Here is a 60,948-nt window from a genome sequence, read left to right as displayed (position 1 = left end):
CGCTATATATACTTGTCTACGAGCTAAGCAGAATGCTTCTTTTTTGAGTTTTTCTAAGTCTATAATGTTTCAACTTCCTGTGATATTCAAAACTGCAAATAAAATCTCAAGCTCCACCAAAAGACTTTGTATTTTATTAGCTTCAGTTAGTTTCGGTAAATTTTAAATAGAGTACTGTTTATTGCGTGCTTTTTTTGAGTGGCTTCTTTTTCTTGTTGGAAACTTTAACTTGGGTGTTTGGCTCCGGATAATTGTTTGGCTAATCTAGGTAAAAGTGGCTTTTATTTGATGTATTGGGTACAATTTAGTTGGTTAAAGTAGCGGTTTTGCTGTGCATTAAAAATTTATAAGCCGGTACTAAAATCGGTGTGTTTTGGAAAGAAACCATAAACCGTGTGCTTTGCTGTTAGTGCAAAAACACATCGCATACTACTTCCAGACATAACACCGCCAATGTTGCCAGCTTCCTTGCTGCTTATCCTGGAAGTGTAATGACTTTATCTCCAGGTACATTTCTATGGACCCGGTAGTAAAGATGGTTAACGACCAAATTCACAATGCGCTCTGTCCACGTTTACAACCTTTTTTGGGAACTTGAAAAACGGCAAATAAACTCATTAGCAGTTGTCGAACACAATCACGAAACTGGACATAAAAATTTTTGTTCGATAAAACTAATATTCTTGCATGTAATCAATCAAAGATAAGTGAAACAGGCTTTTTTGCAGTTAGATCGGCGTACCTACTTATGTTCGTATCATGAGAATCTGCAATGTTTTTGTAGACTATGACCGATGTACAGGGCGGAGGCCAAATTGTCGGTGTCTGGAGCTCAATTTTCATAAAAGACTTAATGGTAAAAACCGCACATCTAGTATCGTTTTAAAATTATAGGGTATTTATTATGATGAATTTTGTGTTTCTATGAAAACAATTCCAAAGCAACTTTTTACACAGAATTTAATGTATTTCAATATATTTTTAAATCTAATGAACAATTATAATAATAAGTGCGTGCTGGTGGTTTTGGTGAGTTGTCAAATAAATGGGAGATTATAGTTTGTTTTATGAAGGTCAAGAAGAATGCAGAGACAACAAGCAATTGTATTACAATCAATATACTTTTAAAAGTTTTTTTTTGAAAATTGTGGCATAATTTAATAAATTTAGTAAGTACTAAATATATTTGAACTTGAAAAAAAGATACTAATATGCCACACAGTACCGGAAAAGTGCAATGGTCCAAATTGTTCCAAGAAAAATTTTACCCGTTGGTTCTTTGAAATTTATTTGAAAGGTTGAACAAAACTTCTATGTTTTCCAAGAAAACACGAGAAAAATACCAAGTATGGTATATTTTTGAGAACAAAAAACATCTTCCTTTGTTTTCTTCAGCGTAAAAAAAATTGTGTAAATTCTTTCATAGAAACACAAAAAAATTCCATAACAAAAAAGTTATAGGATTTTTTTTTTGAAAATGCAGCCTATAACTTTGGATCGGAAACATATATCCATGTCAGGTTATACTATTAATTTTCGTCTAGCTTCTTTACTAAGGAGGTTTCCCTTTAAAAGTGTCTAAATTGGCCCACCCTACTGCGGTAACAATGTAAAACTCGACCATGTTGCTTGGGAAGTTGATAAATGTCTCGCTTATCAATGGCGGCTTAGGTCTAAAATAGCAACTAACCAATAGCAAATAGCATCCCGGACGAGCTGGTTCCGTCGATGCAGACGCTCATACTAAATGGTGTCTCTAATAATCAAATCAATTCTAATTCTATTAGTAAAATAATTTCTGGACAGAAAAATGGATCGTTATTGGTATACTACCAGAATATAAATGGACTTCGTAGCAAAACACACGACAGGTTTCAAGCGTTTAATGTTTCTGTTTGGCATTATGACGTGATATCAGCTGGCCAAAATTATGTATAATTCAAAATAGTTTAGAAATACTACTACATATTACAAAACATAATTATGGTAAATAACCAAGGTAGATACTAAGATTAATGCGAAATAACTAAAACCAATTGTTATAACTAATTTAATTTTAATAAGGTAAAGAAATCTAACACCGTACATTTAAGTAAAAAGAAACACTTAAGAACTATTCTCGAGTCAGTCGGCGTCAGTATCTACACAATCAAGCATTTATAATGTTTGGGACATAAATGATATAGCCGTTGTTAATGAGAAATTATAAATCTTGGGATAATTTGGTCTAAGAAATATCGTAAATTGTGTGGATAGAGTTTCCGCTTTCCTCCATCATAGAGGATGCGCCAGATAATTGAAAAAAATAACTTCTAAAATTTTTTGTGCTTCTTCTTCTTCCTACTACCTATAGGCATGATTGCCTGTTTTCTTCACATCTTTGCCATCATTTGCGAGGTTGTCGCTCCACTTTTTCCTATATCTTCTATGGCTCCTTCGTCACTATTCGTTCTTCTGCCATACGATCAATGTGTTCATTCCATTTTATCTTTATATGCAATACCCAGTCATTGATGTTATCTACCCTGAACACTTGCCTAATATCTTCATTTCTTTCCTTATCCATGAGAATTTTTTCCGCTATTCTTCGAACAGTTTTCATTTCCGTGGTCTCTAATATTCTTTTTGTTTTCGAGGTCTCAGGGTTTCTGCTGCATGCCTTTGAAAAGTCAAGTAAACAATTTTGTTTAAATTGTTATTATTAGATCTTAGAAGCGTGCTATGTAAGAAAACCTGACTGGTTTGATGGAATTATATTACGACTAGTTGTATGCGAAAGTACATGCAGATGGACAACCTTCTCCAACACCTTTCTTAGCACGGGTAATAGGCTGGTTGGTCTAACATTCGGTATCATTTAACGATCTTGAAATTTATTCGATTTTTTTTGTTTAGAAATCACAGGATATTAAATCTTGTTGCGGTCTTCACATACTGTTCTGCGGTTACGTGAAAACACATAATAAAATCCCGTGGAATTCTGGAGTAATAAGCAGCATATATTTGCGAAAACCAAGGATACACTTGAGAGGAGCAGTATTGGGAACCCAATACTGTCCCACGACAAACAATCAAAACAAAATAACACTCTTTGAGGCGGCCTGCCGGGTCCGGATACATAAACGATGAACCGGACTCCTAGCCTCGTAACCCCATACTACCCGTCCGTTTCCAGAGCTACCGTTTTAACCCCCCACCCCCACTCGCACAGTTCCAGGAACTTCCATCGACTATCGCGGGCGCACTACAATCTCGTTCTTAATGAGACTAATTTTAATGTGGAAAGTACCGGAGGATAGTCGGGGAGGATTCATATTACTTTTAAAATAAGGTCTTCCGAGTAATTCTAAGCGCGAATTGGCTACAAATTACAATAACTGGGACCTTTTATGATAGTCTGTATTCTATACTGGATTTGACAGTACCCCAATATTGTAGAATAAAAAAGAAGTGGCCCTCTTGGTTTTAATCGAATGTTATAAAAAATATTAAAGAAAAAGCTACAAGTCAGAGAAACTTTAACAACGGATACACTTCGGACCGACATCAAATTGCATACGGGTTTATTTTATAAACAATATATTTTGGAGTCTCGTATCTTGAAGTAGCCCAGGCGTTTCTGCAATTTTGTTAAAGGAAAGTAGGAGTTTACTAGATTGCAATACTCCATGGTTTTCGGAGATCAAGTTTTGAGTGGTAGTCAGGTTATAAATATTTTTTGTATAACTGTTTGACTGTCGACTTCTATCAACAAAACTGCATTCAAAGTATAGAAATAGTTTGCTTCGAAATAGCAGACCGGTTTTCATAATACGTGATTTTCTAGAGTGATTTAATAGGTTAGAAAAAATAAATTTGTCCCCCAATAACTCGACTTTTTTAAGAACCCATCTACAACACCAAGTCAATTGACGAAGTTTGTCAAAACGAAATAATATATTTTTAATTTTTCCAAGGCTTTCGACAGGTTATCGAAACTTTATAGAATGGATTTGGCCTCCAATCTGCAGGATATGCAGCCACATCTGGGGTACCCCAAGGCTCGGTCCTGGATCTCCTTCTTTTTCATATTTTTATAAATGATATAGATGAATCTCAGAGTATCAATTATTTGTTGTATGCGGGTGTTTGTGAAGGTTAGATCCAAAGTAATTATCTTATAATTTAAAAAAGCAATACATTAAAAAACCGCAACCAATTCATTTCAAATGGGTGCGACATTTACTATGCTTTACTCTTTATTAACAGAAATCGCTTGGTTTTGTAGCGCGTTCTACCATAAAATTTGTGGTTATTACTCGCCAGGTTATAATGTGCATATTTCTGATATTAGAAGATGTTCAGAGCAAATTTTTAAAATACATAAGTTGTAGACAAAGCGGGGTTTATCCTCTTCAAGGCTGTGTCCACGACAAGCTTTTAAATAAATTTAATTTTACCGAATTAGGAATTAGAATAAGTCAAATCACATTTATTTAGCCTACTTAACTTTGTACGATTTAAGTTTTACGTTTATTTTTGCTCTTTTTTCAAGCTTTAGGTCTTTGTAACTGGGTTTTACGTGTTGAATAGTTTTGTAAATAGATAAATAAATACCGTTAATTTTTTCTTTGACTGTAGAAATTGTTGTGTATTTGTTTATAAAATCTCAGAATCTTCTAAATCTTCTTATCTGATTTGGTGAGTTTTGATTCACGAATTTTTTGGGCTCACAAGATATTAAATCAATCGAAAACCAAGTTTATACTATACAAGGCAGTTTGTTGCATATCACTGGCGATCCGGTTTGTAAATACACTCCTGATCGTTGGTTCCGCGAGAAATTAAATTTCCGCGAAACTGATATTAATTAATGCCATCAGGTGGACACAAAAATAACGCTAATTACGTAATGCATATCCTATAACGCAGTTAAAGGTAACATCGATAATTGACACTAACATCAATAATAATGAATTATAACCGAATCGTTGATTAGGCACAATGATCGTCTGCAGGCAACAGCCGGTTGAACCGAAATTGCTCTGTGATTTATTTAGTGCGTTACCGTATGTCATTCCAAGCGCGCAATAGATATTTTCTATGTATATTCTATCGTATATGAAATCATACCTGTAAAAACTAAAAAACACTCTACTGAAACATTTTTGTTGTTCTAGCCGGGTAATTCCGACAGATATGGAAAGTAAACGGTCGAAACTAAAAAAACAAGCATATTTTAGTTTAGTTTTATTTCTCCATTTAATTCTAATTGTCACCACCTTGAGATTGAATGTATAGCATTAAGAGGTATATGATTTTGTTTTTTTTTCTCCGTTTAAAAATTCTCAAGAAATATTTTCCATTTTAAAAAGCAGTTAATTGTAATTCCGAATATAACAACTTCATTTAAACGCCATTGGAAATATGCGGTACTTCTAATAATTAGTTAATTAATTATGGGGTTGGTAATAGAGCTTCAGCCAAAAACAAACAGTTTATGCAAAACAATGGATCCTGCCAAGCTGTCTCTCATTTGGAGGTATTTTTCTTGAAGTTAGTTTCATTTTGACTGGAAAGTATGGAAGTGATGGTTTTTACAATTTTCGTTTTTTCTGCAATTGTCGGTATCATATAAAAAAATGGAGAAAATTTTTGTTTGTTTGTGACATGAAAGAAAACGATGTCATGTTATGCGAATTATTGGCTTGAGAGCAAAATCCTCTAATGAATGTTTTTTTGGGAGAAAAAAGTGTTCCTATTAAAAAAAGTATCTCGTCTAAACAGTATGTTTATTTCAATAATGTGTAATGATAATAAAGTCCATCAAGTGCGCCCACATTTTTCCTGTGAAAAGCACTGGCATCAATTTATTAGGTCAAGGGCTTAATGACTGATATGCAAAACTCAGTATTAATCAGTAGACGCCGAATCTTTTTTATTGTTATGTTTACAAAGAACATACTTTTCTAGGAAGGTTTTCAATTATTCACATCTCCAGTTTTATATGTATTTTATATTCTGTGCTGTTCACATTTAAGGAGTGTAAGAAAAGCATTACATATTTACTCGTTAAACAACACGATCTCTTAATGCTTTCTTTGCAATTTCAATTATTTTCGTATAAAATGAAGTAAATAAAAGCAAAACTTTTTCTTAATTATTACAGTCAACGTTCTCTGAATTGTAAACCTAAATCTTTACAAATTGTGTAAAATTGAACTCTCGGTAGTGCTTTGGCTAATAAGTCTGCTATCTGATCTTTAATTCTTCTATTATTTTCAGGAGTTTTGATTTATGAAATATAACCTTGGTTATCTTCATAGAGTTTTACCGGTATCACTTTTACAAGCATGTTACTTAACAGTTTCTTTAACAACTATCTTCAACTGCTAAACTCAAAGCCACTAATTCTGCCTCAGTACTTGAATACCTAATTTGGTCATGAGAAATAGGTGGTATCGCCCCTGCAACATCAGCGTGTACAATTTCTAATAACCGCTTTTCTTATTACTCCTAATTCTGATCCTGATCTTTTTTATACATTTTAATACCGCCTTTTCTTCTAGCAACGTCTGTATTCTAAATTTCCATGTGTCACAATTGCTAGCATTTAAGCATAAGCATTTAAGAGTTCAATGTTGTTTTGCTAACTTTTACAACGATTTGTCTTTCCTGACTTTCTTGCTCCTGGTGCGATTTGGGCCCATACAGAGAAAATACTTGGCTAGAAGGGTTTTCAATGATGCACATCTCCAGTTTTGCATTTATTTTATATTCACCACTGCGAAACAAAGTTAACTTAAATGGCATTCATCGCCACCGACAACAGAACTATTTTTTTCTTTCAGTTTTACAATGCTTTGGTAAGCTTGCAGTTATTGTGCTGTTCACATTTGAGGAGTGTAAAAACAACACCGAATTGTGCAAATTTATTAACGTAATTGATAAAATTAATAATAATTAATAAAATATAATAATAACAATAATAATAATACTAGCCTATAAAACCTGTAAGCGTCACAAGATCAGGAGTAGAACCAACAAATAATAATATGTAATAATTTCGCTTACAATTTTAGATGGTATCATATTTTTGTTAGTTATTTCTTTACACCGGATGTTGTTTTATAAAGAGAACCCAAATAGGTAGGTATAAAAGAAGGTAAAAAATTAAATACCCTACCTTTTAGTAAATAACATTAGCACACCCTTAAATTGAAATATCTTCGTGAACTGGCGCAGATAGAATTGTTGAAATATAAACAAAATATTTCTTGTGTTTGAGATCGAAGCACATTTTCGAAACACCAAAACCAAACCAAAACCAAATGCTCATATTTCATTCACAACTTAACAATTCAATCCGAAACTAAAAATTCATTAAATTCAAACTATTCCGATTAACATCGCTTTCCGACGTTCTCTGCACCGAAGGCGCCCTATATAAGACAAAGCTGGGGAAATGAATGCGGCCTATCAGCAGGAAGCATATTGTTGCCACTAAACAAAGCACCCTGCGTCAACGTCAACCAGCGCCATCTCTTTTCCGTTTTAGGAAACTTTAACAATAAACAGTCTCATTTAAAAGCCGCATCTATAAAACCCAATTTTTACTGGCTGTTTCGATGCCAACAAACGTATCGCTGGGGGCTATTTTTCGTGGGATGCAGATAGTCGCTAACCGTCGCTGTTGCCTCATTACCTAATCATAAAGTTGGTTTTATACTGACGCGCCAACGATGTGACAAAACAGTGTTTATCTGTGGAGCCGTTTCAATAGTTTTCGAATAATAAAAAGCACACGGAAAATACGAAACTTTTCGGACGGGCTGATGGGATTCGGGTGAAAGTTTTGGTGATTTGTTTTGTTTTTGGTAATGAAATGAGTTTGAGCTATTTATACACAATGGTATTCAAATCGCCATTTGATTAAATCCGTACTTGATTTAATACATGTACATATATATTGTTTATAAAGTAAAGGGCGCATGTCTGCAATTAAAAGAAAGCGAGGACACCTTGATTTTCACCTGCGACACCGACTAATGTTATCTGAATTCATGTCCTGCTATTATATCCCTTTGTGGACTACCATCATACCAAAACCAGCGTAAGGTGCGTCTCACCCATGTATAATCGGTACTATTTCTGATGGCATAGTCAGCAATGAAATGCCAAAGAGAATAAAATAGATTATCCATCTTGTTTCTACTTATACTTCAACAGATGTGGTTCCGCCCTAAATGTCTATCTGCTCAATGCCAGACAGCCGTATGTAATAATAGATCAGGGTGTGCCTTAATGATATGCGAATATTTAAGTAGCTGAATCTACATGAAAACATGACAATTTGTTAAATAAACCATTGTTAAAACAATACCAAAAAATCGGAAAATTAAAAAAAAATCATACCGTATAAAATATAATTTGTCAAGAGTAAATATACAAGTAAACCATCTTTAGTTTGTATTTATAACAACAAGGTTGCTTTCGAAAAATCACTGGGCGTTCGTAGCGCGTAGCGCGAAGTAGCTTTTTTATTACAAAAGAAAAGAGTTTCGCGGTTTTGTGTGGTAAAGGGACGCATTGTTTTTCTATCGTGCTCTTGCGAACCACTATGGAACTTTGGCAAAATAGATATAATTTTATTGTGCATACACCCTGTATAAAGTGTGTTTTAAGCCTCGAACTTTAAAGTTTCAGAAAACTTCGGTAAATATTAAATTTTATACAAATAATAGCGTTGTCGAATGATATTTTTTCAAATATCTCTCGCGCCCTGTATAATTGACAATACCTGAAACTCTCTTTCGATACAGTTTACGATACTGTTCAAATCAAATTATCCAATCTTAAGCAGCGTTTCATTTATTGCCAATAATTTGCCCACCTAAACGGAAATTTAAAGGAACTTTTAGATTTTCTGCCAATAATCGACACACCCTGTATATAATTCAAACAATGTTTGAAATAACGGTGCTTCCTGGAGTATGATTTTTTCCAATAGAATAAGTGATTTTCAAGAAGTACTTGGTTTTCTGAAACCATGCAGTACGGCGTAATAATCAGTGACGTCATCGCGTCTCGATTCAGGGCGAGAAATTGTGATTTTCATTTGGATTTTTTCAAATATCTTGAACAGCGTCTGTGATACACAAAAACCGTAAATATAAAAATTGTAGCTCTCGATGTGGCTTATTACACTGTTTAAACCAATTGGCCATATTTTTCTCGAATTTTGATTTACAGCTAATAATTTAATAGCGAAAAGAACGATTTTCATGGTCTTTTAGCCCCGGATCTCCCGCATTTCCTGGTTCTAAAATTTTGCGGATCGGTTGAACAGTTTGTGAGAAAATCATGTTTTTCTGGAAGCCAAAATATTCAAAGAAAATTTACTTCCTTGCCAACTACATATTTGGGTCACTCATGACGTTTTTGAATATAGTACGGAATATTCTAATTGCCCGATTTTTCGAAAGTAACAAGTAGTCATTCCGTTATACCAAGTGTATTCTTTTTTTTTTCAGTATTCATTATCTTTGGTAACTGTCTGGAGAGTTGCTTTCAAAATAGATACAACTGCAGTATCATCGTACTTTGCCTCACTTATAATATTTTTATTAAAAAAATATTTTGCACTGGGCACAAACAAATTCTATGGCATTAAATATACAACGGTAAGGAGGCAATCTTAAACATTGATGACTCTCATTTCAGCAATTATTTCATCTGTAGCATACAGCAAGTTTGTTTTATAATTTTTGACAATTTTATAAACTCACATTTGAGACCAGTATCGGGGTAATTAATTCATCCGCATATTGCGCAGCCAACTGATACTTTCTTCTTTTTTTCTGGATGCGTTTGGTACACTTTCGCTAACAATAATTAAAGACGACTTTTGGGGGCTCCGAAGTAGTTTTTGTTTTGTAGTGGAAACTACTGCAATCATCCAGTAATTGGAGCTTTCTCTGCCGAGTGTAGGCACCGGGGTGTAATAGACAAAGGCAAATGGGTGGGTTCTGTCATTCTTAGTATGGAAATGGAAGCAAAAGCAAAGCATAAAATACTGCGGCGCCCTCTCTCGGGGTTTTATGACCGACTATGCCATCGCAAATCGCACCGACTATAATCGAGTCATTTCAAAACCCAACGAACTAATAAGACCTTGACAGTTTTTAATTTGGATGAGGCATTATTTCGACAGTGTTTTGTTAAAATTTGCCCAGATCCTATTACATTTGCATGAAATAACTAGTTAAGTGTGCGGAGATTCCCGCTGAGAAAAAAAAATGGGGCAAGTATAAGTTAGTTACTTATACGTAAGTAATACCTAGATTATATTTAAAATTGTTGGTAGATTATGTTTTGTTCCTATAGCTCATAAGCTATCTAGAGGACTTACCTATTACGCTGACAATACCCTTACTTCTAAATCCAACATCAAAAAACGTTCAAAGTGCAGGTTAGTGTGTCAAATTTAGGTGTATTGTATTGTGTAATTGAGGTCTATTGTATTTATTGGTCAGTGTTAGTTCGGAATATTCACATTTTCATTCTTTTAGAGCTGGAAGGAACTAGTTGGACGTTGTCTTGAGGCCGTTTGGTATACGTTTTATGTGCATGCTTGAATTTTAATATAAATAATGAAAGTTTCAGGACTAAAAATTAGCGAATATTCCAAACGTGCCTCTCTCGCATACGAAATGTACAGCGACGGAGAAAAATATTCTCTCTGTTTCTCTACTAATCGTAACAATCCAGAAGCTTCGGGTTTAGCTGTTTCGGTTCATTCTGTGAAAATAATTCCTAAAGAATAACAGGGTCGAAACTGGGCACCTGCGTCCTTTTGCTTCGTATTATTTCCCCCAGACAAATATTGTTAAAGTTTTCACATGAATACGTGGAATTATAGCATGTAGCAGATTAGCTTAATCTAAAGCGTAACACAAAATATGTCCGACTTTGATAATTGAGTTTCTAAAAGTTTAAGATTTCGGGATTCTTTTATATCCTTTCTGTTATTCAAAAATAATGAGGTCCATATGCGAAACTTGGAAGATTATTTTACTGTAGACTAAGGTTATTTATTTATTTCATTATTTATTTACAAAAAATCTACCATCTGTATACATGAAACGTATAACAGGTAGAATCCAGTAAAAGTTACAAAAATGTAAGCAAATATGGGGGCATTGTTATGCAATTGTATTACCAGTTTTGACAAAGCCACTGATAGCCAAGATCACAACAGATCCTTGAACTAATTTATCGTTATTTAGTTATTCAAGTAATTTTAAATATATTGAAAAAAAAACGAAAATTTAGATTTCATGTTTCACTTTCGTCTTTGGATTTTTATCCTAAAATATTGCCTTTAATTCTGATTTAATATTTTGGCTTCAAGCAACAAAATATTATATAATATATTGAACCTCCACTGAACTAGTCGGCCGGAATCGATAAAGTAAACATATTGTTCTTAAAAACGTTATAAGAAATAACCTTTAGGAAACTGAAATGGAATTAAAATATTATAGTTGAGTTGGAATTTAAACGTGAAAATTATAAATAATACTTACAGAAAAAAAAAACATAAAAGGTAAAAATTAGATGAAACAATCATAACTCGACGAAATTGTTTCGATGGTGAAACACTTTAATTGAAAATTCCGATATTTGCAGAAAACGAACATCTGGCCATTTGTATGTATAAAGTAAGCTTCTGCTCCACTCTCCCCCCCAACTTTTCAACCGTTGGAATGAAAGTTGAACCAGAACTCGATTTAAACGTATTACATTTTGTTGATTAATTGGAGCAACAAATACTACTGTGTTGGAAATTCGGCATTTCCTAATAGCAATCGTTAAGTTTTCTGAACAAACTAGTCGTTTCAGTGTTATTATAAAACTTTATCTATTAAAAACGGATTTCCGATATTTTGAGCGCCCTATAAAAATTCTTCTCAGCTATGATCTGATTGTCAAAACCGTGATTTTTTCAATTTAATCGTTTTCCCATCGGAATTCCTAGGATCGTGACTCAATTTTAAGAGGACTTAAAAGATTTTCTTGCTAACACGTTTAGTGTTCCGACTATATCCTGTTGAGGGACTTAAAATTATAAATCAAACATGGACAGTCACTTTATTCTGGATTTATTAGTTTTGTAGTATACAAAATTGCAGTTTATTTTTATGTCTTAATTAGTGACATTTTTGTGTAATAGTTATGTTATATTTGTTACTGTTTTGTATTATAGTTTAATATAATGACAATAAATAGTCATGACAAATTGCTTATTAATTCAGACATATATAGATCATTGTAATATGCTTATTAATATTATTCAGAAACGTTAATCTTCTCTCTCAACGCCCCTGTTTAATGTCAAATTTTAAAATTTCACACAAATCCGTGAGAAGATATTTTAGTTAATTTAAAAAAAAACATTATTTAAAAAACAAACCTTAAAACCCTATATCTCAGAAACAATGAATTTTATGACCTACATTTATGGGAACTTTTGTCACTTTTGTCACAAAATTATGCTACTGTATGGGATCACGTGACTTTCGTTATCCCTCAAAAGTTTTTTGTTAAAGGGCCTAAAATTATCTTCGTTTTTTAAACTTTATATTTTGGTAATAGGAACAGTTCTTCCTTTTTTAATATTAATATACGTATCTAAAATTTATTTGTATTTCAAAGCAGCAAAGTATAAGGAATTAAAACTCTTGAATTAGTTGAATTAAGTGGTGTATATGTTTTTCTCCATATAGCGTGGTTTCCCATAATCAAACTATCCGAAGTATCGAAGAATGTCATCACTGCAATATGACTAACTATTTTAGGTATTAAAAAATTAATTTGGCACGAGTGGAGCGTAGTGAAGTTAGTGTTTAATACACTCAAGAAGTTTCCATGTTATATTTTTTCTGCGACCACTAATATTTAGGTATATTTTTGCAAAATAGCATCGGTACATTCACTAAGTGACGAATGTCGCGGCCATCAGAACTGACAAACGCCAAAATACCATCCCTTGCTAAAATGACCAGTAACTCAAGTACCGAAAATGTCGACCATGGTGGTTAAGGAAGCGGATGCTTGATCAGTACATAATTGAGTATTTTAGAGTAGAGTAGCAAGTAGAAAACGTGAGTAAAAGCATGGGAGTTAAGTTGTAAATTATATATTTAATAATAATTAAAAATCCAATACCATAGCGGAATCAAACCCTGCTTTCTCCTCATTGTGATCTTCGTCGTCAACGTTATCTTTTCTTCCGTACATTGCCTGAATTCTTTGTTGTTTTTCTCTTTTGTTGTTTAATTGTCGTACTGCATCTGCCAATTTTCCATATTGTGTGGATGTTGAAGTGTTGATCTGTCTTTTGCCAACCCGTTTCTTTGAAGCCCTCGCTCTGGGTTTGCTTTTGTTTTTATTGTTCTCTACTAACTCATCGATACTAAACATTGGAGAAAATCGTTGATTTTCTCCCAAACCAACTTCTTCTAACTGCTTTTTTATCAATTTCTCTCGGAGAAAATCATCTTCTTTAAACGTTTTACTGTGTTTTCCTATAAATATATTAATTTACATGAAATTTTGAAAAAGATCAAGTGTGTTGCTGCCAACAAGCAAAAATATTTTAAATAAACTTGAATTTTGTATTTGAAAGATAATTTTTATTTGAAGCAATATTTTTTGAAACCAAAGCCTTTATTCCTTGTAACCAAAACTATATTTCCCTTGGATTATTATCCATTAGTAATAAATCGCAACCAGCATAAAACGCGATGAATTAATAATAAGCGACATTGCCAAAAATTCTTGTAAAATCACTAAAAATCACTCGAGAAAGTTTTAAAACCGCGTAGATAGAGTTTTTACCTTCAAATTTTTTGCGTCTACGATTCACGTCCCGCAATTTTTTCGATTTGTGTTGTTTTTCACTTGAGTTGCCATTCTTGCCATTCTCGAGCATAGTGTTCACCATTCCTAGATGTTTTTCAATATACTCTTTAACTGGCTCTGCCCTCTCTTTGCAGTCAGCAGGCAAGTTATTATATCTGTTCAGTAAACTCTTTAAAACTTCAACCTTGCCTTCAAGTTTGTCGCTCTGATCTGCGTGGAACATATATGCCCCTTGGTAATCGTCAAAATCTGGAAATGGTATTGAACGTCCTGTAATGTGTTCGTGCACACATACGCAAAAATTAGTTTTGGAGAATGCGTTATCAATTAACCACTGTTATTAACTCTGACACCGAATGAGGATGTAGTTATTTATCACCTCCAATAATTCTCTGCCAACATTGACCAGACATTTAACTACAGGAGAGAAACCTGTGTTTACGATAAGCAGAATCAGATCCTATTGTTCCAGATGTATTTCATTAATTCCTACTATAATTAAAAAGGCTTGGAGATATTAATTTAGATCTATTAAGTAATACGGATAGTACTCTCTGTAAATATTACGCTCTGATGGTAGCACACAATTTTGTTTCTCTATATCAGGACGTCACTAGAATATGTTTAGATCATGAATTCTTTAAAACGAAAGTTAATGTCCCATTAAATTGCCAAATCACAGACCATCTCATATCCAATCCATATAAATTGTTCTTGTAGGAGAGGCGGTGCAAATGAAAGTATTTCGTCCAGTCCACAAAACAGGTAGACCAAAAAGAGAGTTAATTTTGACAAAATCAGCGGATGATTTGAACTAGAATGACGTTTTAGATATTCATGATCCTGGAATGGTAGTGAATCTTTTCATTGATAAGTTAATTAAGATTGTAGAGGAGACAATAGCTTCTAATAGGAGCCATCGTAGGATAAAACCAGGGATTACAAATGGAATAATTACTTCTATAAAAACTAGAGACAAAATGATGAATCTTATCGGCATTTGCTAAATAAATTTATAATGAATACTAAATTTTTTTTATATGCAAAAAGTAAATGAAAATAATAATATTAGAAAATTTATGAAGTAATTAATGAAGCTACAAATGAAAATAACAGCCGATTTAATGAAAACATATCTTTAAAAAAGATGATATTTTAATAACTGATTAAAAAGAAGTAACTAATATATTCCGTGAATATTTTATCAACATATTAGGAAAAATGGCCGCTAAATTAGAGTTGCACAAAAAAGTCTACGATAAATAGGATAATAGAAAACATAAATAATTTAAAACATAATTGCGCTCCAGGAAACGATAAAATTACTTCAAAAATTTTAAAATTTTACACTTTCGTATTGTTGATCCTAGATGTCATATAAGAAAATGTCCTTATCTCTTTGATTTTCTTAGAAGAATCAATTTGGTTTCATTCAGTAGAGTAGTGGAGTTCACTAACGAAATTACTAACCATCAGAATGGTGGTAATAGGTGTGCTGCTGTCTTTCTAGCCCTACAAAAGGCGTTTGATACAGTGTCACGTGTCCAATTAGTTGAAGTACTTGAAAAGTATGGAATCCGCGGCAATAGGCCTCAATTTAGAAAAATGGGAAACCTTTCGAGTTACCAAAGTTTTGTTAAGATGGATATACCGCAACAAACGCGTCTATTATTTAATGTATTAAGAAAGTTAGACGGTTGAGGCAGTGCTGTTCGCGATAATAATAATAATGATAATAATAATAAATAGAGAAAAACATTGTTAGAGAATACAGTGTTAATCCTATAAAAAAATTATTTAGATAAAATACTGGAATTATACCTATCGAAATAAGTTATAGAAAAAACAAATTATATACATTATAGTAACTTTTAGGTTTTAACCTTGGAGGAGAATTAATTGGTTTTATAACATTTTGGATTCAGTGATATGTAGGTACTATATTAGTTATTTCAGTTTAAGCCCGTTAATAGAGATTTAAAAGATATTTTTTATGTTTTATTGTGAAATGTCGAGTTACTAGTTGGAAATGAAGTTGGAATACTTTACGGCGTTGTGTGAAAATGAGCAATGAAAGATTGTCGGACGACACAGTGATTGTTTTTGGTGATTCTTCTTGGAAAGGTGTGAAGGTGAAAATGAAAAACTTTTCACAAATATATATTGACACTTTAGTAGAACCAATTAAGGAAATAATGTTATAAAATATTTGGTAGTGATGGTTGATAAAAACCTTAAATGGGATAATCATATCTTGTCCTTAACAAAAAAAAAAAACAGTTCTTTATTGCATAAATTTTACATGTTACTAGAATTTCATTCTAAAATCCTGTTGCACTTATTTATAAAGCATTAGTTGATCCGCTTCAGAGCTACAGGATTCTAATATCGGGGGGACGTACTTTATGTTACTTTGTAGTACAGATATTTACAGTGTTGCATATTGTTTATCTTGAGTACATGTACATATTCATAAATATTCTTCCAGACAGGCAAAAATTAACTATAATTATGAAACTAAAAGTAATCTGCAGACAATAATTTATTTATTTATAAATTTTTATAATCGGTATCCTCTATGTGTAAGGAAAGTTAAATAAACCAAGATGTTTTCTAGAGACCGAAAACTATATTCTAGAAAACTCTTCCAGGTTTGACTTAATTGTTTAGTTTAGTTAAACTAGTTAATGTGGGGTTTTCACACATACAGGTTTTTTAAATTTAGGTATCTAGACGAGATAGTCATTATAATTGTAATATTGAAATATTCTAATAAAGTATAGAGTAAAGTAAATAAAGTTTAAAAAAATCTTGGTTTAGAAACTGAATCACCAAGTAAGAGCACCGGAGTAAGTGCCTAACATGAACCTTGGCTTCAGAAATCACGCGAAGCTTGCTACAATTAAGTACGTTGTGGTACGTTACCGTGATCTATATCTATGCTGATGAGCTGCAAATGCCGATCTCTCAGATGTTAGCCTCGTATTTATTTGTTAAATTTGGTTCCTTTGGATATATTTGCGCAATATGCGTCAACCAATAAGACCAGCAATTTTAAATCCTGCTTCGAACCAATAAGACCTTGCTGTGTTCAAGAACCAACATGGCCGCTGACAGTTTGGCAATTTGACACTTTACAGTTTCGAGGTGGCATTTTTTCAGCAAGATTTAGTCAAAATTTGCTTAGATTCGATTAAATTTTCAGGAAAAGCACGAGAAAAGTTATCGGTTTAGAAAGAAAATAAAGCAAAGTGCAGATTAATGCACATTTAGAGACATGCGCAGTCTGTTCTGTACCACAATGTCCTAGACACCTAAGTTTTTTTATTTTAAGCAATTAATTAGCTGGTATTTGAAAATGCAAAAACAAGGAACCCAAAACTAACCACAACCAGAAGTGTAAAAAGATATAAGCTTCACGAAAGATTAGCCTTCCATGGCTTACCGATGTCGTTCATCTCCTTTAATTTATTCAAAATATCGTCTTTAGGGTTTCCTGTAATCTCTGAAATGTAGTTCTTTAAGCTGACGGGCAATTGTTGGCACGACGTGCTGCGTTGAAGTTGAAATATTAATTTCGTCATCTCGTTTAAAATCTGACTTGTTTCCGCGCTGCTGTTGTAGTTCGATAGTTCCAAATTTAACTGTAATAAAATTGTTTGTTGCTGTGCTCCTTAAATGGTATATGCCGACGAATAATTTATTTCTTACATTAAAAGGGCCGGCCCTTAAACCTTTCCTGATGGAACGTCGGGCTTCGGACCATATTTCATTAACAATTTGTTTCGGTAAATTTCCTCCGAGAATATCGTTCAAATCCAGATATTCGGCCTTGGTCTGATTGACCTGTAACAAATTTAAAAACGATGTTGGGTAGTTTCTCCGATATATTATTTCAGGAATGAGATAATTGGCCTAAGACCCAAAACAAAAAGATATCGTAACTCCATGAGAAGTTTGAACAGCATTAAGATTGAAAACAAAGTTCCATAGCGGAAGGTTATTTCCTTATTTATCTTTTTTGGGTACGCTCGCATCATTTTCTAATACGAACAGGTGATAACGCAATGACTGTCAAAATAAATAATATTGACCACGACACAAACAGATTAAAGTGCACATTGCTAATTATAGCATTTGACTGGCGCGTTTATTTGGCACGAGCGGAGAGAGTGCTTAATAAACGAGTGAGATAAAGAGTTTACCAAATGTGTGGCATACTATATTTTTTCTACGACGAAAAAATCACAATTTAACAAATTAAAAATAATAACAGATAATCGGATTACTGAATTTCGTACCATTCGTTGATCGTTCCGATGGGTTTTGCTATTGTTGCCTCTTTTTAACTGTGTAGAGATGTATTTTTGGATATGTCAAATAAAAAACGGAATAAAAACAATTTTAAAACGTTATGTTGTTTGTTTAACTTTTGCAATTGATCATTAAGTAGTTTATTTAAAGATAAAGACTGTAATTGAAAGAAAAATCCTTCAAGGATAGATCTTTTATGAGGATTAAATTTAAAGATCGTATGAGTAAGAAAAGCAGGTCATAACCTTCAATTTTGTTTTGTTTGTAGTGATGATACATGGATATCTGAAAATCATACAATTGGTCTAGGCAAGATATTAATATAAAAACTGCAAAAACCACTAAAGTTCATGAGAACGGTATGTAAAATTTCTGTGGCAAACTTAAATTATAAATGTCACTTTATTTACCGACTAGTCAACTAGATTTTAATTGTTATTGTAGTTTATTTGACACGAGCGGAGCGCAGCGGATTACGCATTTTACACACGGGAGTAGAAAACAGTCTTTTCAACCTACATCAAAATTTGCCAAGAAATGTTTTATTTTTTTATTGATTTGCGTCGTATTAAAACTTTGTTGTTGTTGTAACGTACCGAATAGCTACTCTCATTCACGAGTGCCAACATTGTGGTTACGGTGCTGGGGCTTTGGCCTGGTAACGGATCCTGGCAAATAGAGGTTACGCGTACGGGACGGTACGTAACGCATCCTTCTTCTTCATCATATTGCGAATCAGTAGGGAATCGAAAAGGGGCTGCCGCACTCGTTGCCAAAAGCTGAGAAGTTGAAGCACTCTCTACCTGCAAACATTTATTATAGCAGGATCACTGAATAATTTGTGTGAATTTTATCTATTCGACAAAATAGCAGAAAAAGTTCATTTTGCAAAAATAAAAAGTTAACAATGACTTGATTTAATCATGTATCAAATATTCGTTAGATGACAGTGAGAATATATAAATGTGGATTCGATCGTCTTTATTTTTATTCCACGTCCTTGTTTCTTTTTAAATTTGTTTTCAAAAGTTCAAATTGAGAAATGAAAAGTTGGTCACGTTTCTAGGATTGTTAGTTTAAAGAAATTATACTTTAAAAAGTGGCACAATTTGAGTGTCCTATTGAAAGTCTGGGAGAACTAAAAAACAAAATCTTTAGAAATTTGATGTACAACAATACTATTTGGCGATATAGAAAGTTTCCCAGAGACAACTTTAAAGATTGAAATAAATAACCCTGTATTTTGAATCTTGAACTCCTCGAATAGATCAACAATTTACCTTACCTACCATATCTTCTATCTTCCTACCTCTTTTTGTAGTACTAGCATCTTAAATATATTTCTCTGACTTATTAGTAGTATTAGTTTGATGATAGTCATTGTTAACAGGACCATAGTTTTAATTCGCTTGTAATGTACCTTTTTCAAAAGCCGGACGAGATGAGCCTAGGGGCGTGGATCAGTGGTTGTTGAAATTTTTTCGTTACTCAATATCGGTAACTATCTCATTTTTGAGATGTTCTGCTTTCTCTATTAGCATAACAACGCATTGTCTAATCCCAGTAAAAGTATGGTTTTCTTACAGTTGTAATATTAAATTAAATTTATGCAGCGATTAAAATCAAGATTAATGTTTTTTTTTCCTAAAAAAACGTAGATTTTAATAATAAATACTTAGAATTCCTGTGTAACAAAATTTATGCTCATTGCCATTAGTTTTTAGTTAAATGTGACAACAGTATGACAGCAGTCGGCAAAATATTTTTGAAACACATACAGGATGTTTCAAAAAACCTAGAGATTTTTTTTTACAATATTTAAAATATTTTTTGCGATTTTGTTGAAATTTGACAACGTCATTTATGATGATAGAGAACTATTGCATTAATTAGATAAACAATGTAAAGTTTAGTACCGTCCCGTGAGTTATCTTAAAGAATAATCTAGCCAAACAGGTGTACGGTACTGACTGTTGTGCAATTTTTGTTATTCACTTTACTAAACCACAAAGAGTACGTTTTTGACTCATAAGTTCATTTGCGTATCTTAACGCTATAATATTATTGTAATTAATACTAATGGAAACGATAGAGATGACCACCATCAGTTTTATTGCATTCATGTAGTCTACGAATTAAGGATTTTCGTAAAAACCGTTGTTTTTTTTTAATATTGAAGTTTAGAATTTATTTATATATTCATTTTGCATATCTGGACCTACGTTTACATGAATTCTTCTTTTTCGTCAGCCGATTGTCGGCTCATATTTTTTGAAGCACCCTAAGAAAGATCGAAACTTTAGGTGTCTGGAAAATTTTCCTGGACAGTTATTTCTAGATATTTGCAAATCGCTCTGCTCTAAAATTAGCATAATTTAATTTTATAGCACCTTTACTCAATAAATAATAAATATTTTAACCTTGGCTGATATGTTTATTAAAAGTTTTTATACTTATTAACAATTTCAATAAACATTTTTCTCTCTCAAAAATATATTTTCTTTTGAAATATTAGACAAACTTTTTCATGTATGAAATTTTTTGGAACATTCGGTGTATCTGACTGATCACTCACCACATCAACTTCTGCTCTTGTTTTTTGGTCCAAAACGTCATCGTTAACATTATTCAGCACTTCTTGAACAACATTTGGGAAAGTCGCTGTGGCAAGGATCATGGGATCTATGGTGACATTCTCGCGAATATTCAAATCGAAGACAGTTCTTGTCGTTGTTTGCAAGCGTTGATCTGTCGGAAAGAACTTTAATTTAGCCCATGGTATAACTTCTTTGAATAAGTGAAGTGATTGGGTCAGCAACCAAAATTTTGAATGTCCTCTTTACAAAAGATAACAATTAATTAATATGGTATTACTTTCGATTTATTTTAAACATTACCGATAAAAAAAAGAGAGCAATTTTCAATTACACAATGTTATTTGTACCTGCAAATTCGTCCTTGACACTTTTTGTTGAAAATTTTCAATTTGTTTTCTTACCCTTCCTGACGTATTGCAAAATATGCAATGCCACTGATAATTTTACCTGCCCGAGTTATATTTTTTGTATCCTCTCGTTTATTCACTACGGGTTCCTGTTCAACTTCAGCTGAATCCATTTCATGAGCGAATTGTTTTGCGGATTTTCGTCCAGCGATTGTTTCTTGCTTTTCATTAGTAACCCTTTTAATTCTATCACTAGTTGGACTCCTTACAAAATAATTGTCTTTTTGTGGTATATACAAGTTGGCAAAACGTTCGTTCGGCGACAAACTTCCGAGACGTTTCTTGTACTTTTTGTCTTCGAGTACAAATCGGGGCCATCGCTGGAATCCGTTATTAAATTTTAGCAACAGCGCCTGTTTTTCTTCATCTGTTAGCGATTTGGTGCGTTTTGCTTCAGTAGTTGTTGCCTTTAATACTTTTTTCGGTTTTGGTTTACTTTTCTTCATGGTTCTGCCACGAATATGAGTAACGCTTGACAATCCCTGATGTCCATCTTCTGAAAATATATCCGACGGGATCGGATTGCGATCGGATTGCGAATTGCGATATTCATTTTTCTTTTTATCTGTTACTGGTCTTTTAGTTTTTTTGGTAGGTTTCTTGGTAGTTCCTTTTGCTGTTTCTTTCTTCTTAGTTCTCCTATCAACATTGACAACATCTGACAATCCTGGTTCCTGGTCATTGTTATGCAACGAATTTGCATCTGGGAATTCCATCGACTTGACTACAGCATAATTGTAATCTTTATCATCGTCGTCGATTTCGTATTCTGACGGGAATTCAAGTTCATTTTCGATTTCACCTTCAACATCGGCGTTTAACTTTTGATCAAATTCCGCGTGGTCTATATTCTCTATTGCGTCTTGCTCCCCAAAATCCCCCAAATAAGCGTCGTACATCGACTCGACCGCTTTCAGGCTTCTTTTATGGAAAGCTGGGATAAAATCGTCTAAAATCGCATCATCCTCACTCGCATAGCATTTCTGTTTCCTCCTTTTACCCTTACGCGTTTTTTTTTTCGAGTGACGGTGTTCGGATTTTTTCTTGCCTTTTCGAACGTGCGCTCCTCGCCTGGGTTCTCTATTCGCCTGCGGATTAGCAATTAAATCGTTCAATTCGTTAAACGCAAGCGGACGATTTAAAACCACGCGTCTTTGAGTTGGGAGGTCCCTGACTTTGCCGTACAGATTGTTTCTGCGGTCAGCTCTCTGCTCCATCTTGAATTTATTGCGTACGTTATTCCATCGACTGTTTTCGTATGTGTCGAATAAGTTATTTTTTGAATTATGACCTAATTCGACGAAGCGACTTGGTTTTATTTCAACTTCTTCGAAATCATTTTCGTCATCGTAGGCAATGACGTATGTATCGTCATCACGCTCTTCCTCGAGGTCATCGCTTAATTCTCTATTGCCATCTTTACTATATTCTACAGCTTGCATGCTTTGAAACGTATTCTTCTCCAAGTCATTTGATTTTAATCGAGTCTCCTCCTCATTTTGATTAGAGGGTTCCACGTATTTATTGCGCTGATCCGAATCGTCTCCTAAATTAAAAACTAAATGGTCCGCGGGCTCCACCTGTTCAAACGAAATGGTCGTGGCATCAAGTGGTTGCAAGTTGAGGAATGCTAGACCGTCGTTTTCATGTTGCTTCAAGTCGAGTTGCCTTTTGTTAGATATTTTGTTATCGTTTACGGTTTCTTTCGCGGTTCCTTTGTTTGCGCCATCCAGTATTACACCTTCTACTTTATCATAATCGGCTTTGTCATTTCCGACCTGATAACGTCTGTTTTGATGATTGCTATTCCTATCACCACGATATACTTCAGGCTGACGTGCGACATTGTTTATACGTTGAGACAGTTTGTTAGATTCTTCACGATCGGTGTGTTTTTGCGCCATATTGGCAACGGAGATGGCAAAATTGGGACCCATTTGTTTTTCTTCGTCGGTTGCGGCACCGGCGGAAAAAGAGTTCTTGGCATCCGATGATCCGACGGGCTCAATATTTAGAACAACCGATTTCGGATCGCTGTAATCCTCGTCCGTTTTGTCCAACTTCTGTCCATAATCTTTGATATTAATTTGCACGCCTCTTTTACTATTTTTTAAATAATCGTTTTTCTCCGTTTTCAATGTTTCCGAGTTGCGTTTTAATCGTCCACCTAACCCGTTATTTGCGTAGTTGGATTCCACATCTCTTCGTAACCGAATCGGACTGTGTAAATATTTGCTATACCGTTCGTTAGGATATTTATTTTCCATGTTTGTCTGATACATAAAAGGGTAAATGTCGTTATTAGGCACATCATCCAAGCTGGAATACCCGTGTGATTTTTTTCCGTCTTCCAGAGCACTTTCACCGTAGCCCTAAGATAATAAAGTACATAGTATAGGAAAAAACTCGTTTTACCGAAGTTTACAGAATTAATATATAAGTTGCCGCACTCTCCATCAAACCTTTGATGTAAATTCGACGTGACGAGATCCGCTTCCCATTCATTCCCGTTTATTATTCTACTGGGTTACCAGGGATCTCCGATTATATGTTTATCCCGCGTGAAGCATATACGTGGGGGTTCCAAAAATATGATATATTTATAAATAAATAAAATGACGCACTTAATAAAGATATCTTCATAGCTACATAATTTAAATTGAAATTTTTAAACAAATATACGAATATACGCTTCTCGGACAAAAATATTGCTCTACCGTAAAGTTTAAAAAAGAAGGTACCAAGCAGAAGGAAAAATTGAACCATAAAAATAAAACAATGCTTGAAGGATTTGACAATAAAAATTTTCTATTCCTGTCAGTAAATTCCAGAGAGTGTTTTAAATTCGTATTTTTTTCCATATTTAGTATAGGAATACTATTGATTTGAAAATTAAACAGACCTTCTGGAATTTAGTGTTACGAATGGAAAATTTCTATTGTCAAACCTTTCAAGCCTTGTTCTACTTTAATGGTTTAATTTTTCGTTCTGCTTGATAGCTTCTTTTTCAAAGGAGTTATTAAGCTTTGTAGTAGACCGTGATTACATTAATTACATAAATAAATTTAAATATTTTTTTATTACAATAATTGGTTAATTAGTGGACATACAAAGGAAAAAACTAAAATTTTGTTTTTATAATTACAATTTGTTTTATCTTATTTTTATATAAATTTATAGACAAACTTCCGCCACATCAAATATGTACCAGTTAAAATGGTAATTGGCATAATAGAAAGCCCATTTCAACTAGCAAGTACGCTATGAAATTTTCATTTTTTCTTTTACCAACGTTAAAGGTTGTCAGTATTAATCTTGGTAGTGTAGCTGAGCCATAAATAAATGAACAACTACAGCTACCTAAATGTAAATACCTATTTGGTTTGAACATTCTCACTAGCATCCGCCGCTTGCAGTGTTGATTTCATGTATTATACATTATAATAATGATATCCGGTTCTATAGCATCCTATGTCTTCCGGTTTCCATTCCTTTCGGTCTTCCCAGTCTCCTGGTTGTAGTTTCCTTTCTGACATGGCTCGGCGTATTCCGTTTAGGCATGTGATCTTAGGTCTTCCCTTTTTCCTTCTTTCTGTGGATGACCATTTTAGAATTTGCTTTGGTAATCTTTCTTCACCCATTCCCTCTACGTGGCTATACCAAATAACTTCTGCACGTCCATGATTGCTCTTATTTGTTGGTTGTTTACTCGATCCATCCTTGATTTACCTGTCGCTCTGCGCCAGAAGTCCATTTCTAAGCACAGCAGTCTTCTTTCCAAGGCTTTGTCTAGGTGCTATGTTTTGCATCCATAAAGGACTATGCTTTTAAATCGTATCGTATATAAGTTTTTTCCTTTCTTTAGCAATATGTGTAGACCAGAGAGTTGAGACATCCTATGACTCTTTTCTCCTTCACTATTCGGTCTTCTATTTCCTATCTTGTTCGTCAACTCTTATTCATCTTAGTTCCCAGTAGTATTCCTCACATGACGTCGCCGTAACGCTATTCCCAACTTCCAGACCCTGTTCCTCTCCTCCCACACACATGTATTTTGTTTGATTACAGTTTACTGTCAGACCCCATCTTGTATATTCATAAAATAGCATCCTTGTCTTTTTTATCCTGCGCCACTACTTGATTCCGCAAAATGGAGGGTGCAAAAATTGATGCGATTTGTTAATTCTAACGTACACATATTTACTACATGAATGTACCAGTCGACAAGTAAATTCGGTCGTTTGTTAATTTCCCAGGAGAATCTTACCATCAGATGTTAAACTGGCACCTAATTTCAAAGAAAGAATTGTAAATTTCTGAAGGGGATTTCGAGCTGTTATCACTTCTTCTTCTTGTAGTGCCGTAACCGTTAACGATTGTTGGCTATCATGCTGGCTATCATCTTGACGATTCGTGTCTTGTTTACCCCTGCTCGGAATAATTGCACGGAGGAGTGACCATACCATTGATGTTAGTTTTTCAACCAGGATGTTTTTCATCGTCCTGGTCCTCTTCTGCTGTTTATCTTTCCTTTCATGATTAGATGTAGCCGTCCATACTTTTTGTAGCTTACGCGTTTCAATAGCCACACTTATTTCTGGTTCTTTAGACATTCTGGTTAGAACGTCGATGTTTCTCACATTATCCATCCAATTTATTCCGAGCAGACGCCGATTCACCCATATCCCAAACGTCTCCACATGTTTCATCACATAGTCATTAATTAATACCATAAAATAAGACGGACAATATTTAGCACTGAACCATCCTCATTCTAAGATATAGGGATATATCGTGCCTACCCAAGGCTTTCTTCATCCGTACGAACGTTGCTCTTGCTTCCCTATTCTTATTTTTATTTCCACTGATGGATCCCAACAGTCATTAATGCTACTGCGCAGATAAGTGAGCTTATTGACTTTTTCTATCGGCAAGTTTGTTTACTTATAATCACATATTTCGTTTTCCTGGTTTCATTTTCAGTAAATACCGTTCACATACGATTGTGATTTTATGTATCAGTAGTTGCAAATCGTCATTATTGTTTGCCAATAACATCGTATCGTCAGCATAGTTGATGTTGATATTTCTGCCATTTACTATTCCCATCCCTGCGTTTCTAAAACCTTATTGAATATTACTTCCGAATACAGATTGAAGAGCAGGAGGGCAAAATGCACTCTACGCTGTAAATTGGTTTCCCATTTTCACTGTTGCCTTGTGGTTCCAATACAGGTTTACAATTATTTGGATGTCCTTGTCTATTCCCGTTGTTTTGAGTATTGCAAGCATGTAAACTGCAAATTTTCGTTCGACTGTGACTTGAGTCTAACGTTATATTAGCCTATCTATGAATGTCTATAAATCCAAGTACATTCTTCCAAGCGTGACACCTGGAAACAACGATGAGATAATCAATAAAATCTGGACGTTCCCTGGACAGAAAGAGAAAAAAAGGTTTTAAAATAGTATTACCCGGATTCATCTAATGGACAACAACAAAAAAATCAGTCCCTCGTTTAATTTACTGCCACAATCTTCCACTGCACGATACGTCACAGACATTTTGCGCTCATCGAGTAGAAGATGCGCGATGTTTGTTGCAACCGCACCGTGTAGTTCGCCTACTGCCAATCTACTGCAAGTTAGGCGTGAGGGGGACACACGTTCCAAAGGTCGAATCGCGGCACAATGCCCGTGCGGCAACTTGTATTTTAATTCTGTAAACTTTGGTTTAACTGTCAATATTTACCACGTCTTCGTCAAATAAACTATGTGTTTCTTTTAAATGGTCATCGTACGCCTTTTGTTTTTTGGCATAGTCTTTAATGTAGGCGAAATCTTGTTTATGTTGTTGCACACTTGCCAAAAATTCATTTAGTTCCTGTGGTAGATCAGATTTGGGCCTATAAAACTGGAAAAAAAAACATTTAAACCGAACCGAATTGAATTATATTAATGTTAGAAAAAAAACCTTTAAGAGCAAGTTTTGGTTTCTAATAAAAAATTCTAAAATAAACTAATGCATTGTGAAAATTTAGAATAATTATCTCGAAAAACGAGTTATAGCAAGAATAAATTCATAAATAATTGGCAATCTCTGAACTGGAGATACTAGACACCAAAATATTATGGTTCAGTTTAACATGCCTCATGTGTGGCTGGTTTCGGAATAACTGGGCGTTTAAAGTTTAAATATTATCCTGAATTTTCTCATTAATTGAGAAAATATTATAGTAAATTACAAAAAATTGAAATTTTAGGTTTTTTTAATTTATTTTATTTATTTGGACGTTGCTCCTAAAGAGTGCTAGTTACACTCTATTATTTATATAAATCAAATTACATTTTCTTTATCTGACGATATGTGGTTGAAACGTAATGAAAAATTTGAGAGAATATTTAATTTTTCATGGAGAGGGAGCAACAAAAAACCAATATTTGACAATAATACTTTTGGCAATGGTACTAAAAAAACTTGAAATGTAAAGTTGGAATTCTATTTTCTTGTAAGTACGTTTACGTATCATTTAGTTTTGGTTAGTTTACATGCGTGTTACTTACTACTAGTGCTAACGCATTAAATGGTAATCACAAATCGAAATCTGAAACTTTTTACAAATGTTTACAATATTTGATTTGAATTTTTCTTATTATTATTACCCGAACCTTTTTATTTTAAAGGTATTTTCAAAAACATGTATTTTAAAAATTTCTTTCCGCTTTTCATCATGTTGACAGATAAAAAATATGATTTAATTTATCTGAAATTTAACTGAAACAGTTTCAGTCAAGCTCTGAAGAAGCCAACAGGATGACTGGCGAAATGTCAGCATGTTCGACTCAGCAAAAACCGACGCAGGAGGAATCCAAAAGTTTTGTAAAAAGTATTACGGTAGCCTGTGGAGATTGAAAAGTTGGGAAACGTTATTTTTATAATATACAATTCATAACTTAAAAAAATATATATCAGATTTTTGAGTTTAACAGAAGGAATTCTAACAGAACACTGTCATCTAAGAAGACAGAGGTACTGTACTTTCTCGAGAGTACAGGGCTCTCCTAGGAAAGAAAGCGAGGATGTCCAGGCATAATGGAATGGAAGGTCTGAATGTACCGCCTTGGTCAGCAGGGACAGGGGTTACCGCAGAACAGATCTTGGCATATTCTGAGAAAATTCTGCCAAAAAACAGGCGGATGGCAGTTCCTGAATCTTCTTCTTCTTAGTCGTATTCTTATGTCCGAGAAATCGTGATCTTACACAATCAGCTGCGTATCCATGATTTTCTTTACTTGGTCTATCCATCTAACGACCTGCCTCTTGGTCGTTTTTCTTCTACATTTCCCTGTACTATCATTTTCTCCAGGTTGTCACCATCTCGTCGTGTGGTGTGTCCATAGCATTTTAAGATTCGCCGGCGACATACTGTGGACAGTCTATCTTTGATCTTTAGCTCCCTTAGTATAGATTCATTGGTACATTTCTCAGTCCATGAAATCGGAGCATACGTTGCCAACACCACATCTCATCTCGTATGTTTGGTGTTTTCATAGTTTGGGATTCCGCTTCGTAGAGAAAGATTGAGAATACAAGCGATTTAACCCGCATCATTTTCGTGTTTCTTATTCAATTCCAATTCATCTGCATTTTCTATGTTTGTCAGGTTCGGACGTGAAAGGATTCCGCTATGTCAATCACCATGAGCTTAGTCTTGCTCAGATTTAATTCCAGACCCATTTTCACTTTGCACTCTGTTCAACATCATCCTCATTTCGATCTCTCTCGCCAGCATTGTTGTATCGTCTGCATATCGTAGGTTTGTCAGTTTTTTACCACCTATTGATAGTCCTCCCTCGAAATCGTCTAGGGCGTTTCTGATTATAAGTTTTCCGTAGGCGTTAAAAAGCCTGGGGGACAATATGCATCCTTGTCCTGTGATGAGTGGTTATCTATTTTCACTATGGCTTCATTTTATTCATATAGGTTCTTAGTTAGACTTATTAAGTGATTCGCTATTCCCATTTCTCTGAATATTTGCCACAAGCATTTCCATTTTACGAAGTCGAATGCTTTTTTTAGTCAATAAAGCAGAGTAGCATAGGGGAATTAAATTCTCTTTTCTATTAGTTGTCTAATATTGAAAATTTGGTCTCGTGTTCCTCTTCCTTTCAAAAAGCCGACTTGCTCGGATGGTATTTGTGAGTCTAGGTAACGCCGTAAGCGGCGGTCGATTATTCTTAGGAAAATTTTGCTGGCGTGCGATATGAAAGAGATTGTTCTATAGTTTTCACATTTTTTGGTAGAGGCTTTCTTATGTAAAGGGATAAATATGGACTTAATCCAGTCCGTTGGCCATGTCTTAGTGTGTCGGATCTTGTTGCAAATGTCCAATAGTATGTCTATCCCCGGTTCCTACAGTATCTTTAGTATTTTGGCATTTATGTGATCTACTTATTTGTCTTCAGATGTTGTATGGCTTCTATCACCTAAGCCTTTAATATATTCGGCTCTGTTCCTGAATACCACAAGGTTTTAGTGGTTCAAAGTAATTTTGAAAGGACGCAGGTATTATTAGCATATATAGTGCTATGATTTTAGTGATTTTCTACTATTTGTTAAATGATATCAGCTTGATGTTTGTTGAATGAAATGAATAATAGAATTAACGCACAAAATATTCATTGAGAGGTTGATACGTGTATTAGTATCTAAGCTATTTTTATTGTTTTATTTTTATTATTACACCTACATCTGCAGTAGCAACTGGCGTAAACAACAGCCTACCTGCGAACGACAAACAGTCAGTACCGCAGAAAAATAAAAGTCCCGAATTTGTCACCAAAAGCGATGTCGCGATAGCTGTCCATAGCGCTTTAACTGAAACGAAGTCCTCCGATGTTGCCGGACTATAGCGTAATACTTCAAGGGGATTGAGTAGAACTACATCGTCTAAAAAAACACCTCTGGTAGGAAGTCTGAATGATACGAGCAAATGCAAACTACAGGCTGCCGAGAGTCCTGTTAGCTTTCATGTCACGAAACTACCTACCTCACTACAATAGTTAACAACGCTCATGTGGACAAAGTTAATTCAAAATATCCGGAATATTATGCATCCTTCAAGGTGACTGGCCGTACGGGGTCCTGATTAATCGTTTTTTTCCCGTCCCGCGGGGGTACACCCCAACAAGTAGCTGGGACTCTTTCGTGTGGTCGTGGGGTCCTCAGAATATTTTCTCAGAACGTGCAGGGCCTGCGAGGCAAGATCGATATGTTGTTTCTGTTCCTTATGGATAATCACTTCGATGTGGTAAAAAGTGTAAATCGTGAAAATTTCATCCTGCAGAGTTACTAGTGTAGGAAAAGCACCACCAAAGGTGGCTGTGCAATATATGTAAAAAATAATATTAAGTGAGAGGCATTAGATCTTGATAAATATTGTATAGATTTGCATGCCCAATTCTGCTGTATTGTGTTCCCTACGATCGATACAGTGGTTATGAGTATTTATCGTTCTGGTTCAAAGGATGTTTTTAATACCTTTTATAACAACTTAGAAATTTACTCCTCGACGAAAAAAGTTTTTATTGTTGGTGATTTTAATGCAAAATTTGGATAACGACGACAATCGAAAAGAATTATTGAACATGCTGGCCTCGTTTGGCATGCATGGGACCATTCACGATAACACTAGAATAACAAATACTTGTGCCAACTGCATCGACAACATCATGGTTAATGTGTCTGACGCGGGTTATGTCTCGGGGGTTATCGACCATCGGCATTTTTCCCGACCAACTAAAAATTGCCAAAATTGTGCCTATCCATTACCGTCCAATCGCAATTATCCCGGTTCTGGCCAAGGTGGTGGAAAAGATATTGAAGAGCAGGCTCGTGGACTATTTCGAGAGCAAGAATCTGTTCAGCAGTTTTCAATTTGGTTTTCGTAAGGGAAAATCTACGACTCTTGCTCTTGTGGACCTTGTCGAGGAGGTGGCACTAGGTCTTGATGGCACTGAGGTTTGACTTGACTAAGGCTTTTGACTGTATTCATTACAATGTATTCTATCGGAAGTTGAAGTGGTATGGTGTGAAGGGCACTCCGCTCGAATTGCTTAAGTCTTACCTAATCAATAGATCTCAGTTGGTCGAAATCAACGGAACTAGGAGCGACGAACTTCCCGTCAGGTATGGTGTTCCGCAAGGCTCTATACTAGGCCCAATACTTTTCGTTATATACATTAACGATTTTCCCTTATACATCCCCCATCATGCAGACGATGCTGCCCTCCTAATAAGGGGAAAGAATCCCTTTCATCTGGCGGAAGAGTGTGTCCGCGCAGAGGAAGTCGCGGAGACCTGGTTGAACTGCAACAGTCTTGTTCTTAATCATAGCAAAACTTAGCGTATGACCTTCTCAGGCAATAGATTCAGTCATCTTAATCAAGTCCCAATTAATGTATTGAGCGTCACACTTTACCTACTGAGGCATCTTAAATCCTTTGCCAAAACGATCATGCTGAGGATGGCTTATTTTGGCTTATTTCACTCTTTGCTGTCGTACGCAGTCCTAAACTGGGGCGGGTCTGTCCATGCAGCCAAAGCTTTCCGAATGCGAAAGAAAGCTGTACGTACAATTCACGGATCAACACCTCTGGCACATTGTCGCCCTATCTTCAAGAGGCTAAAAATCATGACACTTCCTAGTCTGTGTCTAGCCTCGCACCGACTTGTACAATGTTCTTCCTCAACATATCAGAGACTTATCACAGTCTAAATTCCTCCAGAGAAGTTAGATTGTTTCTTCTGGAGCATGCTTCTTACTCCATTATAGAATACACCCTTTCGGCCAAACACGAATTTTAGATCAACATGTTTTATTATCTACCTATCTATATTTATTTTCTGTTAAATTCTAGATTCCATCGTTTTTACACTTTATAATTTATGTATTGTACTTATATAGTGTACGTCTATTGTATATTTGGTGATATTGTTTTCACGCATGGAATTTTTCTATTTTTCTATCTTAAGACTCTGTTTATACGATTTATTTATCCACAACCACAAGTTGTCAGTGTAAATCTTTCTTTTTTCTTTTGTACTACTGACGCGCCATTTGTTATAAATACTTTTTATGAAAAAAATGGCTAAATAAATCTATCTATTATTTTTCAACATTTCTCTTCCATACTATTTACAAATCTTTTGGATTCCTCCTGCGTCGGCAGTTTATAAATGAAACTGGCTGATTTTTCGTTAATCAGGCTTCTTCATGGCTCAACTGATTAAAATTTGTTTATATTATAAATTAAGCTGCGTTTGTAAGTAAAACCGTGATTATACACAAGCGTGTTCGTGTATTTAAAACGTTCAGTTTTATCAATTCCCGCCAGAAAAATGTGTTTATAGATTTCCGTTTACTTGCACCAACCGCATCTCTCGCTCGTTTTCGGTATTAAAATTTTAACACTCCATTAAGAGCCGTCCATGTTTCATGGACAACAACGCCCCAGTTCAACTAAATGTGCTGTTACGTTACCTACTGCTCCTCTTTTTTCCTCGTCGCTGTAATATTGCCGTTTTATTTATGCTAAGTGCATATACACGAATATGTCCATAGGTATTTATAAATTTTGTTCGTGCTATACATAAGAGCTTTGGTTATTTTAAAAGCTATTTAAAAGTAAAAAGAAGATTCTTTTGTTACTTACGAGTATTTCTAAATGCGATTTATTACGCACATTAGATGTTGCCCAAAAGAAATTGTATTTATTTTTAATACAAATTTTTTTATAGATTTTGGTTCTCATGCTTGTGTTTGAAGGAACTAATGGCCTTTCTATAAAACTTCTTTTTCGACATTCTTATTATTAAAGTGCACGAGAAGGTGCGGTTTGGTTGAGGAGTTGGCGCAAAAACAGAAAGAAATTCATTTTGATATGAGCTATAAAAATTGTTTGGATTAAGAAGTACGAGACGTTTCTATTTTTAAAATTTAGCTGTTAATTGTTGACGCATTTAGTGGTCTTTAGTTGATCAATGCATAACACTGCCCCGTGTTTAACGTTTAAAGTACACAAAATTTGGAAAGTGAAGTCCAGAAAATTAACACTTCCCCGTTTTTGTCAATATGTAAATACAGAAGTAGCCATTTATAACAATGTTGTTTATTAAATGATATTTTTCTTCAGTGAATCTAGAATGTCGAATAAAGACGTCCTTACCCTAAACAAATAAGATGGACATATCATAGACATATCATTTGGTTGAAGCTGTAGTTTATTCGGTTCCATTTGTTTCTTTGTTAACAGTTTCAGAAGATTTGTAAACGCATTCATTATATTTTATACATGTTTCCGTACATAAAGTTAATTAAATCAGAACAAAAAAAATACAGTGAACGGCTAAAATAACGCACGAATTCATTTATAAATCAGGTATTGGATTTCATAATTCTTCTTGGTTGTTGTTGAATCCAGAAGTTATGTATAGTAATTAGGACGAGCGTTTCAAATGTATGTATTTGAAACGAAACAAATGATTACTATCACGTAGTGAAAACTGTAAGAAACAAATGTCATTAAAATCGATGGCTGATAACATTAAAAAAAAACTAAAATAAGTTAGACATAAAGTGAGCGATTTTCAATTATCCCCAAATTAATGCTTAATGTTTAAATAGATTATAAACATAACTAACCAGAAATTATTATAAAAACTAAACAAAATTTTGTGTAATGGTCTGCGAATCCTGCGAATACGATCTAATCCTTCAAAATAGATGTTTTTTCTTTTTAGAACAGAGAAAAAGAAGTCCACATTTGATAATGGCAAATAAAAAGCAATACTAAAAATAAATACTTACCTGAAGAAAATCGTCGCAGTCTGCCAAGTTCTGATAAACCAAAAATAGCCAGGCCAATTTTTGAAATGCATGTGCAAGCATAAACCTGTAAAAAGAAGAACGAGTGACCGTAATTTACTTCCACCACGCATGTTAAAACAGCAAATTCGGAAGAAGCGACACTTTTGCGCTTCCTCGTAGCCAGATCAAATAGTTTTGCGCCTTCTTTTTGGCAGTTCAATTAAGATACCACATTCCATCTAAAAGTTATAAAATAAACTAAAAATTTAGTAAATATTTCGTTTTTCATATTCCCAAATCTTGATACTTGTTATCTCGTATGGTTTCACAAATTAAGAATACCATGCAAATATTTAATTAGGAATAAATTGGGTAAGTCAAAAATAATTGTATTTTCAGAATGAATGCTTGTACACGTGGATTGCTATTTAACATCAACATGAAGAAAATTTTCTACAATCTGTCCTAGCTTTGAGGTATGACCTCAACAACTATTTGTTAAACAGCAATGTTTTTCTCATAAATATTTTTGAAGTGCCAATTAATTTACACATTTTAAAATTTTCTTATTTTTCATTTAAAATAAATATATTATGCAACGAGCGGAGTATATTATACTTTTTGTACGACAGTGATTTTTGCAAAACAATACATTCACTGAGGTTTGGCAATATCTCTGCAAATGTCCGAAGTGACTCGGACCCGTAGGACTAGAAACTCACGTTATTTGGCAAAAATGTACCCAAAAACTAACGGTATTAGAAAAAGTATAGTATGCAACATGTTTGCCCGTCTCCCTCGAGGCAACACTTGTTGCACGATATACTATACTACTCCCTACTTTAAAGCCTCGTTTTCAGATCCACCTAGTATCGTCAGCGAAACTCTCCTACTACCCTGTCGCTAAAATATTGACACTTGTTAAGTTTTTGTGTATAAATATAACATACATCACAGTTGATTCTTATTACTTTTAATACTCCCAATAAAAAATACCAAAAACTATACGCCATTGATAACAACGTTAATTGTACTGAGAAAAAGAGAAATATTCGTAAAACAAAGGTGCGTATATTAGCTTTTTGTTAGTTGTTGGTAATATCTATAGCCTATAATTATCGACGTTCAACTAAATGATATATTGGCAATACTAAATTAAACTTCTTGCAGATTCTGAGTTCGTTCACTTTAGTGGAAGTGATGGGCAACACTACTTTCAATCAACGCTATAATTTTTTCCAAGGAGCCCAGAAACACTTGACAGGTTTTTTGAAAAAATCCAAACAAAATAAATAAAATAACAACAACACAACAGAATAAAACTCGATACCGTTGACTGATAAAAAATATATACAACATATTATGGCGACGAACTCCAGCCACAGCAGAGCAGAGGAGAAGCTGTACGACTGAGTACTAGACTTAAGCGTGCGCGAAGTTTCGAATGTTTCCGCTACTTTAGTCACGGGCTTGTGACGTTACATACCACTCAGTGAATGTGTTCTAGCTGTTTCGCAAAAACGTATCAAAAAGGTAACGGTCGTAGAAAAAGTATAGTATGCAGCACGTTTGATAAACTCTTTAAGGTCACAAACTAGCTTATCCAAAACTAACCAAAAGAAAACTGAAATGCTCAAATACTGTTTGCAAAAAAAAGTAAAGCATGCACACTTCTGCAGATACTCATCAGAAAAGAATATGTGAAAACATTTCTTTGTTTCGTATTCCCCATAAGCCAATCATAATTAATCTTGTAGGTTTCAGTTAAGTACGACATTTTGAATGTGCTTAGTTTTTTGACAAACGGGGAACAACTGTCACCGCAACGTTTCACTTCTTGTTTTTCATCAAAAATGATCATCGTCACTTTTAAACTGCGTAAATTTAAGTGGTTCAGATTAAATGCGTTTATTAAATATCTTGTAACTTGAAAATAAAACTTTCTTGGATTTACTGAACTTATTTAAAGTTAGAGACTCGCGCCGTATTTAATTTTCGGCAACAAAAGTGGCGTTAATAGTTTCCCACACAACGCCACGTTTTCCCGGTCGGTCTCGGAATCAGAAAGATCGAAAAATGTTTCCCCAACTTATTTTAATTTATCTTAGAATGGAAGCATTTTTAATCAGCGCCTTCTCCATAAAAAAGGCTCGCCCATCATTCTCTTTACTCTTTTACTGATGGCCAGGGGCGAAATTAATACGAGATGCTTTTCTCGCGTTTCGGTATAAAGGGCTATTGTGTCTTGAATACTCTGCGCGATAGTGGAACTGTCTTATTAATATCTGTTTGAGTTTCATTTTAATGGATTACTCCCTTGGGGACGATGCCGAGACTCTACGTATACATTTGATGACGATTCCGGCTATTGTCGATTAACTAGAATCGAAATAAAATTCTACTATCACAAAAATCGTCGACTGTGCCTTTAACTGGTCAAAAAAGTCTCCGTTCACATAGTACTTTTTTCTCCTTTCACTTACATTTATTGTGAAATATATTTCAAGTAAATATTGGCAATCTTATTAAGAGTAATAAAAATAAAATAAAAATAATTTGAGACGCTTTTTTTGAGCGATAAAGAATAAGGCAGTTTTAGAAGCAATAAATTATGTCAAATAAGTCTCCATACACTTTAATAAATCACTATTCAGAATTGCAGGTAGAACCGTTAATTATCAATATTTTGTCAAGTCAGCTTGTATCAAATTTCGCTTAAACAAATGAGTTATACTTGTTCGTTTTTGACGTCACTTTTAAAGTGCGGCCACGCTCTGGTCGTCCCAGGAAGTTAACTGCACTAGAAGAGTCTTCTGTTGTGAAAAAAAAATAGAATTAATTCTAAAACAAGTGCACCAAAACTGGCAGAGGAAATCAGGGAAGAGTTTTCAAAAAATGTTAGCCTTCAAACGATTAGAAACTGCTTGCATTGAGCAGGTTATAACGGCCGCGTTGCCGGAAGGAAAAAAATCGAAAAAAAGGTTTGGGATTTGCCCGAGAACACCTTAACAAAAACAGGGACTTTTGGGAAAACGTTATATTTAGTGATAAAACAAAAATTAATCTTTTTGGTCGGGATAAAGTTTGGAGGAAAAAAAATACAGCCCTGAAAATCGAAAATGTCTGTCCTACGGAGAAGCATGGTGGAGGTAATGTTTTATTGTGAGGGCGCATGTCAGTTAATGGGACAGGCAATTGAGCTTTTATTGACGGAATCATGGACAAACATGCCTATTTGAACATCCTAAAAAATAATGTAAAGCAAAGTGTTGAAAAACTTAACCTAACGCCCCTCATTATTTATTCCAACACGATAACGATCCTAATCACATTGTTACGCTTGCACGTCACTTCTTGCACACAACTTCATACACCACCACAATCTCCGGATGTTAACCCCATAGAGCACCTGTGGGGAGAATTAAAGCGACGAGTGATAAAACATCAAGTTACGAGTAAAGAAGACCTCAAAAATAGGTTGAGAGAAGAGTAGAAAACATATCGCCAGAAATGACAAGAAAGCTTGTTTTAAGTCTTCCAAAAAGACTTAAAGCAAATGGCAATTGTACAAAATATTAAACTTTACGAAATTTTTCAATTTATCACAAGAAATAATAGTGTACGGAGACTTATTTCTCAAAGTATTTTTAGATTGTAGTCCAATTTAAATCCAAATATTTGTTATTTGTGCATTTTTCCCACTGCTATGATTAATATATTTGTGTCAAATGTACGAATCACTTTTGCATTTTCCAGAAATTTAGAATTCTAGTATGTTGAGGACTGGACTATAAAACAACATCAACTTCACAATTTATGTGCCCACCAATTTCGTAAAATATGTAACAAATGTCCTCACAATTTATTCGTATAATTTGTCTGCACAAATTCAATTTTAAAAGAGTCACTTCTCAATGATTTCAAAAAATCCTAGGCCGGTTCTGCTCTTCTCCAATAATAATAAACACGTTATCCTTTCCTAATATCCCTGCTCTTCTGTCTCTTTCGATGTCTTTTATTGATGGGACTACACACTTTTCAAAAATTGGGTCTATTCTTTTACTTGATGTTCTTCATGGCTTCTTAATGATGTAGATAGCCAATCTGGCATAAGTAACAGGAGGGTCTCGTAAGAGGTTTTTAAAAAAGAATCTATCAAAAATCATACAATCTATTTGAGTTGGAATTGAACAAGTTGGCACATGAGTTTCTAATAATTTAATTAATTTAGATTTTTCTGTTTCGTTGATACTTTCGCCAAGATGAATAAGCGACAATGGAACGGGCGTTTAAGGATACAAGACATTTAATAAATCAACATTATGTTGCAAAGATAATACTGAAAACCGTCCCATTAGATTTCTTTCTACTTTAACTTCAGATATTTTAACGTCACTTTTCTAAATTCTTACTGTATTTTCTGATGCAAATGTGTAAATTACTTTTTTTGAAATGGGCTTTTCAAATCTGTTTGCATCCTTGCTGCATTCAGCAATAAGTCGATCTCTCAGTGCTTTTTTCGCTGAAGGGTATTGATTATTTGACTCGCAAGTTCCTTTATCGAAATGTTATCTTTTTTAATTCTATCATGATTCATTACGTCGAAATAAATGGATACTTGTTACAGTACTTGCACCATTTTTGTTAATGGTTTTTTCCAATGTGAGGTCCGTTGGAAACTAGAAAATGACTTTTCATTTCGGCTTATTGAAATTCCTCTTTTTGCCAACAATCCAGGATGGGTATTTTATACATTTACTATATTGTTATAGAATCCAACAATCCACCATAAAATAGAACTTAAGAGTGGCTACTTGAGGTAGACTGGAACATATAATTCAAAATCTCCATTCTTATACTTCTCGAATATTCTTGAAACAGTTTTATTAAATTTGCGTATGTAATCCAATACTTCGCTGTCGTGCCGCGCAAGCCTTTTTCTATTTAATGGTAGTAGTAGTAATATCCATCCAAAATTTTCATTAGATTTTTCGAAAAGTTAACTTCACTTCACAGGTACTATGTAGATATACTCGAAAATTTGTAATGACAAATGTCTGATGAATTCACTTACAACGATTGTACTGTGTCCCCGTGATGATGCCCTTAAGCCAGGTTTCCAACCTGTTCGGCGGAATTTTTATATTTGTTTTTATTACAATTAAAAGTACTATTTCTTATAATAAATAATTATTGTTTTATATATATTTTTACACAATATTGTATATTATTTTCTAGGCCATTAATTAAATTATAATGTCAGTTGGGTATTTATGAAATTAGATTGTTAGAAAAATTAAGGGAGAGCAACAACTTTCTTTTAAAAGGGGGCTACCTGCGCAAAAAGGTTGGAAATATGGGCAAAATACCAACTCCGTATTTTTTTTACAATGCCAGTGGCGATGAAGATGAATAACACATTAAAAATTACATTGCATATCTATACACACAATACATATATTTGGTTTGTGGGTTTTTGTTTTTGTTCCTATTTTTTATATAACATAATTTCCAATAAGAAAACTAAAGTTTTATAAAAGTCATAAATATCACTAGTTTTATAATAATTTTTTTTTCCGAGATTTTTTAAATAATAATTGCATTATATTTTCTTTATATGTTTCCATGGACCACAAAATAATAAACATTATGTCAAAAAGAAGGTAATTTGTGAGAAAAGGCGTTTTTTGACATTATATTATAGCGGTTATTTCAAAAATCTAATCCTTTTATTTTGCGAACCCTTAACCTATTTTTTTTTAATTTTTCAAATTTAAGCTTGCCTGCTGTTTGAATGCGACCGTCTGCCAAATTCTTCTTTTTTAATTTTGCTTAGTAATATAATACACAACATTTTGGCATAAAAATAACGGCGATAACCTTCGGGAAGTTTATGGCGTTTTTTTTGACATTATTGACAGCGTCTGCTCCGGCCATTTTAACCAAACATTTATGCTGGTAATAATTACGTAGTTGAAAACTAGTTCTGTTTGTTTAGTTTAAATTTATGTAAAAAAAAAGAGACCACTTACCCATGGCAGACGGACGGTTTTCATATTACAACCAAAAATAGTACCGACATGTCAATTCAAACCCTTGGGTAATTGATTTATTTTTATTTATTTTTACTGCTAGCTCTCGATCTATAAAGGGCGACAATTTTTTTCCGGTTTATAAGCCAGTTCGAAATCACATGACCCATTTTGGTGGTTAAGTAGGACATTTTAAACGCGAGACCGAGCGTCTGATCCCAGAGCCCGCTTTTTGAGACAGAACTAAAACTTTCCACACGCAAGAGTGCGCTTCGATCTATAAAGAGAAAAATGGCATTAAGTAATCAGTAACGCGCTAATGCTGGAAGAATATTGGCACGAAAATATGCATAATAAGTAGTGCAGGTTGAATAGTAGTGTGATTTTAATTCTTTAGTTTCAGTCAGTTCAGTTAGGTTTGTCAGGAGTGACATTTAATTTCATCGTCGCGCTTTGATTTTAATTATTTTAAAAACGTAATTTTATCAATATTTTCTTTGACAATCAGCATTTTAAACGGAAACTCTCCCGTTTATCAACGAACGAAAATAATTTTCCAGTATGAGAACGCGTCTTTTGTCGAGCTTTAACATTCGCATTTTGTCATGCAAATTTCTCATTTTGCGCCCTTTAGCCGAGGACAGGTTAATTTAAAAATTCAAAATAGTACCATTGTAATTTACTTTTATTAAGAAAAAGAGAAATAAACCCACTGCGGGCTTTGCAAATGAACATTTTGCGTTGTCGTTATATCTTAAAAAAGCTTTTATAATTTTCTTGTAAATTTGTTCAGGAATTTGGTGTAATGTGAATATGACGGAGGTAAATAGACGACAACACGTCAATATTTTATCAATATTTTATCCTTCTTCTTTCGAAAATAATTGGGTAGGTATGTTTTGTTCAAATCGCGAAAGGCATTAGAGAGATAAAGAACTCCAAATTTTGAGATTTAAAAAAGAGTCTACATAATTCTTAATCGCATCAGGCAAGGTGCATATGGTTCACAAAGAATTTTAAATAAAAGAATTCGAATGTTTCTTATTGTATGAACAAAAATATTGTGCATTTGTTGCTTTAACGTTTTAATTATTTTTTTCTATTCCCGTCTGTAAAATACCTAATTACCCACCGATCTCGCGTGCGGGAAGTGTCACTTTACCACGTCAATTTCGTTTCCTATGAATCCGAGCCATTTCGGACATTTCCGGGATTTTACCGCACGGATTTGGGAGCAATCGGATGTTTTCGGAGATATTTCCCACGCTTTGAAATTTGACGCTTGTCAATTCTGACGGTCATGTCAGTGAATGTATTCGTGTTGTTTTGCAAAAATGTAGCCAAAAACTAACGGCCGTAGAAAAACCATAGTATGCAACACGTTCGGTAAACTTATTAACTCACTCGTTTATTAAAAACTCGCTCCGCTGCGCTCCGCTTGTGCCAAATAAACTCGTGAGTCAAATGCCGTTTACCGCACTTGTTGCATAATATACTATTGCAGTAGCTTTAACCTCAGACCTTCCCAGGTAGTAAAACCCATCACAACAGATGTTTATTCTGCATTAAGTAGGACCGTAACGAATATTTGTAAAAACTTGAAGTTTTTATTTGCATTGATGCTGTGGTGTATTTTAGAACAAGTAGAAGCGTTTATTTGCTATATATATTAGGGAGGAATTTGACTATGATCATTCCACTAAGTACGTATTTATGTACCTAATTCTCAAGCTTTGACCCTGTGAGGCTGTTTTCACTGGTTAGTTCAAACGGTAAGGGTAAGTACCTGTACTCTATTTATCTTACAAGTAAGTTTGAAGATAATCATTTTTGTTTTTTGTGTCAGTCGATTAACAAGGTTCTTCTTGTATTTTTGTGTCTTCTACATAGTTTTTCGATTTGTAAAAAACAAAAGTCTTTTTTAAGAGTTTTAGATTATATTCTCGGTTCGATAGCACAAATAGCACAACAAAATGGAGATGAAATCTTGAGATTTATGCAAATATATGCAAAGTCCCACTAAACGCGAGTTTTCTTTTCTTTAATTATTTTAATTGTTCATAAGGCTGCCTTTGCGTTTAGTATTCGAGTAAATTAGTTCAATTTTCCATAGCCTGTTCTTATCCTGCCTGCTTTTTATCAATTGTTTTCTTCAATTTATGCTTAATATATGGGATATACGAGGTGTTATTTAATAAGTGTCCGATATTTCGCAGGGGGATATATCAAGTATTTTAAAGGTTTTTTAGATACAGGATATCCCAGTTTTATTTTTATTTCTATTCTTGTTGTAGCGACTTTTCAGTGTATTTTTGTGCTTATTTTGAATATGTTATTTGTTTATATAAACATCGATTTGTTTTTCGATGGCTATATGCACTACAGAATAATTGAAAGTTTAAATAATATGACATGAATAGATAAATACGGATTGTGCAATGATACCAAGTTCGTAACGTATCTTGGGGACTGTATAAGTTTCATACTGTTACTAATAAGAATAAAATTTGTTACGTTTTGCCCATTTTTTTGTAATCCACATTTAACTCGTTTATTTTGACTAAATACTGACGAAAAAACCAACGTCCAAATTGAAAACTATTGAATTCACGGCATTCAAAATGGTTGTCGAATGCCGGAAGATCTTATTGGTCGAAAGAGAAATTTGAAGTGCCCATGCACGTATTGAATTTTCCTTTTCGACATTTTTTGGATGTTGGCTTTAAAAGTGCTTGGCATAAGCATAGGCAACTGTTTTTGTTATTCAATTTTCTGATTAACTAAAGAAAATAAGAAAAGTCGGTTGGGTTTTCTTGTTTCCTGTTGTTAAGTTAGTTTCTGTTAAAAAAGGTAAGGTATAATTTCTGTCTTTACTCGGTACTTGGTACTTGGTATTCTCGATGGTGTTGATTGAAAAAAAAAAACCTTCGATATATCGTGGAGCTGTGAAATGCGCTGGATTTTGATTACATATAAAAAATCTAAAGGTTTTTATTTAAAAATATTATTGAAAGTTTGCTACTAAATAAGGGTTGCCACTTCAATATTCCGCCTGTATGTTTCGCCTCGGGGCTATCTTTACAGCTTCCGCCGCTTCCATTATTTCACGGGGCTGCACAGTTATTCGAATTTAATAATGTAAGAATTTAGATATGTTATATGGATGCTTTTAACGCCGCGCGAGCACGAGATCGACGTAAAAAGAAAAACACGAACACTTTACGTAGGAATAGCTAAGCATTTTAAGAATTGCTCTCGGACGTTTCGCAGAAAGGAAAAAATAAAAGCGGGGAAGAATCCTTTCTTAACCGAATTATATATCGGTTGAGCACTCTGCAATATAAAATTTGCAGTGCTTTTGCCTGCGATAAACATTTTTAACATTTCAAAGGAAAATGTAATACTTTTTACCGACGATAACTTTTTCGAATTCCTTCAAAGGAAGGAGTTTGTATAAAGGCTATATAGGGTAGCTCACTACCGCTGAATTCTTCAAAAAAGTTTAGTTTATCAAAAAAAATTAGTTAAAGGAGTTGTTTATAAAGCTGCACGCAATGAAGTTAGTTTTGGCATAACTCTAACCGAAAATGTGTTCAACAGAGATAACTATAACGAATTTTGGCATTTGATTGAGTTTTGATGGAAAATCTGTAATAACAGGACAACTGCTGCAAAAGGGTATTAAATGATGTAATTTGTTGAAAAATTTTGGACTCCTTAAGCTATATATACAGGTGATTACCAGGAGTGAAAAATGATTAAAAGGCGGTGTTTCATCTTTCAATATTTTTAAATCAAGATATTTAAAAATTTATTGGGATTAAGTATTTGGAAACCTGAAGAAACCTAGTATGAAATTTTCTCAGAAATCCATAAATATACTGGAGTTCCACTTAAAATGAGGAAGTCAGATGCTGTGAGGCACTTATGTTTTTAAAATATTGTTATGGAGATATAAAAGAACACAGTAATTACTAATATGTCTACATTTACTACTGCAGCTTATTTGTAATGTAATAAATCCCGTTTGCATATTTTTCTTAAATTAAATTTGGTGATTACCAGTGGGATTAACCGTTAGCCATTACCTTTTCGCATGTCAGAGCGACGTTACTTATACAAAGCACATAACTAAAGCAAATTTAAAATTCATTGAATTCAATTTAATCTGGACTTACAAAACCAAAAGAAAGTGTTGGAAAAATTTTTATAATACAGTTACCGTTTGCCATATAGTCATCAGAATATAGGAGCCGGAATTACTGTAAAACTGATGTTGCGGGCATGACCCTAAATTTTACGTGCCCTGAAAATTCTTGGAAAAGCCACCACACACTGAAAACTATCAAAATGACAAACTGTCAGTGGCTGGGTCTTATTGACTGGAAGAGATTTTTACAATGACTGGTGTGTATTATCAGCATGGGAAAATTAGTAACATTTCGGAAACTCATATTTGTATCAGAAAAAATCCCATAAAATAGACCATAAAAATTTGTAGTATAAGTTGAGAACAAAATACCAAAATGCATCTTTTTGTTTTTGTTTTAGGGCAACCCACAAATAAGAAGTGTTTTTTTTTTCGATGTATAGAACTTTAATTTGCAATAAAACAACGATGGCATGAATTTTATTTATCCGAAAGATAATCTTGTGGCATTACATTTTAAATATGATTTCTGGCATATGACCGTCATGGCTGGACGTCCAATTTTCGATGACTTTTTCCAACATTTGAGGCCGTATATCGGCAATAACAAGGCGAATGTTGTCTTCCAAATGGTCAAGCGTTTGTGGCTTATCCGCTTAGGCCAATGACTTTACATAGCCCCACAGAAAGTAGTTAGCGGTGTTAAATCACAAGATCTTGGAGGCCAATTCACAATTCCAAAACGTGAAATTAGGCGGTCACCAAACGTGTCTTTCAATAAATCGATTGTGGCACGAGCTGTGTGACTTGTTGCGCCGTCTTGTTGAAACCACATCTCCTGGACATCATGGTTATTCAATTCAGGAATGAAAGAGTTAGTAATCATAGCTTTATACCGATCACCATTGACTGTAACGTTCTGGCTATGATTCCACCAGCCCATAAAGCGCACCAAACAGTCAATTTTTCTGGATGTGACGGTGTTTCGACATATACTTGAGGATTAGCTTCGCTCTAAATGCGGCAGTTTTGTTTGTTGACGTAGCCGTTCAACCAGAAGTGCGCTTCATCGCTAAACAAAATTCGCTTATGAAAATCGGGAACAACGGCAATCTCGTTTTGGGCACGTTCGACGAATCTACGGCTTACTTGATGGTCGTTTGGCTTCAATTCTTGAATGAGTTGGATTTTGTAAGCACGTAAACCAAGATCCTTCCGCAAAATCTTCCATAAAGTGGATGGATAGAGATCCAATTTCTGTGCTCGATGGCGGATGGACTCATTCGGGTCTTCCTCAATGCTACACGTTACAGCAGCAATAGCTTCTTCTGTACGCACTGTACGGCGTCTCTGGGGATGCGAGTTATCAATAAGAGTAAACGTGGTGCGAAAACGTTCCATAGTTAATCGAATTAACTGCTCTGATGGATGATTTTGTCGACGATAAAATGGAAGTAGTGCGCGATACGTATTCCGCACAGAACCATTATTTTCGAAATAAAATTGCACTATTTGCAAGCGTTGTTCAGGCGTGGGTCTATTCATGGTGAATTGCCAACCAAACTGACAATAAATCACTTGACAGCTGTTAAATCGGTCGCCATCATGAACAGTAATGCCAACTTAAAGTTCTATACATCGAAAAAAAAAACACCCAATATAACTTATCTCGAAATCATGCACACAAGAATATAATGAAATGAAATATTGCAATGTGATCCTAATTTTGACTGCAGAATTGATATTACTGTACAAATTTGCACACCGGCTTCAATGATCTCAAACATCGCATTTAAAACCGTTATCTATTGCGAAACACAATAGATTTTGAAACAAAAATTACGTGTTAGGAGTGAGGGTATAAAGGCTGTCGTAGGTTTCGTGAAAATATATTACTGAATTCAGTTTTAGGGATGGCGGAAACGTTCCTTACTAATTAAGGTGTTTCCCCAAGAGATTTGAAAAAACCCGAAAAATTGAACATCCCGTTAAGTTACGATTACATTCACTTAGCTACTTAAGTTTAACTTAAACTTTTGTACTAAGCAGTTTATTTGAGGAGCGTGTTACAAAACCAGACATGTTTTTATAAATTTACTTCAAGAAAAATTTTGGCTGAACTATGTATATTGTGCATGTAAATTGAAATGGATTTTGCCATTTTTCAACAATTCCTGTAGTACTAATTTTCAAAAATCTTAAACCACAAATAGTCTAACTCAGTTCGGTTCGCATTTTAAGTATAAAGTGTAGATGTCTGGACCCTCTTTGCTTAAATCTATCGATGCGGTTTTAATGAAGCCGAATCGCTCAGAAATGGATCAGCCTCTGCTAAAGCGTTAGTTAGACTGCAATAAGCAAGCATTAGCTTTGATAGCCTATTTCAGTTCCTGGTAGTTTTAAGTATAAAGCACAACACCAAATGATTTTTAAGCAGAATCAAGATTTATATTGAAATAATCTAAAATTCATTTCCATATATTAACTAAGCTCTACAGATGATACAAACCAACATATATAGACAAGCTATTTACCGTGGATATTAAGGCTATTATTTAAAAAAAACAGTTCTAAAACTTTTAAAGATTAAGTAATATATTTTTTTTAAAAATAATTCAGCAAAGAGTACTAGTAGATCGGAAGCGAATAAACTCACCTCTAGTTAATCTAAAAGTTCAAAAAATCACACCACGGCTTTAAAGGGCAATTATGGAATGAAATTTTATCTAGCCCAACGTTTTGACACTTGTAAAATTTGTAGGTAATGTGACATTTTATTTAACACAATGACGCAACATTCTGGCACTAATTTCACAACTATGTAAAAAAAATTCTGTATTACGGTTATTGAAACAAAGCTGAAACAAAACAGAGTTAAAAAAAAATTCAAATTTATTTACAAGTTGCTAAAAACGTATTTCTGAAAACTAGTTCGTCATGCGTATGACACATCAAGCTTGATGGATGCGAATTTCCACTTCTGTGAATTAAAAGAACACGAATTTCACTGACCGATCGGTCATATCTAAGTCTCTTGGCAGAGCTAAAGTAGTATGTGTAATTCTTACGTTATACCTAAACCAACTAAAACTACGTATTGAAGTCTAAGAGGTGTTTTAAGGTGCTCTGATAAAAAGTGTCATATCTGTTGAATCTTTAATAATAGACCTTCAGAAACAGAATGAGTGATAGTAGTGACGTGGAAGAATATAAATCTCAATACGAAAATGCGAATAAAAAAAAGAGAAGGCATAAAGCAAGAAGTTTTTCAGCGAGTTCGATAAAATCATCAAATATCGATATAAATAAAATCGTCTGCATCGAGAGCAAGAAATCCTCGACTACGATAAAACCACCGCAGATAATGATTTGCTAAAGAAACTGCTTAGTAAAAACGATGAAATACGGAGCGGACCGAGGTTAATTAATACACAGGATAATCACGACAATGTTTTTGGATTTTATTTTCAAACCCAGGAACTCGGTTTCTAGAAGTCCACCACCGATGAACAATATTGAAAACTGAGATGTAACATTCTACAGGGATCGAACGAACAGGGATCTAATAAAAGATCCAGATTAGAAGCTAAGGCGGAAACGGAAAATAAAAATTAAAGGCAGTGCGAAGCTTATCAAACAGCAAAAATGTCAATAGACAGCAGAGACAACGAGATTCCAGAAAGTATGCTAGAAGAGATATTTCTAGAACTAGACAAAGTCAACAAGATAGCTTGTCATGATGAAGTAAATCTTAGGAAAGATGAAAGAAAACAGATTACAGAAGTTGCCAGCAATCTAAATAAACTCATTACTAGCCTTCGTTGTATTTAGATGCGGCAAATTAGAAACAGAAAACATGAGGCTGCAGCAATCTTTAGACAGATACGAGGACATTAGCGATAAGGTGGAGGACTTAAAAATATCAGACCAACAATGGATGGAACAATTATAATAGAAAGATATAATCAAAATCAGCAAGAAAAACTAAAAATTATAATAAGTTCAAAAGTAAATTTAAATATCAAGCAACTAAATAATAGTAACGATACATTGTTTATGGTCACAGTAATCAACAAAGGATTTTCAGATACCTAGTTCCTTGAAGAAGTGCAGGATTGAATGTCCAAATAGTGCAGGAACTAGAGTATAATATTGTAGACAAAATGAAAGTCATCATGAAGAAGCCTTGTCGTAATGTATCAAACGAAAATTGGATTCTTCAAGCCAACCCAGATATAGCCAAATGGTTTCTAAAAAAAGGAACTATCAATTTTGACCTAGTAAAAGCGCACGTTCAAGGGTAAGAGATAAACTCAGCGAGAGATAAAGACTGTCCAGAATTCCAGCGACGATTGGAACGCTTTAAAAATAGCATAAATTACGAAAATCGTTCTTTTATAAACAAAAAAGCAATGAACTATAAAAGAAAAATTGGAAGTAACGAAAACACCCTGCAAAACTACCCTACAAATAAAAATCTATACTCTTTGATACACCAAAACGTACAATCAATAGGCAATAGTGTGGACAAAATAGAAGACTTATTAAGTGATTATTGTGACTGTGTATTTGTGTGCATCACGGAACATTGGAAATCTCGGGACGAACTTGAAAATATTGGTATCCCTAATTTTAAATTAGCAGCCAGCTCCTGCAGGAATAAGGGACAAGATGGAGGCAGTGCCGTACACATTAAGCAAAATTTGAGAAGCAGCGAACGCAGGAAAATTGGTGAGTTATCAGTACAATGTCAACTGACGTTGACACTGTTGGAAATAAACAATACTATATTGCAGGGGACTTTAACATTGAAATGTTGTTACAAAACAATCGGAAGAATTCTCTATTTTTTTCTGTTTAGTTTTTTCGGAATATATCCAACTGTAACATGTAATACTAGAATAACACCAAACTGTAGTAGTCGTCTAGATAATATTTTTACTAATTTAATTAGTAATGAACATTCTAAGTAATTCAAGCTCATATTTCAGATCATTTGGCACAAAAATTAGCTTTTAGTTTGAAGAAGGGCAATGAAAATAAATTTGTACAAAAAATATTTTTTACCGACGATGATAAAGCATGTTTTCTTGAAAGGCTAATTGGGAAAATGTCTACAATGCTGACTAAATATGATTATATAAATGATTTCACAAATATCTTCAATGAGTGCTTCCCTCTCGAAAGGGCTCACGGCAACAAAAAAAAAGAAAGTTACAAAATCTTTAAATCCAACAGAGACTAGATATACTGCTAACCTTGTCAAAAACAAACACTAACTACAAGTATTTATACAAAGTAACAAAGAAGGAATATGATAAACTTCTAATTGAAGAAATAAAGCAATTATACGAAAAGAGAAGAGTAAACTCGGATAACCAAATGAAAAGTATGTTGTCAATCTGCGGCGAAATTACAGGAAAACGTAACCAAAAACCTTCCCGACTTCCCTGAAGATCCTACAAAATTTACAAACGATTTTAACAAGCACCTAACAACAGATGCGCAAACGTATATTCCATTTCAAAATAACATAATAGGCAAGCGATCTTTCTAGAGCAACTAAAATTAGCTCCATTTAAACCAGTTTACAAAAAAGGAGACTTGAAGGATCTAGATAACTATCGACCAATTAGTCTTACCCAGCTTTTCTTCTCTTGGAAATAGTGATATGCTCCAGATTAGTTGAATTTATGAATAAATGTCAATTTTTCCCTAGCTCTCAACATAGCTATTTGAAAAACAGATCAATCAGTTCCGCCATTTTTCAGTTCACAAAAACAATCTTGGAGCAGTTTGAGGAAAAAAACTTAGTCATAGGTTTATTCTTAGACCTTAGTAAGGCATTCGATTGCCTAGACCATAAAATCTTATTGGACAAAATGGAGAGATATGGAATTCGTGGTAAGGCACTCAATTGGATACAATCATACCTTTTAAACAGAAAACAGCACGTGATCGTTCAAAGTAAAAACAATATTACAAAATCTGAAATCTTACAAAATAGTACACGGATACCACAGGGTAGCATACTAGGACCAATTCTTTTTACTTTTTGTATAAACGACCTACCAATGGGCATAGATAATTTTTTGATAACTAATTATGCGGATGATAAAAATATTTTAGCACCTGGAGGAAATATATTGGCTGTAACAAATAAAACGAAAAATGCAGTCAAAATAATAAATTCATGGTTCATAAAAAAAAGGTCAATCCTAATAAAACAAATATTATTTTATTTAGAATAAAACAAAACCAAATGGCCCAGATTCCTGACTATCTAGAAATTATTAAAATAAATGTAGAGTTTACGGAGAATACAAAGTTTTTAGGTGTTCACATAAACGAGCATTTAGAATGGGAAACACATATACGGACAGTATCTACAAAATTAAATAGGGTGGGTTATGCAATTAAAGTTATCGGAAGGTATATGAGAACGGAAGCCTTAAGAACTGTTTATTGTGTCAATTTTGAATCTATTGTACGGTATGTTCTGGTATATTCTGGGATTGTAGCTTTGAACTAAAAAAAGTGTTTATTGCAGAGGATGATATATATATATATATATATATATATATATATATATATATATATATATATATATATATATATATATATATATATATATATATATATATATATATATATATATATATATATATATATATATATATATATATATATATATATATATATATATATATATATATATATATATATATATATATATATATATATATATATATATATATATATATATATATTTACGAATGTCTAATATTTATATTTAAAAATAGAAATGAATTTAACGTACACTCAGAATATTATGGTACCTAGTCACAGACTGTCAATAACAGAAAAAGGACCTTATTATATGTGCATCAAGATATTTAACCATCAACCGAACGGAAACGTTAATAAGCCTAGAACCATATACACTTGACGAATATTTTGACGTCATTTCATTTGTACTTTTCTTGTAAAGCAAATTGTATTATTATAAACTGACACAAGGTCACAAAATTTCTGGGAAATTACAACTTCGCCAGCAGTTTTCGTATTATATATTATAATTTTCCAGTAAAATAGTATGTTCTTCTGTAGAGAATGCCATGATTTGTTTTTATACCTGTTGGCGCTATAAACTACGTTAAACTAGGTAAAAAATTAGATTTCTTATCCATCCATTTGAACCCTCGGATACCAATTACCAAATTGTTACTGTTGTTATTATTTACTGCTTACCCAACTTTCTCAAAATATTTTTCTTAATCATCCTGAATATACGTGTAGTAAATATCTCTATTATATATAATTTTATTTCGTTTTCAACCACCTAAGAATGTTTTTAACACTTTTTTATTTTCCCCTTATTAAAATTGCTTTTATATTTAAAATGTAAAACATTGAAGAACTGAAATATTGTTATACTTTTTTGTTACCACCATATGAGGACATTGATGAATACGCATTCAAACACGTACTGTTGAAGGTGACATATTTGCGTATGTGTACGTTTTTGAATGCGCATTCATCAACGCGGACATCGATGTCCGTCTATAGGAGCCTTAAAAGACCCCACGCATTTTTTTTCTATCGCGCTCCTTCGGATTACCATGAAACTTTCGCAAAATCCATGTAGTATTATATTACACCGTGTGCCAAATAAAACGACCCACTATACGATCTGGAAACCCATAGGAGATACGAAAAAAGTGTCGCACAAAATTTTCTTGGGCTCTCCTGAAGATTTAATATATTACAATTTTGTTGATACAGGGTGTCCCAAAAGTGTCTCCTATGACATAAATTTTGTTATTTTAAATAGAACACCATGTACATATCGACATTTTTGTAATCTTTGGTTAAAATAAAGATCACTTTCTTAAAAAAATACTAATAAAAATGAATTCTGCGGTTTTACTAAATCTGTATTGCTAGCAATAGGTTTTATTCGTTTATCTGGAGTATAATACTTTAAAATAAATGGGATGATGTCTTTGCTATTTAAAAAATATCTAATATTGCCCACAAGTGACCAAAAACTTAAAAATTCAACAAGAATTTATACGGGTGTTATCTTAAACCTCGAATGTCTCAAAAAGTAAGTAAAATTGACAAATTAAGCTTATTTTAATTATGGAACGCATTAATGTAACGTCAAATGCATCAACTGTTATAAAGTGAAAATAAGAATATTTTGAAAAAGATCGAAATTACGATCGAAACGTCAATAGATATTTAAAAAAAAAACACATTATTTGTTTTCGAGAGACCGAATACACAAGAAAATTTCAAGAGAATATACACTGGACGGTCCAAGAAACCAAATGGGTAGTCGTGGCTCGCTAGTTGAAGAACAAAGGATTGCTATTGCAGGGATGCAGCCAAAAACATTTTCGTGATGTTAAGGGTGTTCTTTGGGCTTTAAAAGAATATTCTTTTCGGTTTGTGAAAGTCACATTTAATTGAGATTACGAATAAGGCTTAAAATCATCAAGGAGACCGAGAGTCTTCCCATATTAAAATTCTTTTCGGTAAAATGGAGTAGAGATCTCCAATATATATATATATATATATATATATATATATATATATATATATATATATATATATATATATATATATATATATATAGCTTTAGGTTTTTGGAATATTTCTGCAATTTTAGTAGGTTTTATGAGTTATGAGTATAAATTAGATTTGATTGTTTGGAATTTATGTATCACCCTACTTAGTTTGTTTACAAACTTTTGCAGATCGAAAGGCACTAAACAATGACAAGCTTCGTCGGCCATGATTAAAAGTACATTTTATTTCGTCCAGACCATAGAAGTAGAAAGTTTTGCCGTACGACAAAATTAAATTAACATTTACATCCAATCATCCAGCAATTTTCAACCATATCATAACTCCGCCTCGAACATTATTGGCATCGCATAGCAATAAGAGGGACGGACCATCACGTTGCGAGACCGTTTCCTCCCACCACGCCACAAAATACTAAAATATTGATGCCTCCCGTTATATATGCAACACCGGTAAGAGATATAAAACTTACCCGTATTGGCCATATCTTACAGTTACTGTGTTCCTTACGGCACGCGTTTCACCCCTTCGGGAAAAACAATTTCTACCTTGCCGGCTGAAGAAGTTGTTTCTTCTCTTTCTGGGCTTCGCCTCCCCGCTGCCCTTCCCGCCCGTGTTTTATGACATATTAGTTTGGATAGATTTTGTTTTGCCGGAATCTTATTTAGAGTCGAAGGTGAACGAACTAATACAAAAAAGTAGCAATGCGAAAAATGAAGAAGAAGATGGAGGCAAACTTTTTTAATTAGCGCAGTGTACTTGAAGAGGGGGCGATAAAAATAAAAATAAGGAAAGCATTAAAATACAAAATAATAGGGAAGGGTGGGGTAAGGCGGCCCACTTAAACATTTTATTATTTTTTGTGGATTTTGTCCATCAAATCGATTTATTCTTGAGCTTTAACTAAATTTACCAAAGTTTTGGAGAAGTTTCTGGCCGTCGTGCCTCACTCTCCCAATTATTATTGGTATTTATAAGATTTCCCAAAGATTTGGCTCTAGGTTAAATCAATAGTTTCAATAGTTTAATTATAATTCGGTTAGAATATGGAATAGCTTTTTTTTTAGAATTTTTAAGCTGTCCATTTTACCCCTGGTATTACGCAAAGGGCTAAAAATGTACAAATAACCAGAATTTATAATTATAATAAAGAAAAGGTAAATTTTTGAGGTGGGCCCTTTACCCCACCCTCACCTAAAAATATAATAAAATTTTATTTTGATACAGGGTCCACCAACACAGCTGGGACAGAGGTTAATTGCAGTAAGAATAAAAATTTATTCTGATATAAAATGTTATTTATTCTGATACAATATGTTATCCCTCAATTTTTGCCGCATGTTACGCATATTATTAATAATTGCTTGTCTACTAACAAATTGCCTAAACCCTGGAAATACGCTAACTTCATCCCTGCCCCTAAAACCTCTCAACCGCATGATGTTTCTCAATTCCGACCTATTAGAATTCTTTCTATTTTATCTAGAGTGCTAGAAAACGTCGTTGAGAAGCAGTTTGGAGATTTTATAGCTCGGTGCGATATTCGGCCCCCAACGCAATCAGGCTTTAGGGCAGATTATGGTATATATATATACATATATATATATATATATATATATATATATATATATATATATATATATATATATATATATATATATATATATATATATATATATATATATATATATATATATATATATATATATATATATATACAGCTGTTTTAAAAGTTTGTGACGATATATTTCGGGCAAATGATGTATAAATATTGCTTGATTATAGCAAGGCATTTGACACCCTGGACCACCGGCTGCTCTTTGCTAAACTGGAATGCTTTGGTGTGGGGGCTGGTGTGTTGCGCTTTTTTAAAAGTTACTTTTCTCTGTGTCAAAGAGTATTCTTTAATAACAGCTATTCCAATTATGTAAATATTCGCAGGGGTGTGGCACAGGGTAGTATTTTAGATCCGTTGCTGTTTTCTGTTTACATCCCCGGCTTCTGTAAATTTAAAAGCATTGTTCCTCGCATCAGTACGCAGACGACACTGAAGTATATCTCTTTTAATTACTCCCAGCTTTATGTCGACGTTAATAATATAAATAGTGACCTACGCGCTCTCAGTGATATTTTTAAAAAAATATTATTATTATTATTATTATTATTATTATTTTGAGAGGGGAAATCGTCAAGAAGACACTATCCTGCCCGTACAGTCTAGCTTGTGGAATTTTTACCCACTAAAACGCCACGTTCGATACACCCGGAACCGTCGAACCGTCTGTGGACATAACCTCAGGTGCATCTGCCAGTCGGTCTAAGTGCTGGTTCTCCTATGCCTTCCGAGTTCGTCTCTTTCCTTTAAACTCATAATGTTACGGTTCATTTTGTGCACCACATTCCAATATTCCTTTTTTAGGGTCATAGTTTGATTTATATTATCCGGCGTCAGTGTGTACCCTATTTTATCATTTGCATCCCTTCTCATATCTTTCCAATCAAATATAGTGTGCTCTGCCGTATCTTCCTCTGTGCAGTATATGCATCGATCTGCCTCATCTTTATGAAAAAAATTGTCTATTTCTCGATGCACACAATCTATCCAGCTTTTAATATTCTTTATCAGTCCACTGCGCTTTTTGTCTCTCTATCCCCTGTCTTGCCACTCTATCAAGGATATTTGTCTTGACCTAGTTTTTCTGTCCCTTTGTTCTTTGTTTTCTTGTATACATATTCGCAATAAGTAAGTCCATAGGTACGACACCAGTCACAACCTGAAGTGCAACCGCGGATGTCGTCCTGTGGGCTGATGCCACTCGCAGAAGCATGTTTCTTTGTGCGCTAAGGACTTTGTTTATGTATTTTGCTTTCTCGATTATTATTATTATTATTATTATTATTATTATTATTATTATTATTATTATTATTATTCAAAGTCATGCAGAATTTTGTGCAACGGAAATTATTGATAATAAGACTGATTTGTTTCCTCTTTACAGATCTTTTACTTCAGGTAACGCATCAATTTTCATTGATCATTTAAACAGAGTTATGTTTCCTTCATAAACGTTAGGATAATTTAATTATTGTTGGCGATTTTAACGTAGACTTAACACAGAAAACATCTCAATCAGAGGAATTAAAAATATATTCATTTTGTTTGACTTAGTGTTTTTTGTAAAAGAACGTACCAGGAAGTCTAAATCAGTAGATTCCTGTTTGGACAATGTAAGTTCCAATTTTCCTAGTGACCGGATAGGTGCCATAATTTGTAATCTCGTTTTGTCAGATCATTTGGGACAATTAATAAAAGTTAATTTGTCAGTACTTTAATATTAAGTAAAAAACGTATAACTGCGTTCGGTAACAGTCTGGAGCACATTAAGTGGCCCAAACTTGTCAGTAACGAACAAAGTGGCGTAGATTTTTGTTCTATGTTTATTGAACAACTTAGGGGAGCTGTCGATACTTTCTTTTCCATTGTTAACGCAACTATCCATCGTTCGCCAATTAAATGGTTCACTGATAACCTTAAAGAAATGCACCAGCATCTTTTCTGTGTTAAAACAAATTACCATAGTTCAAAAAGTAATCAAGACTTTCATGCTTACAAACGGTTGCATAAAGAATATCGTCACACTTTAAACGTGGAGAAAAAGAAAACTTATGATGACATAATTTTGAGTTCAAATGAAAAATCTAAAACGACATGGAATATTGTTAATTCGGAGGGACGGTCTAAGCACAGTATCTCTACTCAATAATCAATTACTCCGTTGGAGTTCAACAGATATTTTGCTTCTGTGTCAGCGGAGATAACGAAAGCCATTACACCGTCAGTAGTAGTGCTATGACCTACATCTCCAGATTAACTAGACTCAATTTCGCGATTTTTATGTCAGCAGTTTTGGAAAGTGAAGTTAGGGAAGTGATTTTGAAACTAAAAAACTCTCATTGTCTTGACTATTCAATGACTAAAATTCTTCCACTCCATACAAAAGGGGATCCGAATATCTTAGATAATTTTAGACCTATAGCAATCGTTCCTATTACTGGAAACATTTTTGAGTCGATAATAAAAGATAAAGTTATAGCTTACTTTGAGGGAAGGAAATTATTAACAGATTCCCAATTTGGTTTTCGATCGGGTACGTCCACCATCCGTGCCTTATACACAATGATTGAGCATGTGGTTCATAGGTTTGAGGAGGGCTTGTCGACTCAGCAAGGCACTCCACTGCGTGGATACTAATATACAGTAGAAACTCTATATAGTGAAATTGAAGGGACTGCTTTTTTTTTCATTATAAAGAGTTATACTTGAAACATAACAACATGCATATGTGTTCTGCAATATGTAATTATATTACATACATATTTTAACATCTACTTATTTACGTATTTTCACCACTTCCTTCCCATGATACATAAAAAATTTCTCTAGCAGCTTAACTGAATATAGGGCTTGTTGAATGGTTGATGGTTGTGATGGTAATGTTTGTTGTTATATGGCTTCCTCTGTCAAGTATGCTGTTGTAGAAAAATCCTGATCTATCACCGTAAAATCTTGCAACTCCTCACTTGTAAACGTAATTGTTGTTTGAAACTGCTTTATCCACTCGTTTAGTGGCTGATCATTTTTAAGTACTGTACGCATTCTCTCTCGGTAATAAGTCCTGCATGACGATAGGAGTGTTGGATTGTTTCTGCTGTCACCTCTTTCCAAGCTTTACTCATAAAGTTGACTAGATCATTTCCATTAAAATGTTTTTCCTTTATCAACTCTTAGACTTTTTATTACGCTCTGGTCCACTTGTCGTTTTGGCGGGAAGAAATGCCAATTAAATATTCTGTAGATTTGGAATATGGGGATGTGCAGGGCAGTTATCTAAGAGAAGTAATATTTTCCTCCCCTTTAATTATGTATCCCATTACCGTATCTCCTCTTCAAAAATTTGCGATATCTTCCAGGAAGACTTGCTTGCCTTGTAAGTGACCGGCAAATTCTTGATGTTCTTAAAACATCGTGGGTCCATAATTTATATCATGTCTCTGTTTGAACTTTCCCAACCATCCTTCCGAAGCTTTGAAATCGATAATGCCAAGCTGTTCAGCAAGCTTTTCTGCTTTTAGTTTTATGATAGGTCCAGAGAGTGGTACATTTTTAAGACGTTGCTGTTGGAACCACTGCAACATTGCCCGATCTAAATCTTGAAATTTTGTCTTTCTTAGTTTTTTACTAGAACTGTCTGCCGCTTCAGCTTGAATGATTTTTTCTTTGCACTTCCAAATTGTGGATACCGTCGACGGTGGAAGTACGTATCGACGTCCTACATCACTTTTTTCTTTCGGTATAGGGAGTGAGAAATTCGTTATACAGAGTGGATTAATACATAGCTTTGTATGGAGACCTAATAGTACAACAAATTTTCTTCTTTCTAAACTTGAATACAACGGAATTCGTGAAAATCGCCTAACCCGTTTTAAAATCTTATTTGACTGGAAGACAGCAATATGATGTTTGGAATGATCGTAAATCCACTTTGTTGGACATTACTAATGGAGTGCCTCAGGGTTCCATCCCTGGTCCACTTATGTTTATAATATACATAAATGATGTGGTATTTGCAACAAATTCTGCTTGCACTATACTCTATGCGGATGACACATCATTTATTGAATCGGATAAAGATCTAATTAATTTAAATAAAAAGGCCATCACTACACTCTCCCTGATTGAGCAGTGGTTCTTTGCAAATAAACTTAAATTAAATTCCGATAAAACAAAGACTCTAACTTTCATTACTAATACAAGAAGTAAAAAATCTGAACCGGTCAAACCCTTGGTGTTTACCTAGATTCGTTCTTAACCTGGTCGCCTCATATAGACTACCTGTGCGGTAAATTGTCTTCTCAGGTTTTTGTCCTGAGACAACTGCGAGGTTCCATCTCGCAAAGGACTCTCCGGATATTTTATTTTGCATTGTTTCACAAGATATAAATATTAAATGGCAATGAGGACTAGGGAAATTGGACACCGTCGATAGACAATCACTAAAAAACGGAATTGTTGTACAGCTGCCGCCGTAGAATATGTGTAACTTTGAACACGTGATATTTATTTTGTTTTTCAGCTTTACGAAGCGAGATGAATTTATTGTGAAGTTGAGCATGTAGCTTAAAGATGCGGTACACGAAATCGAACGTCGAAAATCATTAAATACACCTCGCCATCTAAAACCGGTTCGTAACCCTTGCAAAGTTGTGGTCCTTGGCGTGACAGTTTTTCGTTGGTCTCGGACCGAATTGTCTTTTAATATTTAAAGTGTTGTCTCGATACCCCAACGGTTTATTTATTTTTCCCTTCGGATTTGCCCATAGTATCGTCTATTCGTTTCCGGCATTAAACGTGAATTCTAGCCGGTTCGCCGGAGAACGTCGTTTTATAAATATATTAAAGTTCGATGTGCGCATGTTTAAATCTTTGTTTTTTTTTTGATATTCTGTTTTACATCTTGTTGTTTGCTGCGGTAACGTGTAAATGTAAACATTTAAAGATCATAATCATTATTTTGAATAATGTATAGCCTGTGAACTAAGTGTACCGTAACTTGTACAGGTTGCTCGTAATTTGAATGTTTTAACAGGATCAAGTTTAAAAATAACTTGATAAAGAGAAAAATCGATTTACATGTCGATTTTGAAAAAATATGGTCACATTAATTACATTAGATTCTGTGTATGTTCGACAGAACATCAAATGCTTTTTAGCTTCTCCATTTGTCACGCCAGATACCAACAACCATACATAGATGATCCAAAAGACCATATCCAACCGTGATTGCCATATAAAATAAGAACCGTATTCTAACTAACCAAATCGTGTTTTTATGTTTTTATCAGAACATAATTTTTCATAAATAAAATACTTTCAAAATGATGGAAAAGTGAAATACGTCGTATATCTCGGACGATAATGAAGTTGATAGTATATTATGCAACAAGTGCGGTAAACGGCGTTTGACTCACGAGTTTATTTGACATGAGCGGAGCGAGTTTTTAATAAACGAGTGAGTTGAAAAGTTTACCGAACATGTTGCATACTATACTTTTTCTACGACCGTTCGTTTTTGGGTACATTTTCGCAAAACAACACGAATGTATTCACTGACATTACCGTCAGAATTGACAAACGTGGGAAATATCTCCGATTGCTCCCAAACCCGTGTGGTAAAATCTCCGAAATGTCCGAAGTGGCTCGGATTCATGGGAAACAAAACTGACGTGATAAAGTGACGCTTCCCGCACGCTAGATCGGTGGGTAATTGGGTATTTTACAGACGGGAGTAGAGAAAATATTTTTCTTTGGGAGCAATCGGATGTTTTCGGAGATATTTCCCACGCTTTGAATTTTGACGTTTGTCAATTCTGACGGACATGTCAGTCAATGTATTCTTGTTGTTTTGCGAAAATGTACCCAAACACTAACGGTCGTAGAAAAACTATAGTATGCAACACGTTCGGTAAACTTTTTAACTCACTCGTTTATTAAAAACTCGCTCCGCTCGTGTCAAATAAACCCGTGAGTCAAATGATTTTTACCGCCTTTGTTGCATAACATACTATTTTCTACTCCCGTCTGTAAAATAACTAATTACCCACCGATCTAGTGTGCGGAACCGTCACTTTACCACGTCAGTTTTCTTTCCCATGAATTTGAGCCACTTCGGACATTTCCGGGATTTTACCGCACTGGTTTGGGAGCAATCGGATGTTTTCGGAGATATTTCCCAAGCTTTGAATTTTGACGTTTGTCAATTCTGACGTTGTGTGTTGTGACGTGTTGTTTTGCGAAAATGTACCCAAAAACTAACGGTCGTAGAAAAAGTATAGTATTCAACACGTTCGGTAAACTTTCTGATTCACTCGTTTATTAAACACTCGCTCCGCTCATGTCAAATAAACTCGTGAGTCGAATGCCGTTTACCGCACTTGTTGCATAATATACTATTAACTAGACATAGAAAAGAGATAGACAAGAGAAGCAATTTCTTTCTATATATTGGAAAGTAGCTATTC

General features: G+C 34.1%; 1 protein-coding gene across 1 annotated transcript; it reads right to left on the bottom strand.

Moving 5' to 3' along the window:
* Nucleotides 1-2,425: 2,425 nt before the first annotated feature.
* On the bottom strand, nt 2,426-47,018 carry LOC132708237 (uncharacterized). Its single transcript, XM_060680415.1, has 11 exons — nt 46,931-47,018; nt 34,093-34,177; nt 26,976-27,137; nt 21,264-23,595; nt 20,795-20,967; nt 18,816-19,022; nt 17,617-17,751; nt 17,351-17,549; nt 13,882-14,154; nt 13,210-13,568; nt 2,426-2,659 (listed from the first exon to the last, which is right to left on the bottom strand). The coding sequence occupies exons 2-11, from the start codon at nt 34,171-34,173 to the stop codon at nt 2,426-2,428; spliced, it is 4,155 nt and encodes a 1,384-aa protein (XP_060536398.1). The 5' UTR covers nt 34,174-34,177; nt 46,931-47,018.
* Between the last annotated feature and the right edge of the window lie 13,930 nt (nt 47,019-60,948).

The sequence above is a fragment of the Cylas formicarius genome, unplaced genomic scaffold (genome assembly GCF_029955315.1).
Source record: "Cylas formicarius isolate icCylForm1 unplaced genomic scaffold, icCylForm1.1 PGA_scaffold_10__41_contigs__length_53128322, whole genome shotgun sequence".
Taxonomy (NCBI): domain Eukaryota; kingdom Metazoa; phylum Arthropoda; class Insecta; order Coleoptera; family Brentidae; genus Cylas; species Cylas formicarius.
This window is presented reverse-complemented; position numbering and strand designations above follow the sequence as displayed.

Bases quoted from the DNA above. Each gene is read 5' to 3' on its own strand.
- LOC132708237 (XM_060680415.1), bottom strand. From the start codon at position 34,173: ATGCTTGCACATGCATTTCAAAAATTGGCCTGGCTATTTTTGGTTTAT. The intron at 17,550-17,616 runs GTAAGAAATAAA...ATTTTATTACAG, and splicing joins TAAGGGCCGGCCCTTTTAAT to TTAAATTTGGAACTATCGAA. The intron at 14,155-17,350 runs GTAAGCCATGGA...TACCATTTCCAG, and splicing joins AAAGGAGATGAACGACATCG to ATTTTGACGATTACCAAGGG.